Source organism: Arachis hypogaea, chromosome 14 (assembly GCF_003086295.3).
Source record: "Arachis hypogaea cultivar Tifrunner chromosome 14, arahy.Tifrunner.gnm2.J5K5, whole genome shotgun sequence".
Lineage (NCBI taxonomy): Eukaryota > Viridiplantae > Streptophyta > Magnoliopsida > Fabales > Fabaceae > Arachis > Arachis hypogaea.
Genome location: NC_092049.1, coordinates 105,878,049 through 105,950,137, shown reverse-complemented (window position 1 = coordinate 105,950,137; position 72,089 = coordinate 105,878,049). Strand labels below are relative to the sequence as shown.

Genomic DNA, 72,089 nt, shown 5'->3' with positions numbered 1-72,089 from the left:
GGGATAGAGAGAGAGAGAGAGAGAGAGAGAGAGAGAAAGACAAAGAGAAGGGAGGGGAGAAAGAGGGGAAGGGGGAGAGAGAGAAAATGAAAAGAGAGGAGGGAGGGAGAGAGAGAAAGGAGGGGGAGAGAGGGATAGAAGAAGAGAGAGAGGAAGAGGGAAAGGAGAGGGAGGGAGAGGAGAGACAGAGTGGGAGAGAGAGAAAGGAGGGGGATAGAGGGAGAGAAGAAGAAGAAGAGAGAGAGAGAGAGAGAGAGAGAGAGAGAGAGAGAAAGAGGGAGAACAGAACGAGAGAGAGAGAGGGAGATCGATAGAGAAGGGAGAGGGGGAGAGAGAGAGAGAGAGGGGGGAGAGAGAGGGGGAAGAGAGAGAGAGGGGGGAGGAGAGAAGGGGAAAAGAGAGAGAGTAGGAGAGAAAAAATGTAAAAACTAATTTTATATATGTTAAAAGTTAAAACTAGTTTTAACTTATAAACCAGTTTAAACTGGTTTTTTCAATTAAAACTGGTTTTATTTTTATGAACTGGTTTAAACTGGTGCACTGTATTGTAAACTGGTTTAAAACCAGTTTCTTATTTGACAAAGTAGTTTGGTTCAGTTTCTAAATCATTTAAAATGGTTTAGTGCAGTTTCAGTTCAGTTTATGAAAAAACTGAACCATGAACACCCCTAGTTCTAACCTCACTACCTTTACTTTAGGTAGCAACCCCTTAAAATTCTCAAAATCCATATGTGCATCAAGCAACTAGCTCTTCCAAGAACCAAAGACACACAAAATCAAGCAATTCAACCATTACAATCAATCGTTACAACTAACACAATAGCAATTTATCAAAAAATTCGTAATCGCATCTAGGTAACTTAACAGTCACACATGTATAGTTTTCAAATTCTAACTTTCATTGATTTCTCATGTCCTCAAACTAAACTATCATCACTAGCTTTTTAACTTTTCTAAGTTGTCTCTGACAATCTACTAGCATCCACATATACGTAATTCAACGATATTAAGTTAGTCAAACTTAATACCACGAATTATGCAAAGGTAGACCAATAGAATTGATCGAAAGAAGGTAATATGCATAAAGCTCTAATTCTTTCATCCTTGACAAGACCTAGAGTATGCAATGAAGCATAGTAATCCACTCCGCAGGCTCTACAGGAAAGACTGCTCAGATACCATAATCTAACACCCTTACTATTAGAATATCATGCTGAAGTCATGATATCACTAATGGCAAGGATATTGCGTGTATATCTTGTATTACTTACTTACATATCAATAAGAGCCTTTAAGAATAAAACTTAAAGCTGAAAGCATTTTTTTTGGGTAAAGTACTAAATTGGTCCCCTACGTTTGGGCGTAATCTTCTTTTGGTCCTTAAGGATTAAAGTGTCCTATTTGAATCCAAAAAAGTTTCATTTAACTTCAATGTAGTCTCACCGTGAGGTCAAAGTTAAATAATTAATGGAATGTCCTAAATTGAAGCTAAATGAATTTTTTTTAGATTTAAATAGAATACTTTAAACCTTAAGGACCAAAATAGGATTACGCCCAAACGTAGGGGACTAATTTAGTATTTTACCCTCTTTTTTTATACATACATACGTATATTTTATATTCCAATTATCACAAGGTAATTAATAATTACTACATCTCAAACAGCTACATCCATTGTCATGAATAAAATACATCAAGTATACTTTTATACAAATATTCATATACATGCAATATGAAATACAGTTTTCTGCTTCTTTTAAAAGAATGAATTTTAAAATAACAGCGAGAGAAAAAATAGCTAAATACAAATTTACTCTAAAAATAAACTACTGCACACCCAATGCTCAGCCGAGTAAGCAGGACAAAACCACCATCCTTATTAGGCGCAAGTACCTCATCAACAATACAAGTGGGACAAAACCCACGTCCTTACCAATTAGTAGTCATATCTCAATCACAATCACGCAAGTGGGACAAAACCTATATCCTTGCCAATCAATAATCACATCTCAATCACAATCACACAAGCAGGACAAAACCCATGTCCTTACCAATTAATAATCACATCTCAATCACAATAACGCAGATGGAAAAAAAACTCCGTCCTTGCCAATTCAATTGTTATATCACAACCACAATCATAATTAAACATAACCATAGTCATAATTCTTTATAATCATATTCGTCACATAAATAATCATCCTCAAGCTGTGAGTGGGACAAAACCACCATCCTCATTGTGAGCGGGACAGAACCACTATCCCCACATAATAACAACGCACTGAGCAAGCGGGATTATACCACCATCCTTGCCATGTAAGTAATCAATAATCATTAACCAATTTTGAATTAGAATAATCATATCTCTTCACATAAGCGGGACGAAATCCAGGTCTTTGCTAATTAAACAATCATATCACAATTCAAATGACATACTTTCTTTAATCATATATTGGATCCTTTTTTAAAAAATCATGCTTTGACCTTTATTTTTAATAATAATATATTAGGTCCACACTATGCCAGAAATTACATTTCTTACTCAATTATTTTTAAGACACAAATTTTACTTTAGTCCTTAGTATATTTTCAAATTTTAAGCAAAGTCTCAATCTTTCAAATTAATTTGAACATCTCAATTCTCAAATTCGTGGGTCTAATCATTACTTTGAAATATAGGTTTATCCATAATCATCCAATTAGAACTTGTGAATTTCCATCACAAATATAGTTGAGACTTAAACTTAGAATACTTACGGTAAATAAGGAAGAACAAGGGAAGGGAACAACAGCAGCTTTGGCGATGGCTTTCAGTAACGACAGCGCTGCATCCTGGCGACTAGAGGCACAGTAATGCACCCTACAGCAGCTGCAACACCCACCAACATTGCTTCCTCCCTTCCTGCAGGCAATGAACTCGCAGTGGAGTTCCCCTCCGATTTGTGCTCCTCTCCACAGTGGACCCAACGGCAGCTGCGACAAACCCTAGCAACAACGGCGGAGCAATTCGAAATAGTGAGCAGTTGCAACAACAGTGGTAGAGTCTCGCCACCATCGCATTCTTCCTCTCTGCCCTGTCCGACGACAACGATGGCGTCAACTGAGACGACGATGACTTCAATCAATGGCAGCAACGACGACGGGCACGACGACTATGATGGGACACAACTCCTCTTTCCTCTCCTTGATCGTGTCTCTCTCTCTCTCCCTCCATCTCGTGATCGACGACGACGACGGCTCCGAAGTCCGCTGGTGCCGTCCCTCCCCTTCTTTTATTCTTCCTTCCCAGCTTTCTCTCCCTTTCCTTCCTTCCTTCTTTTCTTTTCTTCTCCGAGGATATGCGAGAGTGTGTGTGTGTGTTGTAATAAGGTTAGAGTTTGGTTTGGAAAAACAAGGGTAAGGATAGTTTGAAAATTTTACTATAATTAAGAGATAAAATAGTAATTAGAATTAAATCTATACAATAGTAATTATCTTTAGGAGAACAATAAAATTATTTGTCAAGTTACTAATTAATTTAAAATAAGTACTCGAATTTAAAATTAGAAATACTCTACTTAATTCTCTTTTGTTCATAAACTTAAAGTATTAAATTATAAATCTCAATTATTTAAATTAAATCATATAAAATTCTTGTTATTTTTCAGTTTCTAAAATTTTAATTTTTAACCATGAAAAGTACTCAATTACTTAAAAATTCTCTGAGTACTAATTAATTTAAACTCAAATTACCAAAAATTAGATTTAATTATTTTTAATAAAAAAATTTTTGAAAATAAAATCTTGAACAAATAAAATAAATAAAAAATAATTCATAATAAAACTTCCAAAATTCAGGTCTTACATTTAGCCGAGGTAAATTTTAAAACCATTGAGTGCCTGTTTAAAATTTTTTCTCCCGTTTTCTCTTTACTTTCATGGGATGAAAACAATATATAAGTAGAAGGTGGCTTTTATGAAATGAAGTCGTGGCAAATTGGGGTTATAAAGATGAATTATATTATTAAAATATTATTTGATAGATAATTACTAAAGTTAGATATATTAAATTATATGTATTTGCTTTATTAGAGTAAACATATGAATTATTAATATACTTAATATTAAAAACATAATTATTTCGGTCATGAAGAATTTATTAAAACACCTTAACATAGCTAAACTTATTAGAAAGTGTCGCCCGTAACCTGTATCTGTAGATTTTGGGTTCAATTATTATATTACTGAACTTATCTTAGTTTTATTAAACCAAGTAACATAATCAGAAATTATTTTTGTTATGAAAAAGAAGTTGGTGTTTTGGGAGAATATTGGAGGATGGGGGGATTTACCCGGCGGTGGAGCTACCGGTCAACACGCAGGGGCGTGATGACCCTGCTATGGTGCAACGTGTCTGCACCACGCAGGGGCGAGGTGACACGGCCAGCATGCAGGTTCTGGCACCACGCAGGGACGTGGTGGAGCTGGTATCGCGGAGTCCCGATGCACCACGGGGGGCGTGCTGGAGCTGTTGGCATGTAGGGGACAAGTCTCACCCCGATAAACAGCAAGCGTAGTGCGTTCTTACTCTATATAAACAGCAAGCCTTCAACTACAATGAGAAAGAAAGTGTTAGTGAGAGGCAGGAGAAGGGGGTTTGCTCCTCGGAAGGCTTGCTACTGCTTCACCGTGAAGGAGAAAGGATGAAAAATAGGAAGAAAAAAATATTATTTTGTGTTTATTTTAAAGAATGGTTCGTAATTATAAAGCTCCGGAGGAACATATTATAAATTATTTGGATCATCCAATCTATGTAAGTTGGTAAATTATATTTTTATTGTGTATTTTAATTTCTGTTATTTTTTGTTATTTAATATGTTTAAATATAATTTTTGTGTTAATTTTAAATTAACTTTCTGTTTTAAAAATATTAAAATAGAATATATATTATACTATACTATTCTATACGACATACTAAAAATTTTTTAAAAAAAAAATATATTTCTTTACAATAAAAATATAAAAATAATACTATAGTAAAATAAATAATACATTCTGTAAATAAATATGTATGTTGAACATATTCAAAAGTTTAATACATAATTGTTAAAGTAATAAATAAATAAATATTAGAAAAATATATATACGTTGTTATTAATAATATTAGAGAAATATATGTTGATGCACGAAAAAAAAAATTATTTTAACTATGGTAATGCACTTCTAACAAATAAAATATTGAAATAAATAAATATCTAAATAATATTATTAATTGAAGTGATCACATACATTTTATAAATCCATTTATTAATATTTGTTTATTAATAAATGAATATTTATAAGTAATATAACAAATATAATTTTGTTGATGCAGTCCAACAGAAATTTGTTGGTGCGTAAACTGGATCCGCCACAGAGTTGGAACCCGAGGGTCGAAAACTACTTACATGCTACCGGATTCTACCACGTATCTAGGATTGGGATGATAAGAGGATCTCACCCGTTGTTAGCTGCTCTGGTTGAAAGGTGGAGGCCGGAGACTCACACTTTTGTGTTGCCGGTGGGTGAGGTTACAGTGACATTGGAAGATGTCGCACATATATTTGGCTCAGACTCATACACGTCGTAGTCAACTCTTCTAGTGATAGTGTAACTTCTAATTGCTGCCACGACCGACTTTCTAGAACTGTATTCCATTCCAATCCGAAACTCTCCGTCCTCGGGATCAGCAACGCCTACAGAAAGTGCCCATCATCGTTTATTAATCAATCCAAAGTATATATTAAAGATAACATATTATTCGGTCATCACGTACCTATGTTTGAATATTCTGGAAACTCTGGTGCATGCATGGCGTCGAGATCCAACTCACGCATAAAAGGTGGCACGTTCATCGGTTGACTGATCGATGGGTGAACCACTACATTATCAACTGCTGTCTCAACTCCCACATCACCATCCTCGTTTTCATCGCTGGCTTCATAAGTGGCTTCGAAGTCCTTTTCGCTGTCACTATTCATTTCCTCGTACACCGCAACTCTATCATCCTCCACCTCTAAGTCATTTTGAATCCCTTTCGCCTCTACGGTTTCAAACTCAACATACAACTCAATCTGAGGCTGTCGCATTTGAGTCTGCCGGTGAATTTGAAACATATTATGCATAGTCACTTCGTCAGTGATTGGCATGGTATCAAACTGTATTAGACCACCAAAAACTACAACCAGATTCCGGTACAGAATTCTGCTCACTCTCATTAACGTACTGTTCTCCATGCTTTGACAGAGACCATTCTGAAGTTCCATAAACGTCATGATGCATGAAACCACAAACGAAAACGGATTCTGGCACACAAACCTCACTCCCTCATAAGTATTACGTATTATCTCACCGTCGCGAGACACTACCAAGTTTGCGGTACCCTCCATTACACCAGAAACACACTCAAAGAACACTCACATACTTCCTCAGAATGAAAATAAACCCGAGCACTGCCTTATATAGAGAGTAGTATTCACCATGTCCCCACGTTTTGATTGCCTCAGGCGAATCACATCCTGCCACGTGTCAGGACGCCCCACGTGATGTCCAGGTGTACCAATCAAGCTCCGCCACGTCATCATCACGCCCCTACGTGCTGCATCAGCACACCCCCACGTGATGCGTGCATGGCCCATTCATCTTCCGCCACGTCATCATCACGCCCACGTGATGTCTACGTGGCCAATTCTTGCTCCGCCACGTCATCATCACGCTCCCACGTGATGCCACCGTGTCCCATTCAACCTGCGCCACGTCATCTCACCTGACACTCGTCGCAGTCAACATGCCTCTGCGTGTTGAACATGGATCCACCATTGGGTAAAACACAATATTCTCCCATTTCTAGCCAAAATACCACTTTACTTCTCATATTAAAATTCTTGAGCCTAAAATAATAATATAATAATATTATTATATTATTATTTTTTTTTTTTTTCAATATTCGAGACTGACTCGTCAAGCTGAGTCTAATTGCGGAAGTCAAACTTTTGAAATTTTCGATCAATACCACTCAAAAGGTCAATTTTCCTTAACTTCAGGCTAGGTCAAGAGTCGAGATACCTGCTTCACTATACTTTTAGTAAAAAATTATTTCGTTGCAAAATCAGACTGTTATACTTCACGTAAAAATGCAAGTTCAACAGCTAACATACGTTATATTACAGTTTAACGAAAAAGAAGGGTTTGTCTTTAAGAAATGATTTAGTTGCAATATGAAAAAAAAAATTGATTGGTCTTGATAGATTAAAGTGAACTAGACTATAAAAAAAATTATTTTTATTAGTTTAACAATATGACATATATGTTTGTTATTAAGCTTGTATCTTCATGTGAAAGATAACTTTAGTGATCTTTTTATGAATTTTTTTTCTTTTCTTAATTCTCGCACATAGACCAACGAACTTTGGCATATAATTTTATCACAGAACACGATACTCAAAATTTGTATCAGTATATCGGCTTTCGAGTAAAAATAACGATACAAATCAACTTTTAAATTGTACCTGACATTATAGCGGACCTAAAAATATCCCTTTTGGAGGCATGTCTACCATAAAAGATATAATTCGAATTATATTTACACAAAATTTTACATATATTTCGTACAAATCTTTTTGAATTTTTTTAGATCTTTCTTTTAAACATTACAAAATATAGAGTTTAACACCCATCCAAGATATCACATCTAATTCTAATCTTAATACCTTCTAAACTATTATTAATTTGAGCATTAAAATCTCTTACAGTTACACCTCACTCCTCTGAACATGCGAACACAGAACAAGAAGATCTGTCACTATCTTGTGTCCCAATCCTATAAATTCATGTTCTTTCACATTATTGCTCTTGGGACAATATGATAGATCTTTTTTCTTTTTTCCTTTTAAAAATGTTATTTCAAATAAAAAATCTCTTTATTCTTTTCATAATCATAGATTATGTTTTTGTATAGAATTGATCACATTTATCAATGTTTTTGGAACCAAAACGAATTGATAGATCACTCAAGTTAACTGAAAATCAATCACTTAGTTGTTTCCGTAAAACTGAAAAAGCAATTGCAAAAAATTGGTAAAAATAGTTAACGGTTAAGTCGGTCTATTTTTTAATTAAAAAATTAATTTAAAAAAAATATTTTTAGGAATATATCATATAAAAATATATTAACTTATTATGTTTTTTTTTTTAATTTCAATTAAATATTTAAACTTCTAACTTTATTAATGTAATGATTAATTTGATTTTTAAAACCTTAGTGATGTGAATATTAGAGAATAAAAATAATTACTTTATATCTATTTTTAATTATTTTATTAGAATTTAAGCTATTATCTCTCATAAGAATATATGTTAAGTCTAATAAAAAATTTTAAATTTTTTATTTTTATAAGTGTACAATAATTAAATACGTTGAAAACTCCATTTTATATTTTTTGAAAAAAAATTTATTAATAATTTTAACTTATGTTTTTAAAATACATATTAGTTAAATCTATTTTATTATACAAGAATGATTTCTTTTACACAGTCTACACAAACTAGATTAATTTGAAACTACTTTTGAATTAAATGATCGAAACATAAATTAGTTATTACACAATAATCAGATATATAAATAAATAATATTAAAATAAATTTTAATCTGGTACCTTTTCTAATTAGCTTCCCCTTAATATTGGAAACCCTCAAACAATATCATGTACATGAGAGGAAATACAGCAATGCATTTATGCATCCCAACATCGCGATCAAATTATGCTAATGCAGGCAGGCAAAACTGCAAACGTCAAATTCAATGTATGCAACTTTTTTGGGGTCAGCATTTATGACATGTTGTTTGTACAGACTTTTTCTTCCATCATGACTATTTAAGAGTAACAACTAACAACTTCATCAATGACATCGCATCATTGATCATTCAGACAGCAAAATATACTGTCAATGGACGCTGTTGCATTAAAGCCTCTCAATTTTTTTTAATCATTAAAAAAATAAAATAAAATTTTTTATTATTAATTTTATAAATAAAATTAAAAATAAATATAAAAAATAATAAAAAATTAAAAATTATATTTTTCATTTTTAATTTTTTTTAATAATTAAAAAAATCTATTCCTCCTTTTTAAAGAAATGTTACCAGATTTAAAATGAGTTTAAATAAATTTTAAATTTATTTATTTTGTATTTTTAAGACATATGTTATGATTATAAAATTAAAATTTTTTTATTAAAGATATAAAAAATTAAATTTATAATATATTTATTTTATATTTATTAAATAAAAATATTTAAAAATTTTTATTAATAATAAATTTATTATATGTCTTTAAGATATATGTTAACTAAACTTATAATTTTATATAAATTGAATAAATATAAATATATATAACTTTTATGAACTACTAAATTTTATTAAGAATAGAGTGATAATTAGGTTTTGAAAAATTTTGATTTTAAATTAATTAGTTTTTGAAAAAAATATTAGTTATGTATTTTATGTTAGTAATAGTGAATCTGTTATGCCTTTTCGTTAGTGTAAATAAAATAAAATTATTTATGTATTTTGTTATTTGCACAAATGAGTTGCAGACACATAAATATGAAAATGATTTCGTTTTAAATTGTGAAATATTTGTTATTTTTTGAATTTTCGCGTGATTCTCGTCAAAACATTAACTGTTTTTTATTTATTACAAATTCTAAGAAAATAAGTAAAATTTTATTTTAAAAGTTATTTTTGTGATAATAGATACGTCATTGTAGTTAATGATACACATAAATACTGTCATTAAATTTTATATAATAAATTAATAAAAAAATATAATATATCTATTATTTATTATTTTAAAAGATTTAATTGATTTATATTTTATAAAGATTAATTAGTGATGTAACTATCACTTTATTCTTTTATTAAATAAAAATTAAATAATATGATAAAAAAATATCAATGAACTTTAATAAACATAGATATAATACTGTATAAATAAATAAATAAATAAATAATATTTCTATTTATACAATATATTTTAAATGAATAAATAAATACAAGCATATCAATACATAAAAAATTATAAATCTTTTTATTTTCTAAAATTAATAAGTATGGAGTAAATTTTTTATTATATTAAATATTAAATTTATATTAAGATGTTACTTTTAATCATAACATATAAAATATAAAATAATTAAATTTTGTTTTATATGAAAAATAATGAATCCTGTTAATTATTTTCTTAATTTCTTACGAAGAAGTTATATATAAATACTTTTTAAAAATAAACATTGTATTTAAATTTTTTACTGATTTTGATTATTAAGATGATTATTATTTATTAGCATACTATTAATAAACCCTATCACCAAACGTCAGGCGTTACGTTTATATTTATTTGAGATAAATTAATAAATTCTAGTTTGAGTATAATTCTGTTTTGTTTCTTAAAATTTAAAATGTTCTATTTAAATTCAAAAAAATTTTATTTAATTTTAATATAGCCTTATCATGAGGTCAAAATTAAATAATTAATAAAATATCCTATATGACAGTAGTACAAGAACAAAGTTAATAATCTAGAGAATACGTACAAGTTCTAGAGGTACAAAATCAATCGTAGATACATCAATACATTTATTTATCATTTTTCTTATAATTTAAATAAAATATTTTTCATAGAACTAAGGAGAATGATAATAAATGTATTGATGCATCCACGGTTGATTTTTTGTCTTTAAAACTTGTACTTGTTCTCTAAATTATCGACCTTGTTCTTGTAGGACATTTCGTTAATTATTTAACTTTGATTTCTCGGTGGGACTATATTGAAGTTAAATAAATTTTTTTTAGATTCAAATAGGACACTTTAAACCTTAAGGATCGAAATAAAATTAAACCCAAATATATGGACAAATTTAATACTTTGACCTATTATTTATTAGCATACTATTAATAAACCCTATCACCAATTCACCATACGTCACGCGTCACGTATATATTTATTTGAGATAAATTTACCAGTGTTGTAAAACAACTAAATAAATAATGATATATAAAATAAAGAAGCGTAGATAGAAGACTTTAGTATTAATATTTATTACAATTATTATCTCAATATAATAGAGATGACTAATATATTTACTAATGTTATATGTTATAATATGTATAGATAGAGAGAGAAAAGAGAAATATTCGTAAAGAAAGAGAGATAATTATTTTTTATTGTTGTGTCATATGTCTCAAACTTTCACTTCTATTTATATTTGTACAAAATATTCCTTTTCAATCTTCATAAAGTTTAGTCTTTCTTGAAGAACTAAACTTCTCTTATTGAAAATGTTGGCCCCCAATATTGTGAAGAAAGTCACAATAATTAAATGGACATCCATCCATTCATACTTATCACAATGCTCCTCCTTGGATGGCCATTTAGGAATATGCCTCATTAAAACCTCACTAAAGAGAAAACCCAGTGAGAAAAAAAAACTTTAGTGAAGGAAAAATAGTACAATATCCTTTGTGATGGGGACTACCTCATTAAAAACCTTGTCAAGAAAAACCCAATGGGAAAAAACCTGACCAAGAAAAAAAAGTACAGTCTTCCCCTCTTGTCGACATCATTTAATGTCTCGAAATCGGCGCATCCCAATCTCATGTACCAATCTTTCAAAGGACGATTTTGGGAGGACTTTGTGAATAAATCTTCCAGATTATCACTTGAGCGGATCTGTTGGATATCAGTTGTCCCCTGATTTTGAAGATCATGAGTGAAAAGAGAATTTGGGAGAAATATGCTTTGTTCTATCGCCTTTGATGTATCTGCCTTTAAGTTGAGCAATGCATGTTGTATTATCTTCAAACAGAACAGTTGGAGCTATCTTATGATCAATCAGTCCACATGATGACAGCATATATTGGATCAAACTCCTGAGCCAAAAACACTCGCGACTTGCTTCATGTATCGCTAGTATTTCAGCATGATTAGAGGAGGTTGCTGCTATCGTCTGTTTTGTGGACCTCCATGATATAGCTGTCACCACCATATGTGAACAGGTATCCTGTTTGAGATCTCCCTTTATATGGATCAGACAAGTATCCGGCATCTGCATAGCCAACTAGTTGTGACTTGGATCCATAAGGATAAAATAATCCCATATCAATCGTTCTATGAAGATATCGAAAGATTTGCTTGATTCCACTCCAATGTCTTCTGGTTGGAAAGGAACTATACCTTGCTAGTAAATTCATTGCGAATGATATGTCAAGTCGCGTATTATTAGCAAGATACATTAGCACTCCAATGGCACTAAGATATGGTACTTCAAGACCAAGGATATCTTCATTCTCTTCTTTAGGACAGAATTAATCCTTTTCCACATCTAAAGATCTTACAATCATTGGAGTACTTAATGGATGCGACTTATTCATATAAAATCTCTTCAAGATCTTTTCTGTGTATGTTGTTTGATGAATAAAGATTCCATTTTTTGTATGCTCGATCTGCAGGTCGAGACAAAACTTAGTATTTCCAAGATCTTTCATCTCAAACTCTTCTTTTAGAGTTTTTATAATTGTTGGAATCTCTTCAAGAGTTCCAATGATATTTAAATCATCAACGTACACAACAATTATAATGAATCCGGATGCAGATTTCTTTATGAAAACACACGGGCAGATATCATCATTTTTGAATCTATTTTTGGCCAGATACTCAATAAGACGATTATACCACATTCGTCCAGATTGCTTTAGACCATATAAAGATCTTTGCAATTTAACTGAGTATAATCCCTGTGAATATTCATTGGATGGTTTAGACATCTTTAGTCCTTCAAGGACTTTCATATAGATATCCCGATCTAATGAGCCGTATAAATAGGCTGTTACTACATCCATTAAATGCATATGCAGTTTATGATATGCAGATAAACTGACCAAATAACGCAATGTTATCGCATCCACTACAGGGAAATACATTTCTTCATAATCTATACCGGGCCTTTGTGAAAAACCTTGTGCCACAAGTCGGGCTTTGTAGCGCACAACTTCATTTTTTCTCATTTCATTTTCTCACAAATACCCATCGGTATCCAGCAGGTTTTACATCTTCTGGTGTACGGACTACAGGTCCAAAGACTTCACATTTTACAAGTGAGTCTAATTCAGCCTTCATGCCTTCTTCCCATTTTGGCCAATCATTTTTTTGTCGACATTCTTTGACTAATATTGGCTCAAGATCCTTACTTTCATGCATGATATTTAATGCCACATTATATGCAAATATTTCATTGACAATTGTCTTATTTCGGTCCCATTTCTCTCCTGTAAAGATATAATTTATTGAGATCTCATCATTTTCACAATTTTCAGGTACCTAAACGTCTTCTGGCGTTAAAATTATATCAGAATTTTGGACAACTGCAGGTGTCTTTACTATGTCTTTTTCAATAGGAATAGTATCAACCTCTTTTCTCTTTCGAGGATTTTTGTCTTTGGAACCGACAGGTCTGCCACGCTTCTGGCGTGAATTTGCTTCAGTGGCTACTTGTCCTACTGAGACATCAATTCGAATTAGGACATTTTCCGCTGGTATATAAGATTTGGTTATCCTCTTTGTATCAGAAATGCATCAGGCAATTCATTTGCTATTCTTTGCAAATGTATAATCTTTTGAACTTCTAGTTCACATTGCCCTGATCGAGGATCTAAATGCATCAATGATGATGCATTCCAATTAAGTTCCTTTTCAGGAAGTTTATTCTCTCCCCCTAATGTTGAAAATTTTGATTCATCAAAATGACAATCCGCAAACCGGGCTTTAAATACATCTCCAGTTTGTATCTCAAGATACCTCACTATAAAGGGAGAATCATATCAACATATATTCTCAGTTTTCTTTGGGGTCCCATTTTGGTGCGATTAGGTGGTGCAATGGGAACATATATCGCACACCCAAATATTTTTAAATGGAAAATATTTGGCTGCTGACCAAAAGCTAATTGCATAGGAGAGAACTGATGGTAACTCATTGGTCTCAATCAAATAAGTGCTGCGGCATGTAAAATAGCATGCCCCCAAACCGAAGTTGGGAGATTTGTTCTCATAAGTAAGGGTCTAGCAATTAATTGGAGGCGCTTAATAAGTGATTCTGCTAACCCATTTTGTGTGTGAACATAAGCTACCGGATGTTCAATATGATATCCATTTCGGCGAATATCTTTGAAACTCAACAAGTTCCTCAGAGACTTGGTAGATAATAGTGTATTATTTATTATAAATTTTGTTCCTCCAGGAAACAAAATTATAGCTCTTCCGGAGCCTTCTATCATATTACCTGAGCCAATAATAGTATTAACACATTTTTCTTTTGGCACCAGATGGGTAAAATATATATCAATTTTGAGAATGGTGTGCAAACTTACACTATCCACAAGGCATACATCTTCATTATATATCCTTGCCATTTTCTTCAAAAACAAATAATAATAATAAAATGAGTAGTATGCACAGTTAAATTGAATACTTAATTGGAATTATTTTTCTAAGAAACAATGTACATAAAAATAATGTCATATACTAAAATTTTATTTTAAAACTTGACGCATTTAATGATTTCAAAATTCATAAATATTAATACTTCATTATTTATATACATCACATTTGAAACTTAAATACATAGAAAATAAAACTTAACAATAAGTTTTTTACATTATTTATTTACATGGATACTTAACAATCTCACATATTAAACTATTCCATCATTGATCAAATGATCAATATTTCCTTCAAGATCCTCAAAGAAATCAGATACATCATAATGAGTGGTGGAATTTTCAACATCATTTGAAACAAAATTTGTTTCCTTTCCTTTGTCATCCTTTTTCAAAGATGCTTGGTAAAGATCGACTAGGTGCCTTGGGGTACAACAGGTACGTGACCAATGGCCATTTCCACCACAACGGAAACACTTATCTTCTGTTGATTTATTTTGCTCAGAATTTCTTTCTTTATCCCACTTCTGGTGAGATCCTCTCTTGTGAACATAATTCCTTTTCCTTCCATAATTTTTCTTGTTACTAAAACCTTGTCATTTACCTCTTCTGGGGTAATTTGCCGCATTTACTTCAGGAAATGGGGCGGTGCCAGCTGGGTGCGCTTCATGATTCTTTAAAAGCAACTCATTGTTGCGTTCAGCAACAAGAAGGCAAGAAATTAACTCAAAATATTTTTTAAACCCTTTTTCTCGATACTGCTGCTGTAAGAGCACATTCGAGTAGGCATGGAAGGTTGAGAAAGTTTTCTCCAACATATCATGATCAGTTATCTTTTCCCCACATAATTTCATTCGTGAGGTGATTTGAAACATTGCAGAATTATATTCATTTATGGATTTAAAATCCTGCAGATGCAAGTGCGTCCACTCATATCGCGCTTGAGGAAGTATCACCGTTTTTTTATGATTATACTTTTCTTCAAGGTCTTTCCAAAGATCTGTAGGATCTTTTAATGTGAGATATTCATTTTTCAATCCTTCATCAAGATGACGTCGAAGAAAAATCATGGCTTTGGCTTTATCCTTATGAGATGCATTATTTTCAGCCTTAATGGTATCTCCAAGATCCATTGAATCAAGATGGATTTCAGCATCTAATATCCATGATAAATAATTGTTTCCAGATATATCAAGAGCACTGAATTTAAGATGAGAGAGTTTTGACATAATAAAAAATTATTACCTGAGTCTTCCTAAAATTTAATCAGAGTCTCGTGCTGATAACGTGTTGTAAAACAACTAAATAAATAATGATATATAAAATAAAGAAGCGTAAATAGAAGACTCTAATATTAATATTTACTACAATTATTATATCAATATAATAGAGATGACTAATATATTTACTAATGTTATATGTTATAGTATGTATAGATAGAGAGAAAAAAGAGAAGTATTCGTAAAGAAAGAGAGATAATTGTTTTTTATTGTTGTGTCATATGTCTCAGACTTTCACTTCTATTTATATTTGTACAAAATATTCCTTTTCAATCTTCGTAAAGTTTAGTCTTTCTTGAAGAACTAAACTTCTCTTATTAAAAATGTTGGCCACCCAATATTGTGAAGAAAGTCACAATATATTAAGGTGCATTCTATGGTACTTATCTATATTTGCCTAACTTACTAAAAAGAGATAAAAATTAATATTTAAATTAAAAAATATAAAAATAAATAATTTTTTTAATATTTAAAATTTACTATAAAAAGTAAGTTCGACAATTTCAACACCAAAATGATAGGCACCATAAAATTTGCCATATATTAAATGGACATCCATCCATTCATACTTATCACAATAACAAGTAATTTGTTTTATTTTTGTCATTTTGGGCTTCCTAACTGAAACCACGTAAACAGAAAAAATATAATACTTTTGTATGGGCCAGTTGATGTTTCCTATTTCTTTTTATCATATTTATATTTGGATAAAACAAAAAATATTCATATTTCTTGTTCAGTCATCAGTGTTCACCATGCCCTTAGGTTTCTGCTAAGGATGATGATGGTGTAACTCTTTCTATTTCAGTAGCATCATTTACCAAGTAAATAAATAAATAACTAAAATAAAATAAAAAGAAAAAGGGAAAGAAGAAGAAGAAGAAGCGAAAGAAACTGTTTTTACAGTTTTCATATTCTATTTTCCCCCCACTCAATGTCTCACACATTGCGAATTTCATTCCCTATATCGCGTTCTTCCTTCAACAATACTTCATTGAAGAGGGTTAAGAGAAGCAGAAATCATCACTTCCCTCAAATCCAATGCTCTTCCAAGCATTCAAGTCTCAAATATGAAAATCATGCTAATAATGAAGGGTCGGTTCCTTTTTCACTTTTTGGTTTCAAAATTGATTTACTTAAATTATGATCAATTGTTTAACTTTGAAGGGTTCACTTGAATTAAACAAACCATTTTTCTTAATTTATTTATTTATTTATTTACTGCCCCTCTCATTTTGTTGTGGTTTTTTGATTTTTTCAGAGGTGAAGGCTTATCTAAAGTGATATTGGTTGAGAGATATAGCAATGGTACTGCTAAGAGGTTCTTACTCTTTACTTTTAAACTAAAAAGTTTTGTTCTTTGGCTTCTTCCTATTTTTAATTTATGAACAAACTTCACAGCTTATGGTAAGTACATTTTACATATTTGATTATTTTCCCCCTTATTATGAGCAGATATGTGTTAGGTGATGATTCACAGTTGCAAACTATCCTTGTTGAGGAGGATAGGTCTACAACAAACAGGTTCCAAGATTTGAATTCTTTTGATGGAAGAATATCGTGGCTTCCACAGATAATCAAGGATTTTGTTCTACCAGCTGGCTTTCCTGGTGATTCATTTAACATAAATTTCATTTCTTATTTGTATATCATAAGCTATTGTTGCTCTTGTTTTCCTATAAACCACGATATCAGCTGAAGTTAGTGGTTTTGATATCAACTTTTCAGATATTAAGCTCTAGGTAAGTAGGATAAGCATTGTGATTTTGGCATGTTCACTTATATAATCTCATTCTTATATTCTTTTATAGTTTATACGGAGTGCTTCAAAACTTGATGGCACCGGTAGTTGTATAAATTTTTAATGATTTGAGACTTGTCTAATAGGCTAGTAGATATTTGCATAAGGGTAGAAAGCTGATGTTATAAACTTTAGTAGAAGCTTGTTGATATTTTACTCCAGTGATTAAGTGAAGTTGGAGGGAACTTTTTGTTTACATAACTTGGTCATAGTGCAGGATCTGTTTCGGATGATTACTTGAACTACATGTTGTTGCAGTTCCCTACCAATGTGACTGGATGGATCTGTCACACCCTAGTTACTTCAAGTCTCCTAAAGGTATGTCAATCTTAAGCTGCTGAGTTTTTTTTTCTCACTGATTTTATATTATAAATGCTTGTTTAATATTTTAGGTTACTTTGTGTCATATTTCGTTATTGATTCTGACTAATAGTGCTCATGCCTCGATATGCATGCCAGTGGCTTAACACCAAATCTTAAAATTCATTTTGATTTACTTTGCTGCTTCTTTTTTTTCTCTGAAAAATGTTGATGGGCGTAAGGAAGCCATCTCCTTTAATAACTAATGCTTTAAATTTTGTTCAACGAAGATTTACTTCCTGTTTTTATGTGGTTGTGCAACAAATTGCCGTGCAATTTATGTTCTGCATAACAAATTTTTTGTCTGAAAAAAAAAAGAAAGATTCTGTCCTTCAAGTCAAATTTTCTACTTTACTTGCAGGCTGTTGGCATTGGCACTTTCTCTGGAACTACGGCGGCTGCTTCTGCTGCTGCCATCAGGTGAATCATAAACTTTAGATCTTATACCTTTTATACAAACATAGCATCTCTTGCATATAGATATTCCTTTTATGCAATCATTTATTTGCTAGTTTTACTTTTATGTGGTTGATAGCATGTTATGCTTTCATCTTTAGATGGGTCACAAAGGATGGCATTGGAGCTGTTGGGAGATTATTCATTGGTCTGGCAATCATGAATGAAGTTAAAGGAAGCAGCAAATTATATGCCGACATTTTACTTTTAACTAACTGACTGTTGCCGCCTTTCTCAGGTGGAAGATTTGGAAATCTGTTTGATGATGATCCGAAGCAATGGAGAATGTATGCAGACTTCATTGGCAGTGCCGGAAGGTCTGAGTAGTACTCCTTGTTTTTTCTTGTGGACATATGCTAATGAAACCTAGCTTAGAGATCCTCACTGCTGAAATCTCATGCAGCATTTTTGATCTGACAACCCAATTATATCCGGCCTATTTCCTTCCTTTGGCCTCTCTTGGAAATCTTACAAAGGTTCGTCACTATGCAAGTTTATTACATTTCAGTGCTATGTTTTTTTATAGACATCACTGCATATAAATGTGATAAGAATGAGTGGAGCAATAAGAACCAAGAACCAGGCCACAATACCAATTGGTGTTATCTAATTGGACCAAAATAACTAAGAATGCACGAAATTTTTGGGATTAAAAAAGAAAGATAATATCTTTAATTGCCATATGCAACAGGGTATTTGTACTTATTCAAAAGAGATATATGAGAAGTGGGGATGACAAATTGGAAATTAGAAAACAAATAGCACAAATCTGTCACCCTTATTTGTTGTTGATTAGAAAGAATAATGACATGGATAACTTTTCTGTGTTTGTTTGGAGGAAAGGAATACATAATAGACATGCTGATAGAAATTTGCTTTGTTATTTATTTATTTTATTTGGATAAATTATATGTACAAGCATAAAGTCACTGAATTTTTGAGTATTGATTCTCTGCCATTTTGTACTCCTTGGACTGACCTATATTATCTTTCTAACTTCCTTCTCTTTCTTCGTCACATTATGAGTGAAAAATGGCAATGCAACCTTTTATCCTTCCTTGCTTCCTTTTCGACACACATAGCAATCTGTAATGTAAAAGTATGAAAAGACTAATAGATTAACTTTCAAGTTCAAAACAAGGAGTGTTGGTTTGGGGTATATTCAAAACAAGCTTAGATTTCACAAATTTTCAAAGTTAGACTCGGAAACAATTGCTCATTGATAGTAATATCATAGCAGCACTAACTCTATACTTTCTGAGCAATAGTTTCTTAATGTTTGGCATTGAACCAGGCTGTTGCAAGAGGACTAAAGGATCCTTCCTTTCGTGTGATCCAAAACCACTTTGCGATCTCAGGAAATCTGGGGGAGGTAGCAGCAAAGGTATACCCTCATTCTAATAATGATAACGATCTTAGTTTCTGATTGTACTTTGTTCCATGATTATATATTATAAAAGTTTTGAAATTTCATAAATGGTATTTGTCTTTTCATGCACTCTAGTCTTATCTTAATTCTTGTTTACAATCATATCCATTAATACAGTTCCCCGTATCAATGAAAATTCGTTGTTGTTCTCCATATTGAAGCAATGTTGTTGGCTGATCTCAGTTTCATAGTTTATAATCACATTGTCAACCTTCTCTACATCCCCTATTACGTAGCACCTATTTTAATGACTAACTGAAAAATGTCGGGTTTCCCTCATAATTGTTTATTTAAATATCTCAGGAAGAGGTTTGGGAAGTGGTTGCCCAGCTGGTTGGCCTTGCTTTTGGCATATTAATACTGGTGAAGTACATAGATGTTTAGGATGGCTTTTTATTTATTTATTTTTCTTTTTTGTGGCAACACCAAGATAACATTAGTTGGCAAGTTACATTGTTTCAGGTTGTTTACTGCAGGATACACCTGGCCTTGTAAAATCATATCCCGTAATTTCTTTAACATGGTTGAGTACGCGACTCCTGCATCTTTGGCTACGCTATGAATCTCTTTCAGTCCTTCAGTTTAACACTGTAAGCATGTAGTGCTTGATCTCAAATAGCTGAAAATTTATATGCATATAAGGTGATTTCTAATGATTCTTCCGTTATTTTACAGATAAACCTCAAGCGTGCTCGCATACTTGTAAAATCACACGTGTTGCACTCAATTGTTCCAGGTTACATTCAGACAAATTCAGTGCTTCAGTGTGTGTTATTTCCCTTCACAGAAATGTTCAATCTGTCAGATGGGTTTATTTCAGGATGCATGGATTGCAACAGGGAAGAAAATATATTATGTTGGTCACAGTTCATGAAGCCAAAGATTATTTTTGGCTTGCCCTTGGAGAAGATGGATGGTGTGACAAGATCTCATTTTGTGGTATCAGATCACTATTGCTGTTTTTTCTGTTATTTTATTTTATTTTTTACAAAAGAAAGAATTTCATTAAGGTATTGAAAAACAAGGATAATTATTTAAGGAATTGGGCATAGTAGGTAAAGAAGAGGGTACAAAAGAAGATGAAGGTGTTGAAGAGGCATGTTGAATATTATCACTCCCTGCGATGTGCAAACCCAAAATCTAACTGTCAACTGTGTTAATGGAATTAAGACCAACATCAATTTTGCCAGAAGAAACACAAGGGATACTCTCCTAAAATAGAGCTGAGACATTGTAAAACTTGTCGTTGGAGTTGTCTTTAACCTCCTTATACTGTAGTTTTTTTCTTGGAGAGAGACTATCAACAGTGGCTTATCTTCCTCAAACAGATTTTCATCTTCCCAAAGATTTATGGAATCCATATTTGAGAAAACATCTGTAGAGACAGTCTTGTCATCATCTGCCTCTTCACTAGCTATTACCATTTTCTTCCCTTTTTGATCTTCTGCACAAGGAGGTCCGAAATTGGGAGGAACACAATCAATATTAGGGGTTGACATTCCATGCTGTTGGACAGATGAAGAGGGGTTTTCTGAAATTGGGAGGAACACGATCATCTTCCTATATTTTGTTGCATCCACACTTGTTTGGCCTTCTTTCTTGATTGTTGGTTTTTGAGGAAGGAAGAAGAATAGCTTTATTTCCTGATGTATGTGGCCTCAATCTGGAAAAGACATTTCGTGTTCCCAACCTAGAGAAAACATTTCCATTATAGACTCTTCCAGTCTAGAAAGGATATGACATTTTTGATACCTTAACCTAGAGAGGACATTAGGTTTAGGTTCCATTGAGGATGGCATAAAACGTCCCTTATGATGTTGCTGCATTTCTTTTCATCTTCTCGGACCCAAAACACCTTCCTATTATTGTTGGGAGAAATTGTAACACGAAATTTCCATTTTAGAGGGCTTTCCGAGTCTTTTGTGGTTTTTCCTTTGGCTTCCTACTCCGCTACATCCTCATTACCATCCCTCTTTTTGACCACCGTTGAGAATGGTGTTCTCCAGAAAACTAACTTGGAGAACGGAAAAGGGTGATATGAAGGTTTCTTTTGGATGCCCTAAGAGGGTTCCGTATTGACCAAGGCAATGTGAGCTTGTTCAAATTGATGCCATCCATCTCATGATAGACCTTCAGGAATAATAATTGAGCTTCTTTTACCTCTACCAAAGACTTCAGTTATTTTAAGAAACCTTCCTCTCTTGTTTTGAACACGAAAACCAGAAAATGAATTTCTTCCATCTTTGAAACACTTATAAAAGGAGGGATTTGATGATAGAACTTCTTCTCGAATAATGGACAGCAGCCAATCAACAACATCCTTATTCAAAAACAGGGACTCAAAGAAACCTTCTTTGCTTTCTCTTATCTTAAAACAATATAATTTTCTTTCTCCCTCCTGCACCAAGTCAAAACGCTTTCCTTCAAGGAGCAAGAGAGAAAGATTCCCCATAATTCCATAAAAACTGAAACTATTGGACAGGACCTAATGGAGGAAAGCCCCTCAGCAACACAAGAATGAACTGGAAATTGAAATGAGGAGCAGCAGACAATTATTGAGAACTCTTGACGCGGAAACAGCAGCTCAAGAACCCATCGAGCGTGAACAGCAGACAAAAACATGGAAAAATAGATTCAGGATTATATTTGTTACCCTATTGTTGTTAGTGTCACAAATCACACTTTTATGAAGAAAAGAAAAATAGATTCAGGATTATATTCTTTCTTGTTCAAATAAAAACTATAAGACAGTCATATAATTCTTCTTCTTAAAATGGGGCAGGTGAAGGAACTTCTAAAATTATATGCAAATGAGAAACATATTCTTATAGTGAACCAGCATGAAGAAGGTTTGGAGTTCTATGTTTCTTTCAAGGTTTGCTCTAAATTCTTATTGATAGTGTAGAAATTTTCATGGAACAGTTTGCTGTGTATAACTTATATGCAGAGCTCATCCATAAAAATTTCAACCCGAACCAAACATACTCTGAGAATTAATTGGAAGTCAATCCTCGTTTGGTGAACTTACAGTCATGTTTCAGGTTGGAGCAATGAGCATCTCAGTATTGCGAAGTGTGTGGCAAATGTTCTGGCTAAGCGAGAACTGGGATGGTGAAGTTAGTGTCTGCGATCAACTTGCTAATAGCCTGATGCAATTGGAAGACAGGTTTGATGATTTCATTCAAAAGTTGAAAGAAGCTGGATGGGATGCCCAGAAAATCAATTTGAAGGTTCCCACAGAAGTCTCAATTGATGATATAAATCTTCTCTAACTACTAAAATATTTGATATTAGAATGTTTCATATTTTCATTATTGATATGACCAATTGCCCATTCAAATTAGTCACTCTGTTGGCAGAGTTGCAACCATTCGGAGATATAGTTTCCACTTGCAGATATGCAGAACATGGGGACAATGCAACACCTATTCGTGTAAAACTAATGGCATGATTTGAACATTTATATTCATACAAATATCAAGGTATTTTCATACATAAAAAAAATGACCTAGCTGTAGATAAAATGTTTGTCAAATCCAGATATCTAGCTTGTACACCTCTGACAGATGCTGGAGTTTTCTTTCTTCTAGGCATGAGTTTTTTTTTTTTTTTTTTTCTTTGGTGTATTCTCATAATATTTTGTGACTATTTTTAGCTTAGTTAGCTGATGCACAGAAGAATGAAGACTCCTTTGTTGCAAACTTTTTGGGAATAATTTGTAGTGACAATAATTTATTTACAGCCAGTAAAATTGTATAATATATATGAAGACTTTGATATTCTTACATATATTATTGTTCCTTCATGCCATTATCTTTACATTAACGGATTTTACAGCTAGAGTGTTCATTGTGGTCAATTTGGCTTGAAGCCCTGCTCATTGAATATACCACATACTTTGTTGTACAGGATAGATCTTCATCAATTTTGATCAAAATATATCATTTTTGAAGTTCTTATTAGAGAAAACAAGTTACTTGGTTAACCTTTGAGGAAGCTCAGAGAGATTTGATTTCATCAACTTTGTTTAACTAGCTAAAATCATGATTTAGGAAACAGGGGTACATAGTGTTGAAGTATATCCTAATTATGACTTGTATGGTATATGATTCTAAATAGTGTTCTGCATTTGTAATTTCACTCATTTGTGATTGTAATATTGTTGGTGGTAGTCTGGTAGATCCTACACCATCTATTTTGTTACAATTTTTTGTTGCAGTAATTAAAATTAATGATAGTAAATAACTTAATTATGTATATGCTTGTGGAGGTATCACGGATTTGCTATTAAAGAACCATAGTTGCCAAATTAACGATAGATTAACTACAGCCTTGCATAATCGCGAGGCTTTATTACATTTGGCAGCTAATTAGACTTCTTAAGCATCTAATTAGGGGTTTGATCCATGACAACGTCTATAGAGGTTGTGGCTAGAGACTTACTCCCTTGGCAGAATTTTCTGTTGAAGAGATTAGTCATTGTTAGTTTGTTGTTACCAACAGTAGTTACCCCAGGCTCTCTCTCTCTCTCTCTCTCTCTCTCTCTCTCTCTCTCTCTCTCTCTCTCTCTCTCTCTCTCTCTCTCTCTCTCTCTCTCTCTCTCTCTCTCTCATATATATATATATATGGTTTCTCAATGTATTTTCCAGTTCGGTAAGTCAAAGATTAATCCGTTGCGAATCGGAATTCTATTTAAAAGTTTGTTATTAGCAATGGATTGTTGCATGTATAAGGCAGGATTTGAACTCTCGACATTTGTTTAAACGGACGAATGAATTAACCAATCGACAATCCAGCAGCCAAGATGCCAAATTGACTCCAACACTCTAGATTGAAAATTGCAAAATGCACCTTCAATGTATTAATTCCTTCCTTGGAAAGGTTCCTATCCTATCGTAGGTATTCAGCTCTTCAACCAGATGAATCTACCCAGGGCATATTGTAATTTAATGCAATTAGGTGGTACATTATTTGCAGTAGGTTATCATGTCATGTAACGCTTATTATTTTAGCAGTAATCAATTTAGTACCATTGGCTCTTGTGTAGAGTAATTGAAAGGACAAAAATATCTTCCCAAAATGTACAATGCTTTTAGGTGTTGAAGAAATTATCGATCTAGGTGAAGGGATACCTTATAGGCTTGCTAAGTCCATCTCAAGCTTGAAAAATATATAGGAAATTTAGTATGAGTTTAATTTAATGCCCTGAATATTTTAGAGAATCGTCCAATTACATCTATTCTTTTAAATGACTATTCACGCGATTACTATAAAATGTAATTTTTTTACTAATGCAATATTATATCACATATAAAACTGTTTTACATTTACAGGATATTAAGATTAAATTATTTAACATTGTAGTGTGTTTATTAACTCATTTTATGAAAGTAGGCACAAAAATGTGGATCAGCAAAGGGTACATCGTCATGCGTAAACATGAAGGGCAAATTCAATTTTCATAGATATACCAAAGGACTAACATTTGTGTTTCTCTTTTAAGAGGTTAGGTACGAATTTATGGTGAACGACAAATTTAATATTTTTGAATTATAAAAAGACCAATGTTAGGACTAATAAACTTTGTATTTTTTTGTTGATACTAAATTTTAAATATTAAATTTCAAATTTTAAATGTTAATAATATAAAATAAAATATTGACTTAAAATATTAGCTAATATTAATAAAAATATTTGACATTTTTTTATAAGAATTTAATAAAATTAGGTAGTCAAGTGATTTTTAAATTATGTCCAACTAAGTCTTGTTTATTGTACGCTCATACTCTTTTTTTTTTCTTTTTCTTCAATAATGTCATCATCATCATCGTCTTTTTCAATTGTTTGATTTCTTCATCTTCTTCTTTTCTTATATATGTTTAACAAAGTTATTAATTTCAAAAATTTTAACAATACATAATTAATGAAAAACAAATTGTATTATATATTACTAATATATTAATAGACATTAATGTATCTTAATTTATTTTTATAATAATAATAATAATAATAATAATAATAATAATAATAATAATAATAAATAATAATAATAGATTAGTCACGATAATAAATATCTTATATTCTAATCAAGAGGTTTGGATTTCAGTTTATAAAACACTATAATATATATATATATATATAATGAAGAGTGTTTCAAAAAAAAATTTGAGTACTAATTTTTTTTATTCTTTTTATATATGTAATACATAATAAATTAAGGTATAAAGAAACTGAAGTTTATAAAAATTAAACAAACATTGAGTATAGTTAAAGTTTTAAAGATGTCTAATCGGAATTAATTTTTGTCATGTATACATTATGGAACGTGTTGAGAAATATATACTTAACACAAAAGAAAATGAAAGAAACTTAGCTTTGTTAAAGTTTCAAGCGTGTCTATTCTGATCTAATTTTGTCATTTATACATGTTGAGAACTAATGGATAGCTATCAACAAGAAGAAAAAATAAATAATCCAAAGACCTCTCCGGGATAAGAAATGAAGAATTATCGGAAATAATGAAATATTAACGTCTTTTCCAATAAGTAAGTATGATTCTAGTAGTTCAGTGCAAGCAAAAGGTAACTTCTAGTTATCTGTATTCTACAATGTTAACGTTTTTTTTTTTTTTCCTTGCTGATTAATGAGACGTTGGCATGTCATTTTCTCAATTAAAGGAAAATAGTTTAAAATGCCACCTATTCAATTAATAGACAATTTAGTTAGCAAGAAGGTAGCTACTATTTATAAATCATTATTGGAACTGTGGTCAATGAGAGGCTACTTGGCCAAGTACTGTCCAGAAGGCCGTACAGCAACATTAAAGGATAAGACAGTTGTTTACTACAACCATGTAAGAATTAAATTTTGAAATGTTTAATGATCAAATCAACACTCATTATTTAAATCCGCACAATTAGAAATTCTGGTTAATTGGACAATTGATATCCACCAAGTTACTTGTGAGTATAGTATAGAGATTAGAGAGTATCACTTTTAGTGGGGAGTGCAAAATTGTCCAAAACAAGGAGAAAGATATTGACATGAGGAATATGTTGTAATGCTCCGATATAACTTGAGTTAGTGTATCATGCACTAGCATAGTAGTTCTTAATACTAGTATAATTTTACACCAATAACTACTACAATTAAATCTTACATTAGATTCTTTGTGTTTGTTTGAGTATATTAAATTAAAAAAAAAAAACAAAAAATAAAAAATACGATTTTTAATTTTTAATGTGATTAATAAATTTTTAATAGTAAAAATAAAAATATTTAAAAAATTAAAAAATATTTTTTTAAAAAAACTATAATTTATATTTTTTTAAGATTTTTTTTCTTAAAAAATTATATTTTTCACATGATAAATAAATAAAATGGTATTTTTATATTATTATATCTAAACATAATTGATAGATAAAAAAAGTTTTTTACATAAAATATCCAAATATAAAATTATTTTTTCTTTTCTATAAGATCTTTTAAAAAAATAACTCGAAATTTTTTTTTAGAAACTCACTCAAACAAATCTTTTGTGCCATAAAAATTGATTCTTCTAGTCAAATATCAATGAATATCATTATGAGTATTGGTACATATTTCGATTTGTCACGAAATTCGACTACGATGTCTTTTAACTCAGGTGAGTTGAATAAAAAAGGTTTGAGACGAAGCCAGTTGATCATTCATGGTCGAAGTTTTGACAAAGTTAGGACTTAACTATAGGAAAATAGACCCTTGATTATGAGGTGAGCCAAGTCGAATTGGGGTCAAACGTTTATACTTGCACGTGGTTTTATCCAGAAGTATTATAGAACGTTGGACTTGAAGACCAAGATAAAAGCAAAGACATGAAGTGTCCACCTTAGAGGGCAAGGTCTTTCATAGTCAAGGCAAGGTCGTGAGTTATCAAAACCTAAGAAAAATGAGGAAGATATAGATCGTGTCAAGAGAAGAGCATTTTGCATGGTTTATAAATAAGAGAATGTTAGAAGAGTGGAGTGACTTTAATTTGAATACCTTACCATCACACAAATTTCTAAAAAATTCCAAGTCACACTGAGGCAAAAAAGAATCATGGAGTGCAAGTGCATGTAAGTATTGGGGTTTATTTTTATTTTATTTTCGTTTGTTTTCTTTTCTATTTTAATTCATTTCTTTGCTTTCAATAGTTTATTGTTATTTTGTTTTTTTTTATTTCAATTTTACTTTCCAACTCATTTAAAGCTTTTCATTTATTTTGCTTGTTTTTTGTTTATTGCAATTCTTTATGTTATTTGGCACGGTTTAATATTATTGTGCATTTTTTGACACAAACACGCACTAAGTAATTTCTAGATCGAGTTTACTCTTTTTTAAAGGAGTTGTATCTGTTCCCGAAACTGAAATCTTGATACAAAATTGATTTGACACCCTGTCGAGATCACCAAAAATCAAGTAAAACAAATTAACACGCCTAGTGGGACCCTGGGTTAAGTTAACGTGTTAAATAGTGCATGCAATTACGCAGTGACAAATTAATAATGTCTGATAGAGACTTTTCTTAGACTGATATGTCAAATAATAATGCTGAAAAACCTACAAGAGGCCCATAGACAGAGGTTATCCCATTAGCAGGCACTTCAGGTCGAAGGATGCACCCTGATATCACAGAAAAAATCCTATCGACTGTGCCCACTTCGTGGCTCCCATATAGGTTGTCTCCAAATTATTCTCTACCATTGAAAAATCCTAATATGGGATATATGGGAGGTACGACCACTACAAGAAATAATCCTTTGTATAACTCTATACCTTCTCCAGGAATAATCCTTTGTATAGACATTGATGACAGATCCATCGAAAATATAGTTGGATATTTAGAACTAAAATCTTGGAAATTATTTTTTGATGAATCTAAATACTAGTATGGGGTAGAAGTCGGGATAGTGATAATCACTCCTGATGACATGCCGACTAAGTTTATGTTTCGACTAGAGCCAGTGCTTCAAATAATGAAGCAGAATATGAGGCATTGATCATTGGTCTAGAATTATTAATCGAAAAAGGGGCTCGAACAGTCAAAATCATGGGAGATTCACAACTAGTAATTCAACAGTTAGCTAGAAACTATAAAGTTGTAGCTAAAATCTAGCTAAATATTTTGTGATAGCAGCCCGACTACTAGCCGAATTCAACTTTGTTTTAGTCAAGCACATATTTAGGGAGTCGAATTAGGAAGCAAATGACTTAGCTCAAATAGCTTCTTGCTATAAAATATCTTTCAATTTGATGAAAGAGTTCAGTAAAATCGAAACTAACTTAACTCCTTTGGAATTAAGAGGAGTCTATTGTGCAAACGCAATATATCCAAGTGATTGAAGGTTCAAGATCATCGACTATCTCAAAAATCCTAATCAAAGAATTGATCGAAAGGTTAAATACTTACCTATAAGCTTTGTATTAATTGGGGAGAATTTGTTAAAGAAAAGTATCGATGGCTCTTTACTCAAATGTGTTGGTACTCAAGAAGCTCATTGGTGCACGAAATTGTGATCTCCAGGTTCGAATAATCCCTGGTAATGGCTCCAAAGCTTGGTGCTCTGATCTTAATTCATAATTATCACAACTTCGATACAACTAACCAGCAAGTGCACTGGGTCGTCCAAGTAATACCTTACGTGAGTAAGGGTCGAATCCCACGGAGATTGTTGGTATGAAGCAAGCTATGGTCACCTTGTAAATCTCAGTCAGGCAGATATAAAGTGATAATGGTGTTTTCGAATATTATATAGTAAAATAGGGATAGAGATACTTATGTAATTCATTGGTAGGAATTTCAGACAAGCGAATGGAGATGCTTTTCGTTCCTCTGAACCTCTGCTTTCCTGCTATCTTCATCCAATCAGTCTTACTCCTTTCCACGGCTGGCTGTATGCAAGGGCATCACCGTTGTCAGTGGCTACATCCCCTCCTCTCAGTGAAAGATATGCTCACATGCTCTGTCACAGCACGGCCAATCATCTGTCGGTTCTCGATCATGCTGGAATAGGATTCACCCTCCTTTTGCGTCTGTTACTAACGCCCAGCACTCGCGAGTTTGAAGCTCGTCACAGTCATTCAGTCATTGAATCCTACTCGGAATACCACAGACAAGGTTTATACTTTCCGGATTCTCTTGAATGCCGCCATCATTCTAGCTTACGCCACGAAGATTCCGGTTAGGAGATCTAAGAGATATTCATTCTAGCTTATTTCATGTAGAACGGAAGTGTTTGTCAGGCACGCGTTCATAAGGGAGAAGGATGATGAGCGTCACACATAATCATCACCTTCATCATGTTCTTGGGTGCGAATGGATATCTTAGAAGCGAAATAAGAAGAATTGAATAGAAAACAGTAGTACTTGCATTAATCTTTGAGGAACAGCAGAGCTCCACACCTTAATCTATGGAGTGTAGAAACTCTACCGTTAAAAATACATAAGTGAAGGTCCAGGCATGGCCGAGATGGCCAGCCCCCTGAAACGTGATCAAAGGATCATAAGGTAATCCAAAGATGCCTAATACAATAGTAAAAGGTCCTATTTATAATAAACTAGCTACTAGGGTTTACATGAGTAAGTAATTGATACATAAATCCACTTCCGGGGCCCACTTGGTGTGTGTTTGGGCTGAGCCTGAGTGTTGCACGTGCAGAGGCCATTTGTGGAGTTGAACGCCAGTTTCTGTGCCAGTTTGGGCGTTCAACTCTGGTTTTGGATCCTTTTCTGGCGCTGGACGCCAGATTTGGGCAGAAGGCTGGCGTTGAACGCCAGTTTACATCGTCAATTCTTGGCCAAAGTATGGACTATTATATATTGCTGGAAAGCCCTGGATGTCTACTTTCCAACGCAATTGGAAGAGCGCCATTTCGAGTTCTGTAGCTCCAGAAAATCCACTTTGAGTGCAGGGAGGTCAGAATCCAACAGCATCAGCAGTCCTTCTTCAACCTCTGAATCTGATTTTTGCTCAAGTCCCTCAATTTCAGTCAGAAAATACCTGAAATTACAGAAAAACACACAAACTCATAGTAAAGTCCAGAAATATGAATTTAACATAAAATCTATTAAAAACATCCCTAAAAGTAACTAGATTCTACTAAAAATATACTAAAAACAATGCCAAAAAGCGTATAAATTATCCGCTCATCACAACACCAAACTTAAAATGTTGCTTGTCCCCAAGCAACTAAAAATCAAAATAGGATAAAAAGAATAGAATATACTATAAATTCCAAACTATCAATGAAACATAGCTCCAATCAAATGAGCGGGACTTATAGCTTTTTGCCTCTTGAATAGTTTTGGCATCTCACTTTATCCATTGAGGTTCAGAATGATTGACATCTATAGGAACTCAGAGTTCAGATAGTGTTATTGATTCTCCTAGTTCAGTATGATGATTTTTGAACACAGCTATTTTATGAGTCTTGGCCGTGGCCCTAAGCACTTTGTTTTCCAGTATTACCACCGGATACATAAATGCCACAGACACATAACTGGGTGAACCTTTTCAGATTGTGACTCAGCTTTGCTAAAGTCCCCAATTAGAGGTGTCCAGGGTTCTTAAGCACACTCTTTTTTTGCTTTGGACCTTGGCTTTAACCGCTCAGTCTCAAGTTTTCACTTGACACCTACACGCCACAAGCACATGGTTAGGGACAGCTTGGTTTAGCCGCTTAGACCAGGATTTTATTCCTTTAGGCCCTCCTATCCACTGATGCTCAAAGCCTTGGGATCCTTTTTATTTTCCCTTGCCTTTTGGTTTTAAGGGTTATTGGCTTTTTTCTCTTGCCTCTTGGTTTTAAGAGCTTTGGCTTTTTCTGCTTGCTTTTTCTTTTTCTTTCTATTTTTTTTCGCCTATTTTTTTTTCTGCAAGCTTTGTTCTTTGCTGCTTTTTCTTGCTTCAAGAATCATTTTTATAATTTTTTAGATTATCAAATAACATGTCTCCTAGTCATCATTCTTTCAAGAGCCAACATATTTAACATTCTCAAACAACAACTTCAAAAGACATATGCACTGTTCAAGCATACATTTAGAAAACAAGAAGCATTGTCACCACATCAATATAATTAAACTAAGTTCAAGGATAAATTCAAAACTCATGTACTTCTTGTTCTTTTGAATTAAAACATTTTTCATTTAAGAGAGGTGATGGATTCATAGGACATTCATAACTTTAAGACATAGTTACTAACTACTAATGATCATGTAATGAAGACACAAACATAGATAAGCACATAACATAGAAAACGAAAAACAGAGAAAGTAAGAGCAAGGAATGAATCCACCTTAGTGATGATGGCGTTTCAATGATGTTCTTGGGCTCTTCTATGTCTCTTCCTTGCCTTTGCAGCTTGATTCCTAGTGATTTTTTTTTGGGATTTCTATCCTCAGTTGCTTCTAATAATTATGTGGAGGGAGGTGCATCTCCTGAGGTATCTCAGGGATCTCTTGATTTGCAGCCACATGTTCTACCACTGAGCTATAGATCCTTTACATAATTGTTTTACCACACCAAACTTAGAATGTTGCTCGCCCTCGAGCAAAAGAAGAAGGAATAGATGAAGAAGAAGATGTGGAAAAAAAACTAGGATTATGAGGAGGTAAGGTGGAGATCCTGTGGGGTTCACAGATCCTGAGGTGATCCTGTGGGGTCCACAGATCCTGAGGTGTCAAGGCATTTACATCCCTGCACCAAATTAGGCATGTAAAATGCCCTTGCACACAACTCTGGGCGTTCAGCGCCAGGTTGGTGGCCATTTTGGGCGTTCAGCGCCCATTTGTTGCCATTTCTGGCGTTGAACGCCAGAACCATGCTTGTTCTGGGCGTTCAGCGCCAGGATGCTGCCCATTTGGGCGTTCAGCGCCAGAACCATGCTCTGTTCTGGCGTTGAACGCCAGGCAGATGCTTCCTCCAGGGTGTGATTTTTCTTCTGCTGTTTTTGATTCCGTTTTCAATTTTTTTTTTGTTTATTTTGTGACTCCACATGATCATGAACATTATTATTATTTTCGGCTGCCATCTCCTCTTCCTGTTCGAAAATTTCTGAAAGGTTATCTCTGGATTGTTGTATTTTAGCTTCTCTTAATTTTCTTTTCAGAGTCCTTTCAGGTTCTGGATCTGCTTTCACAAGAATGTTCTTATCCTTGCTCCTGCTCATATGACAAAGAAGAGGGCATAGAAAAATAATAATAATAATAATAGAGATCCTTTATACCACAGTATAGGGATCCCTGTGTGAGTAGAAGAAGAGAAGAAGAGGAAATTCGAACACAGATGGAAGAGGGGGTTCGAATTTAGTGAGTGATGTGAAGAAAAGATGTTAGTTCATCAATAAACAAATAGAAGAAGATGAGAGGGGGGAGTGAATTTTCGAAAGCAATTTTTGAAAAAGAGTTAGTGATTTTTAAAAATAGTTTTTGAAAAATGTTAGTAATTTTCGAAAATTAAGATTTAAAAATTAAAATAATTAATAAATAAAAAAAGAAATTTTGAAAAGGGGGGAAGATATTTTCGAAAATTAGAGAGAGAGAGTTAGTTAGGTAGTTTTGAAAAAGTTAAGAAACAAACAAAAAGTTAGTTAGTTAGTTGAAACAATTTTTGAAAATTAATTTTGACAAGATAAGAAGTTAGGAAGTTAGAAAAGATATTTTGAAAATCAAATTTTTGAAAAGGATAAGATGAGAAGATATTTTTGAAAAGATATGATAGAAATTAGTTTTGAAAAAGATTTGATTTTTAAAATCACAATTAATGACTTGATTCACAAGAAATCACAAGATATGATTCTAGAACTTAAAGTTTGAATCTTTCTTAACAAGTAAGTAACAAACATCAAATTTTTGAATCAAAACATTAATTGATTATGTTATTTTCGAAAATTATGATATAAAATAAGAAAAAGATTTTTGAAAATTAATTTTTTGAATTTTTCGAAAATAACCAAGAATTTTGAAAAAGATTTGATTTTTGAAAAAGATTTTGAAAAAGATAAGATTTTCAAATTGAAAATTTGATTTGACTCTTAAGAAACAACTTGATTTTAAAATTTTTTGAAAAAGTCAATCCAAATTTTCGAATTTGATGAGAGAAAAAGGGAAAGATATTTTTTTGATTTTTGATATTTTTATGAAAAACATGAAAATTATGCAATGCATGAAATTTTTAGATCAAAACATGTGATGCATGCAAGCATGCTATGAATGTCAAGATGAACACCAAGAACACTATGAATGTCAAGATGAACATCATAGACACAATTTTGAAAAAATTTTTAATGCAAAGAAAACATGCAAGACACCAAACTTAGAATTCTTTAATGCTTAGGCACTAAGAATTCAAGAATGCATATGATAAACATGAAAAGACACAAAACAAAAAATCATCAAGATCAAACAAGAAGACTTACCAAGAACAACTTGAAGATCATGAAGAACACCATGAATGCATGAAATTTTCGAAAAATGCAAGATGCACATGCAGATGACACCAAACTTATGATATGACTCAAGACTCAAACAAGAACCACAAAATATTTTTGATTTTTATGATTTTCTAATTTTTTTTGTATTTTTATTTTTATTTAATTTTTTTTTTCGAAAATTATTTAGAAAAAAGAAAAATAAGGATTCAAAATTTTTAATATGAATTCCAGGAATCTTATGCTCTAAAGCTCCAATCAAAGGGTCAGGCATGGCTTGATAGCCAGCCAAGCTTTAGTATGTAACTTAGACATGACACGCCTGACATTCCTTACATTCAATAGCCAATTGGCTAAGAAAGATAAAGAAGCTCTTTTCTTGAGTATAAGAATTGAGACATGGCTTTACAGCCAGCCAGGCTTCAACATGCTTCATGAAACACTAGAATTCATTCTTAAAAATTTTGAAGCTATAGAATAATTTATTTTTGAAAACATTTTTTTTTGAAAACAAAACAAAAAGAAAATTACCTAATCTGAGCAACAAGATGAACCGTCAGTTGTCCAAACTCGAACAATCCCCGGCAACGGCGCCAAAAACTTGGTGCTGTTGCCGGATCAAACTTGGCACTGATGTTACCGGACCAAAAGCTTGCCGAAAACTCAAACAATCCCCGGCAACGGCGCCAAAAACTTGGTGCACGAAATTGTGATCTCCAGGTTCGAATAATCCCTGGTAATGGCTCCAAAGCTTGGTGCTCTGATCTTAATTCATAATTGTCACAACTTCGATACAACTAACCAGCAAGTGCACTGGGTCGTCCAAGTAATACCTTACGTGAGTAAGGGTCGAATCCCACGGAGATTGTTGGTATGAAGCAAGCTATGGTCACCTTGTAAATCTCAGTCAGGCAGATATAAAGTGATAATGGTGTTTTCAAATATTATATAGTAAAATAGGGATAGAGATACTTATGTAATTCATTGGTAGGAATTTCAGACAAGCGAATGGAGATACTTTTCGTTCTTCTGAACCTCTGCTTTCCTGCTATCTTCATCCAATCAGTCTTACTCCTTTCCACGGCTGGCTGTATGCAAGGGCATCACCGTTGTCAGTGGCTACATCCCCTCCTCTCAGTGAAAGATATGCTCACATGCTCTGTCACAGCACGGCCAATCATCTGTCGGTTCTCGATCATGCTGGAATAGGATTCACCTTCCTTTTGCGTCTGTTACTAACGCCCAGCACTCGCGAGTTTGAAGCTCGTCACAGTCATTCAGTCATTGAATCCTACTCGGAATACCACAGACAAGGTTTATACTTTTCGGATTCTCTTGAATGCCGCCATCATTCTAGCTTACGCCACGAAGATTCCGGTTAGGAGATCTAAGAGATATTCATTCTAGCTTATTTCATGTAGAACGGAAGTGTTTGTCAGGCACGCGTTCATAAGGGAGAAGGATGATGAGCGTCACACATAATCATCACCTTCATCATGTTCTTGGGTGCGAATGGATATCTTAGAAGCGAAATAAGAAGAATTGAATAGAAAACAGTAGTACTTGCATTAATCTTTGAGGAACAGCAGAGCTCCACACCTTAATCTATGGAGTGTAGAAACTCTACCGTTAAAAATATATAAGTGAAGGTCCAGGCATGGCCGAGATGGCCAGCCCCCTGAAACGTGATCAAAGGATCATAAGGTAATCCAAAGATGCCTAATACAATAGTAAAAGGTCCTATTTATAATAAACTAGCTACTAGGGTTTACATGAGTAAGTAATTGATGCATAAATCCACTTCCGGGGCCCACTTGGTGTGTGTTTGGGCTGAGCCTGAGTGTTGCACGTGCAGAGGCCATTTGTGGAGTTGAACGCCAGTTTCTGTGCCAGTTTGGGCGTTCAACTCTGGTTTTGGATCCTTTTCTGGCGCTGGACGCCAGATTTGGGCAGAAGGCTGGCGTTGAACGCCAGTTTACATCGTCAATTCTTGGCCAAAGTATGGACTATTATATATTGCTGGAAAGCCCTGGATGTCTACTTTCCAACGCAATTAGAAGAGCGCCATTTCGAGTTCTGTAGCTCCAGAAAATCCACTTTGAGTGCAGGGAGGTCAGAATCCAACAACATCAGCAGTCCTTCTTCAACCTCTGAATCTGATTTTTGCTCAAGTCCCTCAATTTCAGTCAGAAAATACCTGAAATTACAGAAAAACACACAAACTCATAGTAAAGTCCAGAAATATGAATTTAACATAAAATCTATTAAAAACATCCCTAAAAGTAACTAGATTCTACTAAAAATATACTAAAAACAATGCCAAAAAGCGTATAAATTATCCGCTCATCACTCATCTGGCTATGACTGAGATACATGAAGGTATTTGTGGAGCTCACCAGTCGGGTCAAAAAATGCACTGGATCTTACGTCGACAAGGGTTGTATTGTCCTTCAATGATTAAGGATTGTGTTGAATTTGCTCGATATTGTGATCAATGCCAAAGACATGCACCTATTCAAAGAGTCCCTACTTCCGATTTACATGCTATAATCAAGCTCTGACCATTTAGAGGGTGGGCTCTCAACTTAATAGGAAATATTCACCCTTATTTGACTAAGGGACATAAATTTATTTTGGTGGCAGTCGACTAATTTACAAAGTGGGTGGAAGTTGTGCCTATGAAGGAAGTTACCCAAGTCAAGATAATTGATTTTATTGAGGAATCGATCATTTATAGATTCGGTATTTCCTAGACCTTGACCATAGATTAAGGAACTATGTGTACAGGTCGATAAATAAAGGGGTTTGCTGAATCACAAGGCATTAAGATAGTATACTCGACTCCCTACTATGCACATGCTAATGGTCAAGTTGAAGCCATCAATAAAATTCTTATAAGTTTGATTAAAAAGCATATAGGGAGACAACCTCGAAACTGGCATAACAATTTGAGCCAAGTATTGTGAGCATATATGTGTTCACCTAAAGAGGTTACAGGATCGACACCTTATGAGTTAGTTTATGGTTATAAGTTATTTTACCACTTGTTATAAATTTACAAACTATTAGAGTGGCAAAACAGAATGATTTGCCTGTCAAACAATATTGGCCGAGTATGATGGATGAATTGGATGGATTAGATCAATCTCGACTAATTGCATTAGATAGAATGATTTGATAGAAAGAATCTAGAGCTAAGTCATACAACAAGAAAGTCAAGACTAAAAAATTTGCAGTCGATGACTTAGTTTTAAAATTAATCCTTCCCACTGAGTTAAAGGAAAATGGTCACCATTTTGGGAAGAACGTTTTAAAATTAATCCTTCCCATTGAGCAAGTTAAAGGAAAATTGTCACCATTATGGGAAGAACCTTTTAAGGTCGAAAAGGTATTTGATGGTAATGCGTATGAGTTAAGAGATATAAAAGATAATCGACAGATTGGGCACATAAATGAAAAATATCTCAAATCATATCATTCTTATTAGAATAAAAGGTGAACATTCATATAAAACATTAACCAAAATACAAAATGAAAATTAAAACAAAGTCCTAAACTTAAGCTTCAAGTCCTCTTTTTTTTAACCCAGAACGACAGAAGCTTCAAAAACTTCACCTTAAACTTTAGTGGCTTGAGTTACTACTTCGACTATGGCAGGATGACATGGGGTTTTAGAATCATAAACATTATGTATTTTTTGAATTCGAAGTGTCATAGTCGAGTTAGTTACTACAATTTTTCCTTTGCTAGCCTTTAACTCAGCTAATTCTTTCTCAAGAATATCAATTCTTGATGCTAAGGTTTTCTCTTTATAGCTTGACTGTCTAATAAAACTTCTTCAATTTGAGACTTAGCCATATCACATTTCTTCAATTGGGTGTCATGATTGACCAGTGCCTCAATCGATTTGTTTAAGTATTCCTCAGCAACTTTAGATGTAGAGATATGATTATATATATCCCCAATAAAGACCCCTAGATTTGTGTGAATCTCAGTTGGAATTTTTTTTTTCCGAAAAACTGAGAGCATCGAGTAGTCAAATCTTTAGGTTAACATTGTTGTTGATATCCTCCAAAGGTTGATTAAGGCAATCGAGAATTGTGTTCCTTTTGAAGAATATATTGGAGTATATCCAATGATACTCATTCAACCATGTATTTTATCATTGGTCCTTGGATAGTAGAAGGAACCGGTAGTGTTTATACCCAATGTTCTTGGGTCTTTTCTTTGGAGTCAGTAATTCACTCCTAAGGCTCCTTTAGGAAGGCCAGGTAGTCAATTAGCAAGTCCAAAAGGGGCATTAGGAAAAGAAGGAAACTTAAATGGTCGCATAAAGTGTTTTTTCCGAACATAAGGATCTCAAGCCAAAGCTTTGAATAACAGTCGAGAAATTTATAAAATGTGTTCTCTTCTTCTTTTCTCACACTTCAAAGGCCTTATTGAAAACATACTTTACCTTTTTGAAATGTCATTTTACCTTATAATATTTTTTGAACTTAACAATTTCATCGACATGCTCACCTTTAGTTTTCTTTGACGCCGCAGCAGGAAGAACCAAATTAGAAAGGACTTGTTCAGTTGAAAAGCAATAAGAAGTATAGTAGGTCGACCACCACTTATGGAAGGCAGGTGTTGAAAGGAAACAACGAGTGAGGTTGAACCTTTGGTACTGAATGCTCACTCTTTGGAGATTCAAGTCAAGAATTTGGTCAAACTCTTCTAGTCTTGACACCTCATAGTGTACTATTTGGGTCTCAGAGTCGAGGGAGAGTGGGGAAGGCAATGCTTGGGCCAAACCAAATTGCTGTGACACGAATTGAGGGAGTAAGTGACTAGTTTCTTCTTTAAGGCCATTGTCGACTCACGTGAAAACTCCCACAGGAAGAATTTGAGGAGTAAGTGTTTTAGACAACAAATCATCGACAATATATTGATTTTCAGGTTTGGGACTGATGAAGTAATTAAGGTACCCAATTGCACTTTGACGATGAGTGAATGGATTTGGGTAATAAGAAGTGTTGTCACAATTTTGATCTCAAGAAGAAGAGTAACAAAGTGACGAAAAACATTTATGGCAGACATTTTTTTTGTTTCGATCAAGAGAGAAGAGATAGTCGAATACCATCAAGTTGAGCTTTAGGAATGTCAAAAGAAGAATCTATCAGTCGAGGTTTAAGAACAGCCTTCAACCATAGGTTTACAACTCAAATGGGACCAAAGCGATTAGTCGATAATTCACCGCGTCGAATCTTACCAACCACTAAGGAGAGTGTTTCATATATTTGACCTAAAATCAAAGAAGGAAGGTCGACATGCTTTTTATAATGAAGCATGATGGCTAGTGATAAATAATTATTTTTTTGAATTTCAATAGATTTAGGACAAAAAACAAAGGCATTAAGCCATGAAAGCAAAAAGGCCACATGCTCACTATCGGTCGCGGGATCTCCCTCGGATCCCATATTATTTTGAATAAATTCTGACACAGAAGTCGAGTCAAAATTGATGTCAAAAATATCATCAGGATATTCGGTAGCCCATGACACACACTCCCCGTCGGGAGCTATGCCAGTCAAAGCAGAAACTTCCATTAAAGTAGGACCCATCATCCCATAAGAAAAATGGAAGTTATTAGTAACAGGGCACCAAGAATATAAACTGGCCCCTAAGAGGGGAGCAGTATAAGAAAGGTCAAAGCTGGCTAGTTTGAGAGCAGAAACAATCCCTAGTGATTTTCATGTAGTTTGTAGGTCGGGGCCAACCTCGACATCTAAGTTGAAAGAAGGGAACTAGATTCCTTTGGAGGGATAGTCTTAAAGACCCGACTAGAAAAATAAGAAGCCCTAATGTTTTTGCAGAAAATTATAGGGAGATGTTCAGGGGGGAGATGGAAAGAAAGAAAAGACAGATTCAACTTGTTCTTGAGTAGAAAAAGGTCCTAAAAAGGAATATAAGCGGCCAGTAACCTTGAAAGGAAGAAATACCTGGCTCCTCCAAAGGACAACAGTTTCAATGTCCGGATTAGGGGCTCTCAAGCTCCTATCTTCATTGTAGAATTATGCCATGTCAGCCACCAAAAAAAGAAGAGGGATAATTTGAACATCATCGTCTTCTTCACAATGTGGGGGTGGGGGGTAGCTGAGTAGTTGTTGCCACACCAGATGCAAAGGCTGCTGTAATACTGTAATGGCCGGAAAAGAGAAAGAAGCGGAGGCCATGGTTGTAGGAGTAATGGTGGAAGTAGTAGTAGCAGCAAGCCAGCAACAGTCACAGAAGTGGAAGAGGCAGCAGTAACAGAAGACAAGGAAGATTGTTGATGGACTGATTGTGAATCCATAAGAATGGAGATGATAGAAATGGTTGAAAGAGCTTTCGAAGAAGAAAGTAGGGGTGTTTACAGTACGGTTTGGTCCGATTTTAAGAAAAAAAGTCATCCGATTCGAACACTTATTTTATGTTTGGTACAGTTTGGATTGGATGAACTTTTTTTAGAAATCCAATCCGATTACAAGGGCTTTGGATGGTTTTGGATTTGCGATTTTTAAATAAAAAATAATAACTTAGTTTACAAATTAATGCTGCCTGACATAGTATAAATGCACACTACTAAAGTACTAATAATCCTATGAACATTATAAAGTAACTTGTCCAACAAGCCAACATAATAATAAAAAGTAAATCCCATAAACATTATAAAGTAACCTGTCTAGCAATCCAATAAATTCAATAAGTCTTGATAAAATAATAATTATTCAGCCTAAAAACAAGTCTCAACAACACAAAATTAAATAGCATACAAGTCTTAATAAAAACATAGCATAAAAAACTTCAAGTTGAGAGGTGAAGCATTGATCACTAATCAGATTCATTATCAGTCTTCTTCGTCTATTAGTTGAGGAATTGGCTCAAGTTCTACAATAAAATATAATCAAATAAATATTAGTAACTTAAACATATTATCAAGTAGTAAAGTTAATCAATATATGTAGATAAAATAAAACATAATTATAAAAAATATTACCTTTCTCAAGTTTTTCAAATTCTTCAAAAGACTCCTCAAGGTCAATTAGCAATGAATTGGCTCGAAACCAATTTTGTGCATAAATAAAAACTTCAACCATTTTTGGGGTAAGAGAACTCCTATATTAATTAAGTACTTTACCTCTAGTGCTAAAGGCGGATTCAAAAGTAATCGTTGACACAGGCATAGCTAGAATATCCCTCGCAATTTGACTAAGAACAAGATATTTGTAATTATTAGAGTTTACTTTCCACCAAGTTAAAATGTCAAAATTACTTGGATAAACTGATTTTTCCAAGGACTCCATAAAATACAAATCCACTTCATTTGTGTTGGCACTCTCACTTGCTTGTATATCATTTTTAAATGCTACTGCAAAGCAAACATCATCAAAGGCATTATCATTCATATCCACATCTTGGCTGTGGTGTGCAGATTGGTGTGCTTGATCACTATTAAGAGCAACCCTATAGCTGTTAAACAAGTCATTGAATACTTCCTTCACCTTACCACATAAAAAATCAGCATCCTCCTTCTTAAACAACTTTTGAAAACTCCACTCAATAAACTTAATTTTGTATCTAGGGTCAAGTACCACAGCAACAAAAATTATCATATTCATGTTTTTCAAGTTACCCCAATATTTATCATACTTAGCCTTCATTTTTGTAGCCATACATTTAAGTAATATGTCATTACTATCAGCCCAAGTCTTCAAAAAACTAAGATTTGAACAAAAGTGATAAAAATATGACGAAGAGGACAAATGTAGAACCCGAGACTTTTTTGGTTACATCGAAAAAAATCTTTAAAAATCTCACAAAGCATCTTGTATTATCCTAATCTTCATTCTTTAGAATGCCCCCTTGCATCATTACAAACTCAGCATCCTTTTCACTTAATTTCTTAAAGGCCTTTTGGAATTTTAAAGTACTATCAAGCATTATGTAAGTGGAATTCCACCTAGTAAGGACATCTAATTGCATACAAAATCAGTCTTGGATCCTAGCCTCTTTAATACAACTTTTAAACCTATCCATGCGAGTAGGAGAAGCACAGACATATCTAACATTATTCCTAATTTTTCTAATTGAAGAATGCATATCCTTCAAACCATCATTCACCACCAAGTTCAAGATATGAGCATAATACCTAATGTTCACCTTTTAAAGGATATGAATTCAAAACCTCCATTCTACCTTTTAAATAACAAATGATAACATCATTTGAACTAGCATTATCAACTGTAATGCTAAATACTCTCTACTTATTTCCTAATTTAAAAGATATTTTTTTTTTATCTTCCTACCAATTGTTTCACTTTTATTATTCTTGATGAGACAAAAGTTAAAAATTTTCTTTTGCAACTTTCAATCTTGATAAAAAAAAATATGCAGTGAGACAAAGATAGTTTAGATTTTGTACAGAAATCCAACAATCAGTGGGCAAACACATACTTTGATTTGAGTTTATAAAGACACTCTTCAACTTATGTTTTTCATTCATGAACAAGTTTCAACAATCCCTAGCAACTAAAATCCTTCCCAAAATTCGGAGTTTTGACTGCAAAACACTCATGAAATAATGAAACCCCTCCCCTTCGACAAATCTAAAAGGCAACTCATCTACGATTATTATTCTAGCAATGGCTTGTCTACATAAATCAGGATCAAATGATACAAAAGTCAAACAATTACCCAGCCCATTTTCTTCTTCTTTTTTAAGTTGCTGCATAACAAGTGTTTTTTGTGTGGGATCAAGTGAATCTTTTAAAAATTTTCTACAATAACTCAACAAGTGACTTTTAAGATTGCTAGTACCATTTTTATGTGAATCAGTCGCATAAGATGCTCCACACCAGTTACATATAGCCCTAGGTTTGGGATCACTTTCATCTTTTTTAAAATGCTCCCAAGTCCAAGATCTATATCTAATAGGTTTTTTAGTATTACCGGTACCTAGTTCCTCAGATTGGCCAGGATTAGGTGACTCATCAGCAACATTTGCTTTGCCTCTCCTCCTCTTAGATCTAGTTCTTTCATTGTTCCAATCATTGCGTGGGAGCAGCAGTGGCAGCGATGACGTTTGCCTCTATGTCTGCCTTTGATGGCTGTGGCGGCGGCATTGACTCTGACTGTCTCGAAGATCTAACTGATTCAAAAGTGGCGGAGTAATACTGGTAAATCCAGACTCACTGCTTTGAACATCTTGTGATAACAAAGAATAGTTAATCAGTTTATGTTATTTTAATATTTTTCTCAATTAATCAACATATTGAATTATTAGTTTGTTACCAACATACACATTACAAAATAAAAATATTACCTCAGGATATAAAGCTAATATTGTTGACATTCAAATTGAAAGCTAAAATCAACTAAACAAATATAAAATCTGCAAAAGATAAAAAAAATAGAATTCAATCAACAAGGACAAAATAATTAATTTAATACAAAGTTTAACAAAATTTAATCAACAAAAACAAATTGTCAAAAATAACAAGAACAACAAAAAATTTAACACAAAATTTAACAAAAACAAGAACAAATCTCTCCAGAACAAAACAAAATTAAATAAAAACAAGTAAAAACATTCCGAAAAAAGGAGACAGCAATAGCGTCACCGAGAAGAGGAGACGACGAACGACGTCACCAAAGAGGAAACGGCAGCAGCGTCACTAAGAAGAGGAGACAACGAAGGACATCATTGAGAAGAGGAGGCGGCGAACAGCATTGACGTGTGACGGTGAGAGTAAGTGAAGTGTGAGATACGAATACAAGAGACTAAAGTGTGAAGAGAGGGTTTCTTTAGGTTAGGTTTTGTGTAATTGTTTAGGGAAAATGGAATGTGTGCGACACTATCCTAAGGGAGTAAGCCAATACAATAAGGAACTAAGGACTAAGGGTCTTATTATTATTATTGTTATTGTTATTGTATGCGGTTCAGTTTGGTTATGTAGAATGAAATCACAAACTGAATCAAACCGTAATAAAACTAATTCAGAATCTAAAAAAATGCAAAATTAAGCAGTTTGTTTCGGGTTTCGGTTTGAATTGGTGCAGTTTGCATTTTTTTTTACTGTTTTGAATCTAAACACCCTTAGAAGAAACGAATTATTTTCTAAAGACATAAAAAGTAAATGGTGAAAATGATGAGGTAACAATACCTGTTGAAGGAAGGTGGCCAGTTTTTAATTTCAAAGCCCATTAAAAGTTCAGGAAAGACGTTACACATTCTCAGAAAAATGTGCAAACCGTTTTAGAAACAGTGTAACTGTCTTTTTAAATTCTAAAATTTAAAATTGGCACATGACTGGCACGTGAGCAGATAAAACTTGTCATTTCAACTCCTGAAAAAATAAATTTTAAGGAATAATTTGTTAGTGCATATTTCAATCTGTCACGAAATTTGACTATAGCGTGTCTACTAACTCAGGTGAGTTGAGTCGAAAAGATTTGAGATGAAGCCAGTTGATCATGCGTGGTCGAAGTTTTGACGGAGTAAGGACTCAACTATAAAAAAACAGACCATTGATTATGAGGTGAGTCGAGTTGGACTAGGGTCAAAAGTTTATACTTGCACGTGATTTCATCTAGAAGTACTATGCAGAACGTGGAACTTGAAGACCATTGTAAAAATAAAGACGTGGGGTGTCCACCTTGGAGGACAAGGTCCTTCACGGTCAAGACAATAAAGTCGTGGATTGTGAAAGTTTGAGTAAAAGGAGAAAGATAGATCGTGTCAAGAGAAGAGCATTTTGCATATAAGAGAAGGTTAGAAGAGTGGAGTGACTTCAATTTGAACAGTTCACCATTACACAAATCTCTAAAAAAATTCAAGTCACACTCATGTTAAGGGAATCATGAAATGCAAGTGCATATAACTGTCTGGAGTCCATTTTTATTTTATTTTCTTTTGTTTTTTTATTTTAATTCATTTCTTTGCTTTTAATATTTTATTATTATTTTACTTTTTTAATTTCAATTTTACTTTCCTACTCATCTAAAATTTTTTATTTATTTTGTTTATTTTTTTTATTGTAATTCTTTATGTTATTTGTCACGGTTTAATATTATTGAGCATTTTCGATATAAATACTAAATAATTTTTGGGTTGAGTACACTTTTTTTCAGAAGAATTGTATCTATTTTTTGAACTGTAATCTTAATACAAATTTGATTCGATACCTTATCGAAGTTACCAAAAATCAAATAAAATGATGAATTATTCGGCAAAAAAAAAAAAAGGAAAAGGAAGATGAGATTTAATGTGTATGCACCGCTGGTATACATATTAAAATATTATACAAACATTTATTGTATAATACTACGTCAGCAAAATAGAATTGATCTATTTACATCATCATTATTTAATTTGATTGGTGATACTTCTTTTCTTTTACAATTTCGTTACGTTACTAACAGTATTTTTGTCAACTTCTACCAATTCTTATATATAATTGTGTTTAATGGAAGTGTATTTGTGGATGTATCTAATAAAAATGTCTTTTTATGACTGTGTTTAATAAAAATATCTTTTTAAATATATTTTTTGGATGTGTTTCTTTATATATGTGTTTAAAATATAATAATTAATTATTATTGATAATAAATTAACAGATAATATATTAGTACCATATACTTTTTCTTTTAATAATTGAATTCTAGTGTAGAACAGTTTTTTCACATTATAAATACATCCAAATTTAGACCATTTAGAGATTTTGTTACACTTTGATGATTGTAAGATTGATGTGATCTGCAGTTTTTTAACGAATAATATAATTCATAGTATTGTTATTAATAAATATACTCAACCAAATCATTATCCAAAATTTGGTTCGCTTTCAACGTAGAAGAAAATTCTGAAGGACAAAAAATAATGTATCTCTTTGCGGACTTGGTTACGTAACTGCAGTTCTCTTGCGGTTTAGGTATACATATGATAATACATTGTGTATACCACCCAATTTTATTTTAAATAATGTATAGAGTATTGACAATAAAGTATAAAAATATTTTATAATATTCAATATTAATTAGTAAAAAGATAAAGAAGTTTAAATATTAATAACTATCCATTATAATGATTGTTTATCTTGATTTTTTTTTCGCTTTATGACAAATAATTTTATTTTGAGTAATTTATAATAAACCTTTATCCAATTCAAATCGCATAATATTCTAATAGATAAGGTGAGTTTTCGTTTCGCTAATTAAAAGAATAATTTTAATGGGTTGAAAGTTGATTCTGTCAAGCTTAATGTGGATGACAGCTAAGTTTCAGTTTGGGGATGCAGTTTAAAACTCAAATAGAGATTGGAATGTTGGTTTCATTTTAGAAAGCCTAGCTTTAAATGTGCTAAAATTATAGTTGGGTGCTCTCTTCATAGGGTTATATATGATTGTACTACTGGAATAAAGGATTTAGGTTTTTTGTTATTGAAACTTAATCAATTTAGATTTTTCAAATCATAGTGCCTAGTTTCACAAGAATTCACTCACAGAAGGTAAATGAAGTTGCTTATGAAATATATATGGGCTTTACTATAGTGTCCTTGGACTATTTCCATGTCACACGTGTCCAGAATGATAAATATAAGAGTAAAGTATCGTTTTTGTCCCCAACGTTTGGGGTAAATCCTATTTGTGTCCCTAACGTTTAAATCGTCCTATTTGTATCCCTAACGTTTGTAAAAGTGATTCAATGTTATCCTGCCGTCAATTACACATCATGAATGCTTTAATTTGAGTTTTAAAAATCTCTTATTGAAGTTAGAATACAAATGTTTGGGATAGAATCGATGATCTACTCCAAAAAATAGCTCATCAAATGTTGAAACTAATTCCTACAACATTTACATAATTCACTTTTCTAGGGATATAATTGAATCTAAACACAAATAGTAGGTATAATATTAAAATCGACCACATCCAAGTGAGACCTAATTGATAATGAATACATTCAAGTGAGAATAATTGAAAAATATAATCTGATTTGTTAGTATAATTGATAGTAGGATAACATTGAATCACTTTTATAAACGTTAAGGATATAAATAGGACGATTTAAACATTAGGGACACAAATAGGACTTATCCCAAACGTTGGGAACAAAAACGATACTTTACTCTAAATATAATGATTGACAAGTTAGCCATGTTTGCTTTTTTAATGGGCAATAATCCTCCTAATAAAGTCTCTACTGTATTGATTAGTTATTTTACTAATTTGTTTTAGTTTATTATTTTTACTAAAAAATACTTTAATGTTAATTATGTTATGTGTTACACAAAAATAATATGTTTAATTCATTGTGATTGACCCCATAATTCAATCCAATGCACACATTTCATTTCAAACTAAATTTAAAAATTAAATCAAACAGAATCCTATATAAACTGCAGCCACTTATGTATTTGGGATCACCCTTTTCAAATTTTGAAATGGAAATAAGAATAGTGTAATATAGGGTTATTGGTGGACTGCTGCGTATTTAATATTGTTGTAGACATACAGACTAAACACAAATCGCTGTCTGTATTATTAGGGAAAAAAAATCGGACGATCGACTAAGGTACACAAATCAAACCATTCAATTTATATATTAATGGAATCTGTTGTGCATACAACTCACTAAGCTGTCTTTCACTCTCTCCTGCCTCTTTTATTCGTTGCTGATTTTACTCTCACACCCTCACCAGAGGCACTTTTCTTTTCACACACTCACAATAACAAAAAATCCCTCTCCCTCCATTAACTTTTCTTTCAAGAAACTTTGCCAGTAAAAAAAAAAACAATGTCTAGAAAATTCAAATAAAAGATATAGATGGTCCTGAACTTTAAATTATTAATTATTTTAATCATCCTAATTATATAAGTAATTATTTTTCAATTTTATGATTTAACAAAAGTTAATAGTGATAATGTTATAGATTAATATTATTTATAGCAATTAAATAATAATTAACATATGGATTTATAGTATTTAAAAATATTATGTTATGTATTTTTGAATCTAGTTAATGTTGTTAACATAAATTTATACATTAAAAATATATATTTAGTGTATTTAATAATAATTATTAAAATATTATTTTAAATATATTTATATTTTATTAATTATTATTAGAAGTTAAATATAATTATGTGGTTTTTCTGAAATAAATTGAGCATATTTTGAATAGTTAATAAATTAATTGTTATTATAATTATATTAGTTATGTGTTAATGAAAATAGGTTATTTTTAAGTTGTATTAATTAATTAATTATTGTTATATTATATAATTAACGCCATTTATTATAATTAATTTTTTAAATTTTTGGATATAATAATTATAATTATAATAATATAATTAGTTAAATAAATAACTAATTAGCCGTATGTATGTGTTATTGAATGTCAGTGTTAATAAATTAATGTTATTTATTTATTATTATAATAATATTAGTATTAATGAAAATTAGATTTTTTTTATTTTTGAATATAAAATTAATTATTTTAAGTCATTAATTATTATTATAATAATAATAATACTATTAGCTAAAAAATCTTAGCAGAGAAAGAGTACGTACTCCGTACTCAGAGAGAATGAGAGAAGGAGAGAGCGGGAGAGAGTGTTTGAGGGTGAAACACGGTGAAGAAGATGGCCATGCCATCGAAAGAGATAAGGGGGAGAGTGTGGGAGGGTTTGCATCAGGTGTGAAGGAGGGATCAAGTAAGGGCGACCTTAGTTCCAGGGTGACTTCCAAGATTTCGTTCCGTGACAAGGTTATTGGTTCTACGGTAGCCACAGGGATAAATCGGGCTGAAGCTCTAGATGGGGATTCCATGGCAGTGGTCACTGAAAAACAAGGAGATCCTATGCCTCCAAGAGTTTGCTTCTCCAAAGAGGCTAGGAACATCCTTTCTGAACCATACAAGGAAGCAATTGTGATTAAGGTTCTTGGAAAAAACCTTAGTTACATGGCCATGTTTCACAAATTGAAAGGGGTATGGAGGATCACCGGTGGATATGAAATCTTGGATGTGGGTTTTGGGTACTTTCTAGTTAAATTTGATCGCATGGACGATCGAGAGAAGGTTTTACTAGGGGGGCCATGGATGATCTTCGGTCACTATATTGCGGTCAAGCCATGGATACCGGATTTTAAACCTTGTGAGGACACTTTCGGGGAGACTATGGTTTGGATTCGAATATCTGGTTTGAGCATATGGTACTATCAGGATAAAGCCATGATGAGAATCGCTTCTGCTGTGGGAAGACCAGTCAAGGTGGATCTGGCTACTAAGTTGGCGGAAAGGGGAAAATTTGCTCGGGCTTGCGTGCAAATTAATCTTGGTTTGCCGGTGGTCCAGAGTGTGATTGTCGATGAGTTTGAATATAAGGTGGAGTATGAATGCTTACACCTTATTTGTGACAAGTGCAATTGTTTCGGGCATCCAGCAACTGACTGCAGAATGACCCCAATAGATTCGAAAAGGGTGGATCGAAAGGAAACATCAGTAACCGAGACGGCGGCCCAGGTGGTGCAGCCACAGGAAGCCTCAAAAGAGAAAATTTTTGAATTTGGATGCAATCCCAAAGAGTCAGTGATAGTTGCAGAAATTGGGAAGGAATTAGATGATACGTTGCATGGGAAGGAAGTGGGGTCCCAACATTTGGAAAATGAGGCTGGCTGGACCAAAGTCAGCGGTAAAAGGAGAGAAAAATTGAGTCAATCAAACAAAGCCCAACAAACATCTAAAGATAAAATGCCGGTGTGCTCAAATCAGAAATTGGACCAGAACCGTGACTTTGGGCTACGTATGAGAGGAGCCGAATCAGGGGTGAAGACCGGGTCGGTTAGCGGATCTAAGGCACGCATGTCATCTTCCAAACAGCAAGGGGTGAAAGGCAAAGCTGTCTCCGTTGCGGTGCCGACTTTCACTGCCATTATCAAAAATGGACACAAGAGGTTGCGCCCTTCTTCTTTGCAGAATTCGCCGTCGACTCCGGACTGCCTTGGCGACACCAGCAAGCAGCAAATTGGCAAATTGGAAGGGTTGTCAGTGGAGGGACACATACAAACCGGGCAACAACCGGACAAGGACAAGCAAGGCTCAGGGGGATATGATGGTGGATCTTCATCATCTCGTTAGGGACTTCAGCTGAGGTTGGTCCTTTTACAATACAAATTGTTTTATGGATTATTTAGATTTAAGCTTTCTATTTTGGAATATTAGAGGTGCCTCTAATAAATTGGCCCGGGTTCATAGTAAGGAGTTAGCGAATAAATTTCATCCTACTTTTTTCATTCTGTTTGAAACCCATATTGCTTTCGAGAGGATGAAATCTTTTTGGAATAATCTAGGTTACCAGGGTGTTGGTATTGTTGAGGCTAATGGTCATAGTGGGGGTATCTGGGTTCTATGTTCTAATTCAAATATTTCTGTGAGAGTATTGGATGTAGTTGATCAATGTATCAGTTTTGAAATCACTATGGGCAATACATCTAGTTACTGCAGTGCGGTGTATGCTAATCCGCATATACATCGGCGTAAAGAACTGTGGGGTGACTTGACAATGATTGCTAATATGATCCACGGACCTTGGATTGTGTTAGGGGACTTTAATGATGTTCTATTGCAGAGTGAAGTTAGAGGGGGGCAATTTAGACTTGCCAGAGCAGAACAATTTACGGAAACATTGGAGGATTGTGGGCTGTTTGATATGGGGGCTATTGGGAGAAGATTCACTTGGTATAGGAAGGTGAAAGGTGGGGTGCAGGTGGCCAAGAAGCTTGATAGAGCAGTCATCAACCAGGACTGGCGACTAATATTTCCGGAGGCTTATACTGAGGTGCTGGCGCGCCTTCACTCTGATCATTGCCCATTATTCACTAGGTGTAAGATGGAAAAGAGGGCTACCAAGGGCCATCGTCCATTCAGATTCCAGGCTGCGTGGATGACTCATCCTCTTTTTAGGAATGTTGTTGATACAGCTTGGAATAGAGGAGCTCCGGATGTAGTCAAATGTTTGTTGGAGGTTCAAAAAGATGCAACTAGCTTCAATAAAAAGGTTTTTGGCAATATTTTTGTTAAGAAAAGGGAGTTGGAGAGGCTTTTGAATGACGTTCAGATTACTCTGGAAAGTCGGGAGGATCAACAGCTTAGGATCAAAGAGCAAGTTTTGCATCAGGAACTGAATGATGTCCTTCTTCAAGAAGAGTTGTTGTGGTATCAAAAATCTAGAGAACAATGGGTGAGATGTGGAGACAGAAATACAAATTTTTTTCATCTGCAGACAGTTATCAGGAGAAAGAGGAACAAAATTCATGGGTTATTTTTGGAGGATGGGTCTTGGGCCACGGAGACTACGACTCTAGAAATGGCGGCAAATTCTTTCTTTCAAAAGCTCTTTTCTACAAGGGAGGATATTAACCTGGATGCCATGGGGCCTTTTCCTTACCCGTCTCTTAGTACTGAGGCTTGTCAAAAGTTAGTGGAACCGGTGACGTCTGAAGAGGTTAAAAGAGCTGTGATGACCATGAGTTCATTTAAAGCCCCAGGGCCAGATGGATTTCAAGCAATTTTCTACAAAGAGTACTGGGACTCTCTTAGCAACGATGTGTGTGGACTGGTCAAGCGAGCCTTTGAGGGTGAGCCACTGAATGCGGCTATTTTTGATACTCTCATTGTTCTAATTCCTAAAGTGGAAGTTCCCTCTTCCTTACGGGAGTTTCGGCCTATTAGCTTATGTAATGTAATTTATAAAATTGTCACAAAGGTTCTAGTTAACAGGTTCAGACCTTTCCTGTCGGAGATCATTGGTCCTTTGCAAGGAGGGTTCATTCCAGGAAGAGGAACCACAGAGAATATTATCATTGCTCAAGAGATTATGCACTTCATGAGGAACACCAAGTCTCGAAAAGGGACCATGGCATTCAAGATTGATTTGGAAAAAGCTTATGACAGGGTAGACTGGCGTTTTCTGGAAGCTACTTTGGTCCGGTTTGGGTTTCCAAAGGCTACCATTAATCTTATATTGAATTGTGTGACTTCCTCTTCGTTGGCAGTTTTGTGGAATGGGAACAGGCTCCAAAATTTCAATCCGAAGAGAGGGTTAAGGCAAGGAGATCCTATGTCTCCTTATCTTTTTGTACTCTGTATGGAAATGCTTGCCTGTTTTATCTCTCATAGAGTTTCCCAAGGTTTGTGGAACCCAGTTGCGGTTTCTAGGAATGGACCACGACTCTCTCATTTGATGTTTGCAGATGATCTTTTGCTTTTCTGTAAGGCATCAAAAGCTCAAGTAATAGAGGTCATGCATTGTTTGGACTTGTTTTCTAGAGCGTCAGGTTTAAAGGTAAATCTTCATAAGTCAAAGGCCCAGTGTTCCAAGAGGGTGTCAGAGAGGAGAAAAGAGGTTCTCTCAGGGGTCTCTAACATCCGGTTCTGCAATGATTTGGGTAAATACCTGGGAATTAACATCGGTCATGCCAGAGCTTCCAGGAAGACGGCTCAGGAGATTATTGAAAAAATTTCGAGAAAGCTCTCCAGTTGGAAAGGACGCCTACTGAATAAGGCAGGGAGGCTTTGTCTTGTTAAATCGGTTATGGCCTCTATCCCAGTTTATGAAATGCAAATTTCTCTTCTCCCGAAGTATGCATGTAATAAAATTGATTCCTTGATGAGACAATTCTTGTGGAAAGGCCAAGAGACTGGAAAAGGGCTGCCTCTGGTCAGGTGGGAGGTCGCCATAACTCCTAAAAAGGCAGGAGGATTGGGTATTAGGGATACTTCCTGTGCTAACATGGCGCTTATGGGAAAGTTGGTATGGGATTGTCTAAATAATAGTGAGAAGTTATGGGTGCAGGTTCTGAAGCATAAATATCTCAGGAATCAATCTGGTATGAACAGAAACAGTAGAAATTCTTCATCGGCTACCTGGAAGAACATTGTTAGTGCCTATGAGCATCTCAAGGAAGGGCTTCATTGGAATATTGGAGATGTCCACAAATCAGTTTGGTATGATGAGTGGACTCCTTTTGGTAAGCTTTGCAACCTTGTCCCTTATATACATATTTCTGAATCAGATTTCATGGTGGCTGACTTGTGGAAAGGGGTGTCTTGGGAAGTTGATAGTCTTACCACGCCTATTCCGCATGAGATTAAGCAGTTTATTTGTGGTCTGAGATATCCTAGTTTGACTGAGTTGGAGCCACAGTGGGAGTGGTGGCCTGCAGCAACAAAAAAGTATAGTGCAAGGGAGGGTTACAAATGGTTATTAAAGAAAACATTAAATTGGAATGCCAACAGTAATTGGAACTGGTTGTGGAACACAAACATTCCAGAGAAGTTCAAATTTACTATGTGGCTTAGCTTACATGATGCTCTACCAACTGAGACCTTTCGATTCAAGCGGCATTTAGCTTCTTCAGATATGTGTAAGCGATGTAACAAGGCACAGGAGACTATGGAGCATTGCCTTAGAGACTGTGAACGATCAATGGTAATCTGGTATATGTTGGATCCTAGTATACTGGACTCGACGGCTGGTACTGCTCTTGAAGAGTGGTTTCGGAAGGCCTTGGCTAACAATGAGGCGTCCTTTGGTGCAGGGCTTTGGTGGGTATGGAGACATAGGTGCAATGACATATTCAACACTGACAACCCTTGGACAGACCATAAGGTTGTTGCCTTGGCCAAAATTACCGCCAAGAACTTACAACTTTACAGGAATCGAAGCAATGCCTTTAGGTCTCTCCGAAATTGCCTGTGTTGGGAACCACCGGTAGGCAATGGTTTTAAAGTTAATTGTGATGCAAGCTTGTATATGGATTCAAATTTAGCGGGATTTGGGTGTATTATTAGAGATTCTAAGGGAGATTAGATCTCGGGCTGCTCTGGAAGCATTTCCCCTTGGTCTATAATCAGATGTGAATTATTTGCTGCTTGGAGGGGGCTGGTTTTAGCTTGGGATTGCGGTTTGAGGGATATTATATGTGAAACGGATTGCCTTGACATTCTGCCCATCATGCATGAGCTTACAAGTGGGTATTCATCTGAAGTAACAGATTTGGTTCTCAAGATTCAGTAGCTTTTATCTCGTCTTTGGCTTGTTCACGTTGAATGGGTGTCCCGAGAAGCAAATAGAGCTTCGGATTGGATGGCTAAATATGGTGCCAAGAGTAACTCTAATCATGTTATTTGGTCTGAACCTGGTGTTGATCTCCAATGAATCATCCGCTCGGATTTAAGATAGTTTTTGCTTTGTTTCTTTCCTTGTTTAGACACAAAAAAAAAATAATACTATTAGCCTTGTATCATTGTATGTATGTGTGTGAAGAGACGTGGGCTATACCTTTCCTTCGTTACTTTTATTAATAATATATACCAGTGTTGTTAAAATTATACTTAATTATATTTTTTTTGGATAATTAATGGTAGTATGTTAATTATAATTAAATTATATTAATAAAGTTATAAACTGTGATAAAATAATTAAATATAAATTAGGGTAATTTACGTAAATAAAATGTTTGGATTCCAATTTTACGAAAATACAATTTTTGAAATACGAAGAAGCAAATGCATTTTTTCATATTTCTATAGAAATCGCTACTGGTATCGGCGGTTTACAGAAGAACATAATCCGCTATAGGTAGCCGCGGATTACGTGGTTAGGGTGCAACACAGAAACCGCTATAGGCAGCAGCGATTTCTGTTGATGGAGAACGTGCATAAACCGCTACTGGCAGTAGCAGTTTATGTGTTTGGGGACTTGTGCGTAAACTACTGGAGGCAACAGCGGTTTATGTTGAGGGTGAGTGCCTATATAACATAATTTATGTTTATATCAAAATTGATTATAGTAAAATAAATATTGTTTGGATTATACTACTCAAAATCACTTTTAGATGAAAAATTACTAAAAGAGACATCAATTTAAATAATTTTTTATATGCATACAAAATCAGAACACTAACAAAAATAATATAAAAAATATTTATCATATAAATAAAATAAATATAATAAAACATAAAAATATGAAAGAGGATACTATAAATTTTATAATTTCAAACAAAAAAAATATTCTATAAATTTAGTATTATTTTCAACTATAAATTTTCATTATTTATGGCTATATTGTTACTTATAATTAATTTTTTATTTATTTTGTCTTTTTTTTATAGAGTACATCAACGAAATAAAAAAAATCATACAGATAAGAAATAATAAAAATTCCATAAAACCAACGACATATATCATATGAAAAAAAAATATAATAAAAAGTAAATAAAATTCATATGTATAAAATCAAATAAAAAAATAAAAAATTTCATACACAACATAAATACAATGTAATAAAGGATAAAAAAAGAATTTATATGAACAAAAAATAATAAAAATATCATAAAAATTAATAAAATACTTAAAAAATTAGAGCACTATAAAAAATAAAAAAAAATCAACAACATTTGTCATATGAATAAAAAAATACAATAAAATAAATAAAAAATCATATGAACAAAGCCAAACAAAAATAAAAAAATATTTCATACAAAACGTACATATAAAAAATAGTATAGTAAATGATAAAAAAACTCATATAAAAATATAACATGAGAAATCAGAACACTACATAAATAATATAAAAATATTTATCATATAAATAAAAAATACAATAAAAAATATAAAAATTAAAATATGAAAATGACTACTAAAAATAATAAAAAAATTAAAATATTCAATTTGCTAGTGATTGAAACAAATCTGAATGATTTTGATAAACAAAATGGAAAGAAAAACTATGAAAAAGTAGGAAGAACTACTGTGAAGGTAATAGTTACTGGTATCCTTTTTATAGAAGAAAATGAAGGTATGATTGGTAAAAAAGAAATAAATTTCTCACCTAATTTTCCAAGAGTAATTAGCAACCATGAACATGAAATGTAGAAACTACAAATTTTAGCTTCTCCTGGCCAAACATAAAAGTGAAACCTTCAAGAGGATCAAACGCGCTTCTCTCTTCCCCAAAGCGTTTACCAAATACATTCTAAGTGTATCTTGTTAATTTATATAGTTTTAGTGAACGTTGTAAAACTAATCACAATAATATAAGGATCTTGAAATTCATGATTGTCACAAATAAAATATAAGAATAGTTACTGACCTTGATCCATGATGATGATGGTATTAGGAAGAATTCACTTTGTCTATTCCTTTGTCTTCTTAATTCTTTCTTCAATTTGGTTATTGATGGTGAGTGAAGAAGAAAGACTTCATAGGTAGGAAAAGAGGACTGAATTCTGATTTGTTTTCATAAAAACTAACTTCCATCAAGTTGGTTACATTTCAAAATAATCATGTAACTTCCTTTATTTTATTATTTTAATTAAATATTTATTAAACTAATAAAATAAGACACATCACATACATAAGACATCATATAATAATATAATTTCTTACATTCTCCCACTTGACTCATGTGTCATTATTCCTATTGATGAATTAAGAAATATTTATCATAATGCGCATTTCTAACTAATTACTTGCATAGCTTAATTTATCATTATAAGAATAAAACTAGCATGAGTCATAGCGGTTGTACGTCACGTAATCGACATAGTCCTTTCTATGTACTACAAAGTTAGCCACATTCTTAACATGAGCCATAATTAGGAAGTATATAACATAATTAGTTCAATAATAATGTATTCATTGTAAGATAATACCTGATTATTTTAATTCTATTATGTATACAACAAATTAAAAATCAGATAATACAGAAACATTAATTCATTTGAGCTCAAAATGTCAATATTCATACAACACAAACTTCATTAAACATACATTGATCCTATAAACTCATAATACCCATCCTTTCAACATGACTAGTAAATATTTTGGGCGGTAACCCTTTAATCAAAGGATCAGCAACCATAATATTAGTGCTAATGTGCTCTATTGACACTCTTTGTTTCTGAACTTCTTCTTTAACCGCAAAGTATATCAATTCCATATGCTTAGCACCTTTGGAATACTTGTCGTTTTTAGAAAAAAAAACTGCTGCAGAGTTATCACAATAAATTTTCAGCGGCCTATCAATACTGTCAACAATTTCAAGCCCTGAAAAGAAGTTCCGCAACCACTTAACTTGAACCATGGCCTCAAAGCATGCCACAGATTCAGCTTCTATTGTAGAAGTAGCAATTACTGACTGCTTCGCACTCTTCCATGATGTTGCTCCTCCAGCTAAGAGATACAAATAACCAAAAGTGGATTTTCTTGTATCTATGCAACCGGCAAAATCTGAATCTAAATATCCAATCACTTCAAGGTGATTAGATTTCCTATAAGTAAGCATGTGTTCTTTTGTCCCTTGTAGATATCTTAAAACTTTCTTTGCAGCTTTTTAATGATCTAATCTTGGGTTACTTTGGTATCTACCAAGCATACCAACTGCAAAGCTGATATCTAGTCTTGTGCAAGTCTGAGCATACATCAAACTCCCAACAACAGATGCATATGGAATTCCTTCCATCTGTTTCCGTTCCAAATTATTTTTTGGACATTGCATGAGACTAAACTTGTCTCCTTTTTTAATTGCAACGGGTGATGCTGAGCATTGTGCTATTCTAAATTTCTCTAATACTTTATTAATATATAATTTCTGAGACAATTCTACTAGTTCTTGTGATCTATCTCGGAATATTTCTATTCCAATCACATAACTTGCCTCACTCATATCTTTCATTTCAAAGTTATTAGAGAAATATTTCTTAGTCTCGCTTAATAGACCAAGATCATTAGATGCAAGCAAAATATCATCAACATATAGAACTAAAATAATGAATTTACTCCCACTGACATTCAAGTATATACACCGATCAACAGTATTTTTCTTAAATCCAAAGGATAGAATGGTATCATTAAATTTGATAAACCATTGGCGAGATGCTTGTTTAAGTCTATATAGTGATTTCTTAAGTTTACACACCATTTGTTCTTTCCCTTCAACCAAAAATCCTGTTGGTTGATCCATGTAAACATCTTCCTCTAAATTTCTATTAAGAAATGCGATTTTAACATCCATTTGATGTAACTCTAAGTCATAATGAGCCACCAAAACTAAGATGATCCTTAAAGAGTCTTTTCTAGAAACTGATGAGAAAGTCTCTTTGTAATCAACGCCATCTTTTTGAGTAAAACCTTTGGCAACAAGACGAGCCTTGTAACGTTCAAGGTTGCCATGAGAACCACGCTTAGTCTTAAAGACCCATTTACACCCAATTCTCTTGCATCCTTTAGGTAATTTCACAAGGTCCCATACTTTATTTTGTTCCATTGATTTAAGCTCATCTTTCATGGTCTCTAACCATTTATCAGCGTTATCACCATTAATAGCTTGTGAGAAAGAAACTGCTAGCAACACTCAAGTTATTTTCTGGCTCTTGTAAATACACCACATAATCATCAGAAATAGCAGATCTTCTTTCTCTTTGAGACCTTCTTAATGCCATTTCTTGTGGTTGTTCTATTATCGGCTCCTCATTAACCATGGGATTAATAAGTTATTGTTCCTCTTGATTGTTATTTAGTCCAACAACAACAGGATCAATAATTTGTTATTCCTGTTGATTGTGATTAGACTCAATAACATTTGAAATAACAACTTTAGAAGTAGAAGTACAAGTTAAAGGAACTTGAATTCTTACTTCTTTAATCTCCACATTTTGTGAAGCTGTACTCCCACTGGTCTCACCATTCTTAATGAACCGTGCATTGCCAGTTTCAATTATTCTTGTACTATGAGTAGGACAATAAAATCTATACTCTTTTGATTTTTTTGGATAACCAATGAAATATCCGCTGATTGTTCTTGCATCCAGCTTCTTTTCTTGCAGATTATAAGCTCTTATTTTTTCTTGACATCCCAAACATGTAGATGTCTTAAACTAGGTTTCCTCCCAGTCCATAACTCAAAAAGAGTTTTAGGAACTACCTTACTAGGAACCCTGTTTAACAAATACATAGCAGTTTTTAAAGCATACATCCATAATGATATAGGTAATTACTCATTATTGTCCTAACCATTTCTATTAAAGTACGGTTTCGCCTTTCTGATACACCATTTTGTTGAGGTGTACCTGGCATAATGTATTGAGCACATATACCACTTTTTCAAGGAATTTAGCAAATAGACCTGGATTTTGTCCTCTTTTGTCGTATCTTGCATAATATACACCACCTTTATCATATCTAACGATTTTTACCTTTTTATCCAACTGTCTTTCTACTTCATTTATATAAATTTCTAAAGCATTAACTGCTTGAGATTTATCATAAAGTAGATAGACATAACCATAACATGAATAATCATCAATAAAGGTGATAAAATATTTTTCTTTATTAAAAGAGCTTACATTAAAAGGTCCACATATGTCAGTGTGTATAATTTCAAGAAGTTGGGTACTTCTTGTGGCTCATTTCTTTGTGTGTTTTGTTTGCTTTTCTTTAATACATTCTACACAAATATTAAGATCAGTGAAATCCAAATTTGTAAGGATATCATTCTTTATCAACCTATCCATTCTTTCTTTGGAAATATGACCTAAACGTTTATGCCACAAGTAAGTAGAACGTTCATTCACTAAACCACGTTTAGTGCCAACTTTATGATGCAAAGTCATAAGTGATTCAACATATAAATCATCAAGATTAAATTTATATAAACTATCAGAAAGTTTGCCAGATCCAATCATATAATTGTGCTTAAACAAACTGAAACAACTATTACCGAAATTAAAAGAGTATCCAGCAACATCAAGTTTAGATAAAGAAACTAAATTCCTAGAGATACTTGGTACATAAAAAGTATCTAGCAAATCTAAATGATGTCCAGTGTCAAGAATCAACCGATAAGTTCCAACAGCTTCTACTGGAGCTTTAATTTATCTTTATTTTTCATGTAGACAAACTTTTCATTTGGCTTTATGGTTCGGGTTGTAAGGAATTCCTGCATCGATTTAAAAACATGAGTCGTACCTCCAGAATCAATCCACCATGTATTACGAGGAACTTCAACTAAGTTTGATTTAATACATACATAAGCATAATTAAGCTTATTACCTTTCTTTTCAAACCAAGCCTTCCTCTTTTGGACAATCATTTTGGAAGTGTCCAGGTTTCTTGCAGAAATGACACTTATCTTTCTTCTAGATTTTAGAAGAGGACTCAGTAGTCTTTAATGGTCCCTTTTCCTTTCCCTTTCTATGCTTCTTTCCAGTTTTCTTTCCAACTCCTTGATGGTTCAGGTAATGGATGGAATGATTTCCTTGATTCTTAAGTCTGGTTTCCTCTTGAACTAACATACTATGCAACTCATGCACATTATATTTATCTTTTATAGATTATAGTTTATTTGGAAAGGACCATACTCAGACGGTAATGAATTTAAAATAAACTGCACAAGAAAATTTTTATCCACTTTCATTTCCAATTACTTAAGTCTTGCTGCAATATTTGTCATTTCAATGACATGCTCATGCATAGTACGAGAACTATCAAATTTTATGGTGGTCAAAGTACCCATTAACGTCCCAGCAAGAGACTTATCAGCAGTTTGGAAGTGCTCTTCCACAAGTTTCATAAATTCTTTAGCATTATCAGACTTGGAAAGAGCTGACTTGATACTGTTTGCTATGCTCATCCGCATGAACATAAGATTAAGTCTGTTTGACTTTTTCCAAGCTTTATAATGAGCTTTTTTGTAATTATCATTTAGCATTTTTTTATGAGAAAGTCTAGGGGGCCAGCAACTTTTGTGTTTTGTGGCCAGCACTTAACCATCAAAAGAAAAGTGAGTGATCTCCTACCATTGGATGTAATCTCACACCATTAAAAATACTATTGATGGCCAATTGATGGTTATAAAACAGAAAAATTGCTGGCCTCCTAGCATTTCTCTTTTTTTATATGTCGTAATTGATAAAAAATAATAAATATGATATTAACTAAAATTTTTAGATTTGACCACTTTGGTGGTTAACAAACTTTAAAATTTCAGTATAAATTTTTTTTTTTATTGTTACAAAAATAAAAAATACTGTTCACTTTTGGCTAAAATTTGAGTACTTTACTACATAAATGGGTAGAAAATTAAAGAAATTGAAAGAGTTTTCTCATTACTTTGGATTTAAAAAAAATTGCTATTCATAGATAAGCAAACATAATAACGCAGTGCGTAACTATGGAAACTAATTTCATAATAAGGTCCCATAGCTCAGTTAGTTAGAGCGTTAGTCTTATGAATAGGAGGAAACCAATTTCAATATATATACAAAACATAATATGACAGCATAATAGCAATGTCTTGATCACTTATACATACAAGCATTATCCATTATAATCATATATATATATATATATATATATATATTAAACAATCATGCACGAAACTTCATTAACTGAAAATATAATTACAAGCTCTTATATTTCATGCTATATCAATTTTGAAGTAGAATTATATTTTCATGGACAATCACAAATTTAACAACCTAAATCTCTGATACCATATGTTAATTTATATAGTTTTAGTGAATGTTATAAAACTAATCACAATAATAATATAAGGATCTTGAAATTCATGATTGTCACAAATAAAATAAGAATAGTTACTAACCTTGATCCATGATGATGATGGTATTAGGAAGAATTCATTTTGTTTATTCCTTTGCCTTCTTAATTCTTTTTTCAATTTGGTTATTGATGGTGAGTGAAGAAGAAAGACTTCATAGGTAGGAAAAGAGGACTGAATTCTAATTTGTTTTCATAAAAACTAACTTCCATCAAGTTGGTTACATTTCAAAATAATCATGTAACTTCTTTTATTTTATTATTTTAATTAAATATTTATTAAACCAATAAAATAAGACACATCACACATATGAGACATCATATAATAATATAATTTCTTACATATCTACCGTGTGAGGCGGCAACAAAATATATCCATGCATGACAGGATCATCCCTTATTTAGAGAGGGTTGTATTGTATCACTTAGCCAGATTCTCTGTCCTTATTATATCATTCCAGCGATTTACACGCACGTCCCTAAACACATAAACCGGTGCTGTCAGTAGCGGTTTATGCATATTCTCCATCAACAGAAATCGATGTGTTGTTTCCTATAGCGGTTTCTATGTTGCACCATAACCACGTAATCCGCGACTACCTATAGCAGATTATGTTCTTTTGTAAACCGCTGCTACCAGTAGTCTATAGAAATATAAAAAAAATGCATTTGCGTATTCGTATTTCAAAAATTGTATTTGCGTAAAATTGGAATCCAAACATTTTATTTACGTAAATTGTCCTATAAATTAATTAATAAAAAATTTAATTATTCAGTATTTATAGAGAGGTCGACCTTAGTGATTTTATTGCTTCCATAATTGTGTTAAAATCTAGTTTCGAATGGTCATAAAAAATGGTAATTTTAGTACAAGTGTGACTATCATTATACATCTTTATTTTTTAACAGTATTTTTTTGCAGATTATGCTAATTCTGATAAACCAATCACAGCCTGTATCGTACTGTCTACACTTGATATAAGATGTCATCGATTCCAACTCATACACTTGGTAGTCTACACTTCTACGGATGGTATAATCTTTCATCATTATAATGATAGCTTTCTTGAAATTGAATTCCATTCTCACGATAAATTAACTATCCGTTACAATAGAAAGCTCTGCTACAACACCATGAAATAAATATTTAAATAAAAAATTAAAATTAAAATCTATCTATAAATTATACATTATAAATAAATATTTATGAATTTAGATAAATTCAATTATAATTATACATTATAAATAAATATTTAATAAATTAATATAAATATAACATATATTTATTCCTATTCAAGTAATTACCCATAATTTAACTATAAAATTATCTAAATGGTAATTATCCTATATTCAACTAAATAAATAAGTAAACAAATGCTAATTAATAAATTATATTCTACGGATCACATATGTTATTAATCGATTTATAATATAATAATGACAAAATTTTATTCCTTTTTATACCAATCAAATAATTACTCTAAATTTAACTAAATCTACAGTATTAATCTATTATACAAATAAACTAGTGTATGCTATAATACATAAAATTAGTGACAGACATATCAGAAGTGAGTGGAGATCTCAAACTCCCCAACCCTTTTAAAAAAAAGTTAATAGTAATAAGTTATTAAGTATAATTTAATTTTTTAAAAAATTTATTTAGTATTTAATCTAGTATAAATAAAAGTCAAATCCAACCTAAATATTAATGATTTCTAATATCTAAAAAGTAAGTAATAATATTAAGAAAATTTAAAAAATATATTATTACTAATACTTTTTACTTAAATAAAATTTTTTAAATCCCATAAAGTGAATTCTTTTTTTCTTGTGACCGTCCTTCTTGATTCATTTGGTATTAATTTTCTTTGTTTCAACTGCTAATACAACTAAGAGATTTCTTTCAGCTATAAATATTGTGAAAAATAACTCAAAAATAAAATAAAAGATGAATTTTTTGCTAATTGTCGTTTATTTATATTGAAAAGAAAACTGCTAAAAAATTTGACACAGATTCTATTATCGATGAATTTTATAATACAGAGAATCGACCACTTCGTTAGTAAAAAGTACACACATATTTTTTGTACTTTAAAATATATTCTCTATCAGTATATTTTTATAATACATCTTACATTATATAATTTTTTGCATAATATTTTAATATTATATATGTTATTAGCCCCCATGATAACATTTCTGGATCTATCCCTGCATAAAATTATATAAAAAATTTTATTAAAAAATTAAATAAAATATATATAGTAATTATTATTATAAATATTTTACAAAGTTATAATTAAAATCAAACACTCAGAATTTTTAATATTAAAATATTAAAAATAATTAATATTTGTCTTAATCAATTTGAGTTTGTTGAGTGATCATCTCACTTGTCTGCTTAAACAACTATTAGGAGTTAGAATCTCGCCTTGTGTGTGTAACAATCTATTGGCTAGTGGTAAACCCTTAATAAATGGAGTATCAATATGTAGTTAGGCTTGCCAAGAGTACCCGAATACGTGGGTACTCGACCCGTCTATACCCGGTTGAAGAGGGTAATAAATTGACCCGAGTCGGGGCAGATTTTGCTCAGGAAGGACATAGTTGGGTTTATGGTGTACCTGCTCCAGATATATACATATAAACACTTTTTTAGGAATTAGGATTTGCCTCACATCACAAATTCAGTGATTCACAACTTCAATCCATACTCTATATCCATGCAAGAGAAACCCAGTCATTCTCACTCAGAGTCTTCTTCTTGTCAGCTTCTTCACAAAAAACCTCATAGCTCCATCATCGTCGTTACTGAGCTTGTCGCTGCCTACCCCTTCACAGCTCATGTCGCCATCGCTGTTTATCCCGTTATCGTCGCTGTTGAACCCGTCGCCACCTTTCTCCTGCCGAGTCTCTTTTCTCTAGGTAAATTCCTCTCTCTCTCTCTCTCTCTCTCTCTCTCTCTCTCTCTCTCTCTCTCTCTCTCTCTCTCTCTCTCATTGTGAGTCTGTTAAGTTCTTCTCTTCTTCCACAGACTCATCACTTAGTCGTTGTCGCTATGAGCCCGGGCATTGCTGTTGCAGTCTCATCTAAGTCTGTCACCGAATAAAATAAAAATTTTATTCAAGTTGGACCAATTGAAAATAGCTAGGCATGCATGAAATCATTTTTTCATGTAATTTCTGAATTTTCTCTCCAAATTTGATCCATGTGGTTGAATATTTTATTATGGCGATCATCGTGGTTTCGTTGCGACACTAATGTAATAAAAGTTGTGGTAATTTCATAACGAATATATGAGACATACCAGATTATTAAAGTAATAATCAGGGAAATAACATTCAGATGCACGCATAAAATTTATAAGATGTGATTACCTCAAAAAATTATATATGTATAGCCCAAGTGGAATATTGTTAGGAAATTATTATTTCTTAATATATTTAAGGGTAATACATATATTAATTATAATCGCAAATTAAGTAATTTCACATTAAATGACTTATATAACGGTGATCTTATTTATTGTCATAAGTTGAATTAAATAAGTGGTTATTACTTTTGATTTGGATAAATGAGATTAAAACCATAGATACTACTTTATTTGAATTTTTGGGTTTAATGAGTGTCACACTTAAATATAAATAATGACTTCAGAATTTTTGGTCTCCAACACATCAAACTCGCATCCGTAGCTCTTTTCCCACAGTAGAGTTGTGATTCAGCCCTATCAGGGATACAGAAGGTTTTGGTTGACAAAGATCAAAGAATCACAAGAGTCAAGCTCTCTTAAAATTTTCAGATAAAATAGAATTTTTATGCAATCAAATGATGATAAATAATTTTATTGAATTAAATTATATTAATGTGATCATTGGAGGATAAAGAATGCTAAAAAAATAAATAAATAATATTTTAAGAGTATAGAAATATTAAATTATCATTTCAATTTACTTTTTAATCAACAACAATAAATATATTGAATTAATTAAATTTTGACAAAAAATTATATATCTAAAATTATTTTATTTCTTCAAAATTTTTTTTAACATACAATGGTTCAATGAGGGGTTAACTATTGAGAATTGAATATAATATTTTTAAATTCGTATTTTCAATAAAAAGATTACTTAATTCTATCCATCTTAAATAATTCTATATTCACTATTACTTATCCAACTAAATAATTCTAACATTGATAGAATATTATTTTTAGATTCAAAAAATTTAAAATATATTTATTCTATTTCAAAAATCAATATTCATATTTAAGTTAGGATTTCAAAAAATATGGTAAAAAGTATTACATTTTTTAGTTAAAAAAAGTAAAATATCTATAAATATATTTTTGTGCTTTAGCTTTAAATTTTTCAAAAAAATTGGCAAGTTAATGGAATCAAATCATATTTTTATAATATATATAAAAATGTATATTATACATATATAAAAAAGTTAGGTATAATAAGAACAAATACACAAATTAAAGTAAAATTTAGAAAAATAAAAACCAATAAAATATTGAAGAAAATAAATATAAATAAAAGAGAAAAAATGATTAGATGGAAGAAAAATAATTTAATAAATTTTATGTGTATATAAAAGAAGAATAAAAAAAAGATATACAATATCTTATTTAATTTAGCAAGATTTATGGGAATAAACACATAGAATAAAAAAATAAAAAATAATAATAAAAAGAAACTAAATATCTGAATTAATATCAAAAATAAAAATAATAAAATAATAATAATCTATCATAATTTTAATTTTTTAATATAATTAATTAATAACAATATAATTAGTCTACCATAATCTTAATCTAATTTTTAATATAATTAATTCTAATTAAATAATCAAATAAATTGAATATAAATTTATAATCTAATTGTACACACACACAAATATTAAAATTGTATTAATGCGTTAATTAAAATACGTTATTAGAATAAAAAATTATAAAAATTAAAATAACTAAAATTTATTAACTTTAATTAGTTAAATTAGTATAAAATAAGAAAGAGATGATTAATCATATTAAATAAATTAAAAAATATTACTGAGCAAAGTAAATATGACAATAATTATATTAGTAATTGAAAAAAAAAATCAATTCAATCAATTCAAATTTTCATTTAAAATAGACAATTAAATATCACTATTGAATAAAAATAAATGAGATATAATAAAGAATAATTTTGGTAGTATAAATAATTAAATTAAATTATTATATACTATTTTTATTTTTTACCTTATTATAATTTAAGTTAATATTAATGATAAAAAAAAACTAATTTTAAATAGCTCCAATTTATATTTTACAACATAATTAAAACATAATTATTTGTGAAGTCTGTGAAGTCTCTTAATTCTCTTTATACATGTGAATGTTGTCGATGCTTTTGTGTTCTTAGTTTTATTTGATGTTCTTAATATTTATCTTGCTTGGTTATTTTATTAGTTTGTTCCCATCTCCCCCCTCTCCTCCTTTCCTATCATTTGTAGAATGGAAACGTTAAAAAAATATTTTTTTAAAGAGAACGTACACGGAACTGTCGTAAAAGTGGCTAACTATTTAAAAACTGTTAAAAAGATGATGAACTGTTGAAAAATTGTTGAAAAGTGACAAAGTGTAAAGAGATGACAGACTATCATAAGGTGACGAAAAATAAATGGTTTCTCCATGAGAATAAATAAGTAGTAGATAAGCTAATCGGTGAGATAAGAAAAGCATCAAGACATTGACAAAAGTGAAAAAAAATGGCATGGAAGAAAATTATGAAAAGTACGGTGATTTCACCAGAAAAAAATCAACTTAATCCTCTTCAATGAGGATACCATGGCTCTTATACCATGTTAGAAAGGGGAGAAGGAGAAATAGGAAAAAGATTTGTGAGTATTCAAGTTGTGTAAAATGATACAATATAGAAGGGTATTTAAATGTGATAAGAGAATCGAAATAATAAAGACGTAATATTCTATAATAAATATTCAGATATGTTGAATAATGCTAATTGATCTTAATTATACTCTAACAATTATATTCAATTAATTGATATACATAATATTAAATTGTATGATACTTAAATATCTAATCAAATCAATTAGTTGATATAGTTAGTTTATCGTAATAACTTGTATTTAATGAGTTAAAAGAAATAAATTGGAAAACACTCTTAGAAGCATGCCACGTCAACTCTATCATTAAGTGCAGAAATCCGATTTTTATATAATAGAATAGATATCCAAATTCTATACCTTCATTCATATATTCAAAAAATTCTGGCGCATACATGGCCTCCAAATCTAACGTGCGCATGAAAGATGGCTCCTCAAACGAATGCTGATTTGTTAGTACATTTGCTACCTCTGCGACATCTGCATCCATAGTGCTATCAGCTTGATTTTCGTCTTTATTTAGATCAACGATTTCATAGTTGCTTTCAAACTTCTTGCTATCATTATTGTAATCTTTCCATTCGATATTTTTGGTCGGTTTCAGTTTGTTTGGACTCAATATATAACTCGATGAAAGATATTCGTGAGCGAATTTCAATATATATTAAAAACATCTCTTGCATGCTCATTTCATCAGTTACGTACTTAGTTTGAAATTGAACAAACCCACTAAATACTAATATAGAATATTTGTACAAAATGCATGACACTATCTTTGATATTTAAGAATTTATTTTCTCACAAATCACACATTTTAGTTCTTCAAACAAAAGTGTGAAAAGAATAACAATATCAAATAGATTTTCACATATAAATTTCACTCATTCATATGTTTGTAATAAAATCTGATCATGATAATATACTTTTATCATAATTTTATCATCCATTTTATTTCTTACTTACATTCAGAAAGTTCACTGCAATTTTTTAGAAAAAAAAGAAGGAAAATATGAGGAAATGAAGGACGAAGAAGAAGAAGAGAATTATGACATTTTGCAAAGAGAAGTTGTATATATACATACAAATCGAACTGTCCAATTTGTAATTATACATTTTCAATTTTTTTCAAAACATAAATCGGATCGGATTTACGAATTTTATTATTCTTGAAACCAAAAAAAAAAAAATAAATAAAAGCCCAAATCAAACCTACCGATAATACTTCAAAATTTGAGGATTTTTTTTGCCTAAATAAATTGGACTATTTAATTTGTATTTTTTTTTTTTTTGCAACGAAAAAATTGAATCCTTCAATTTCTCTACTCTTAATTTAAAAAAGGGACCATCACGTCGCAGTGTAACACACTCAACATCTATATCAAAATATATCACACATACGCTTTTGAAATTAAAAAAAAATGAGCCTTGGAATCAAAGTAATTTTTCTCTGTTTTTGTTCTTTTCTTTCGAAAAAAGTTTTTAATGGCAACACGATCAGCTATATAAAACACAGATACGAGTATTTTCTTTTTATTAAACAATACTCTTCTAGGTATTAGACAGGGAGACTCCTTATTTCCTTTTTTTTGTTTTATGTATCGAAAAATTATTTTTATATCGAACACATTTTGGACACAACACTTATTGACATTCGTTTGACACACATGATTACTGTCATAATGTGACCAATTTTATCTTAATAAAAAATAAAAATTTTTTTACCGCATACATTTAGACACACCTAAATACTATCATGTGTCAACATATTTAATCTTATTCTTAATATATATTTTTGAAATAAATTTAAAAATAATATATATTATTATTTATTAAAATAAAAAAATATTTTAAATATTTTATATAATTAAAATAAAAAATTAAAAATAATTTAAAAATTAATTTATATTTTAATATAAAAAATTATCAAAATATTATTATAATTTATCTAAAAAAATATTTTATATTTTATATATATATATATTTACATCTTATAAAATTTTAAAATTTGTGTATCATTGTATTCTATATCATTTCGTATCCTGTATTCATATCGATGTGCACATAATAGCCTGTATCATTGTTTCTAAAGTCAGCAAGTCACCCTAAAAAGTAGGCCTACACAACCACGTATACAAAGTGGGAAAAATTCATCTACTTAGAGAGCAAAAATAGAATCTGGTCCGCCGAATAAATGAAGAAAATAATTTTATTTTTTTAAAATAAAAAAGAAGAATCTCCCATGAATCTCGGCCTAAAGGGTATGGTGTCCTTTTGGTAAATTTGGGCCAAAAAACTGATGACACATGACTTCACATCACATCACACCATCACATATTATTACATATATGCACAAAAATAGAAGAGAGAGAGTGAGAGTTACGTGTAGTTCAAGCGAGATCACAGCAAACTCCCCCAACACACACACACACAAACCTTTTTGCTCTCCCCACTCTCTCTCTCTCTTGAAGCTGGTGGTACGAGGTGGGCTAGGAAGAGGGAACTGTTGTTCTTATTTTTTGTTGTTGTTGGTGTTGGTGTTGGTGTTTGTGTGTTGGAAGTTACAAACGTGGTAGTTACTGTGCGTAGGAATAGGGCTAATTGGACTTAGTACTAGGAAGGAAGGAGGGTTTGGTGTGGGGTTTCTATTTATTTGTTAATGGTTTTTGGTTTTTGTGAACAATAATGGGGTTTAGTTTCAAGAGAAGGAAGAAGGAGCAAGATGGAGGGGGTGGAGATATCACTAGGTCTTTCAAGGATTCACTTAAAGCTCTTGAAGCTGACATCCAATTTGCCAATACACTGTGTGTAACTCTCTCTCTCTCTCTCTCTCTCTCTCTCTCTCTCTCTCTCTCTCTCATTTGAGCTGAAAAGTTTGAAACTTTATTTGTTGGGTTCATGGGTTGTGTGATTTTTGGGTTCCACCCATTTTAGTAGATGTGTGGCTTTTCTAGGAACATGCTGAATTTCTGTGTCCTTTTGTGTTTGGAGTAAGGTATCAATTAATTTATGGGTATTATAATGGTTTAGCCTTGTATTGTGTTGTTTTCGTTCTAAACTCTGTAATTTTGGATTTTTCTCTTTTTATCTAATTTGATAGTTATCCGTGTCATTCTGGAAATGATGGTTACAAAGAAAAAAGAGAGAGGATTTTTTCCAATATGATTATGAATTAAGATCATATTAAAACACTAGTGAATTTCTGTAGTTGAGTTGGGGAACTTCATGATTGGTAAAGGAGATTGAAATTCAGCTTCAATTCTTTGTTGCTTTCCCATGTGTCCTAGTTTATGGCAATTTCATTTCTTTTTTCTGTTAAGGCAACAACGATCCCATGTTTTGTATATGTTTAGTATAGTGGGTAGTTGCTTTTTGCAATGTTGGAATGCACTTCATTGTTCACTTTATTGCAAGCAAATCAAATTGTACAATTTTATTTTAGAGCTACTAGGCCATATTGAGTTTACCCATTTTTTGTATGAAATATGCTTTGATACAGAGCTTCTGGGTATCCATGCGAGCGCGATGGTTCTCGCTTCCAAATGAGGTTATCATATAGCCCAGCTGCTCAATTTTTCCTTTTTCTGGTTCAATGGACCGATTGTCACCTTGCCGGAGCACTGGGATTGCTTAGAATTCTTATATACAAGGTTTATTCACTGCCCCTTTGCACTATCTTCAACACTTGCAAATTGCACCCTCTTTTAAGCAGACCCTTTTGAAGTTACAATTTACAATCATATGATAGCTCTGAATCGTGACTGTTCTGTTGTCAAGCTAGTAATCGTTACAGGGTTTGTTGCAGGCATGTGCTGATGGTAAGACAACCATTTCGATTTATGAACGAAAAGCGAGCCTGAAGGAGTTCTACCGTAAGTGAATGATCATATTGAAGTATAAGTATATCTTCTGTTTCAAAAAAGGTGTTGCTTTAACTAACTTGGTACATTGGAAATTCGATGAATTTGGAGACAGTTGTGTCCTCATTCATTAATTTCCAGTTCATCGATTTAGTTGAAGCAACATTTATTTGGAAACAATGGTATATAAAAGGCAGTTGCTGATATCTTTTAGTCTTTAAACTATAGGTGTGTTGTTTCCCTCTTTATTGCAACTCAACGGAGGAATCAGTGATGTTGAAGACAGGAAACAAAAACATTTGTGTGCTACTAAGTACAAGACAAGAGACATGACAAGCAAGGGAAAGGTCTCTGAAATCGAGATAGAGAGAGAAGAAGAATGTGGCATTTGCCTGGAGATGAACG

The 72,089-nt window shown here is 32.5% G+C and overlaps 4 protein-coding genes across 6 annotated transcripts in view; 3 read left to right on the top strand and 1 right to left on the bottom strand.

The window, feature by feature from the left end:
- The first annotated feature begins 16,500 nt into the window (after positions 1-16,500).
- LOC112743637 (protein root UVB sensitive 5) lies at positions 16,501-23,304 on the top strand. 3 transcript variants are annotated; one of them, XM_025792921.3, is made up of 16 exons: positions 16,501-16,886; positions 17,053-17,112; positions 17,247-17,401; positions 17,810-17,910; positions 18,314-18,372; positions 18,510-18,556; positions 18,647-18,725; positions 18,812-18,884; positions 19,703-19,792; positions 20,141-20,200; positions 20,314-20,427; positions 20,513-20,573; positions 20,658-20,776; positions 22,620-22,712; positions 22,879-23,067; positions 23,197-23,304. In XM_025792921.3, the coding sequence occupies exons 1-16, from the start codon at positions 16,726-16,728 to the stop codon at positions 23,218-23,220; spliced, it is 1,485 nt and encodes a 494-aa protein (XP_025648706.1). In that variant the 5' UTR covers positions 16,501-16,725; the 3' UTR covers positions 23,221-23,304. The 3 variants fall into 3 exon arrangements, with proteins under 3 accessions (XP_025648706.1, XP_025648705.1, XP_072070584.1); XM_025792920.3 differs by having other exon boundaries at positions 22,879-23,304; XM_072214483.1 differs by lacking the exons at positions 22,620-22,712; positions 22,879-23,067; positions 23,197-23,304 and adding an exon at positions 20,893-21,158.
- Positions 23,305-41,156: 17,852 nt separating this feature from the next.
- LOC140178654 (zinc finger BED domain-containing protein DAYSLEEPER-like) lies at positions 41,157-41,982 on the bottom strand. Its single transcript, XM_072215864.1, has 2 exons — positions 41,448-41,982; positions 41,157-41,197 (listed from the first exon to the last, which is right to left on the bottom strand). Exons 1-2 carry the CDS (start codon positions 41,980-41,982, stop codon positions 41,157-41,159), a joined length of 576 nt encoding a protein of 191 aa, XP_072071965.1.
- Positions 41,983-50,635: 8,653 nt separating this feature from the next.
- LOC140178653 (uncharacterized) lies at positions 50,636-55,135 on the top strand. Its single transcript, XM_072215863.1, has 4 exons — positions 50,636-52,847; positions 53,001-53,339; positions 53,643-54,082; positions 54,953-55,135. Exons 1-4 carry the CDS (start codon positions 50,636-50,638, stop codon positions 55,133-55,135), a joined length of 3,174 nt encoding a protein of 1,057 aa, XP_072071964.1.
- Positions 55,136-70,012: 14,877 nt separating this feature from the next.
- Positions 70,013-72,089, top strand: part of LOC112743635 (E3 ubiquitin-protein ligase AIRP2) — a 3,945-nt gene continuing 1,868 nt past the window's right edge. Inside the window, exons 1-4 of the mRNA XM_025792919.3 lie at positions 70,013-70,628; positions 71,324-71,474; positions 71,630-71,696; positions 71,913-72,089. The exon at positions 71,913-72,089 is cut by the window's right edge and continues 58 nt beyond it. Coding sequence (XP_025648704.1) covers positions 70,510-70,628; positions 71,324-71,474; positions 71,630-71,696; positions 71,913-72,089 — 514 coding nt within the window. The 5' untranslated portion in view covers positions 70,013-70,509. The remainder of the gene's footprint in view (positions 70,629-71,323; positions 71,475-71,629; positions 71,697-71,912) is intronic.

Bases quoted from the DNA above. Each gene is read 5' to 3' on its own strand.
- LOC112743637 (XM_025792920.3), top strand. From the start codon at position 16,726: ATGTCTCACACATTGCGAATTTCATTCCCTATATCGCGTTCTTCCTTC. The intron at 17,113-17,246 runs GTTCTTACTCTT...TATTATGAGCAG, and splicing joins AGCAATGGTACTGCTAAGAG to ATATGTGTTAGGTGATGATT. The intron at 20,777-22,619 runs GTATCAGATCAC...AAAATGGGGCAG, and splicing joins TGACAAGATCTCATTTTGTG to GTGAAGGAACTTCTAAAATT.
- LOC140178654 (XM_072215864.1), bottom strand. From the start codon at position 41,982: ATGGCTACAAAAATGAAGGCTAAGTATGATAAATATTGGGGTAACTTG. The intron at 41,198-41,447 runs GTAAAGTACTTA...ATTTTATTGTAG, and splicing joins ATCCGCCTTTAGCACTAGAG to AACTTGAGCCAATTCCTCAA.
- LOC140178653 (XM_072215863.1), top strand. From the start codon at position 50,636: ATGAAATCTTTTTGGAATAATCTAGGTTACCAGGGTGTTGGTATTGTT. The intron at 53,340-53,642 runs GTAAGCTTTGCA...CAAACATTCCAG, and splicing joins TGATGAGTGGACTCCTTTTG to AGAAGTTCAAATTTACTATG. The intron at 54,083-54,952 runs GTAGGCAATGGT...AATCCGCTATAG, and splicing joins GCCTGTGTTGGGAACCACCG to GTAGCCGCGGATTACGTGGT.